General features: G+C 40.7%; 4 protein-coding genes across 5 annotated transcripts; all 4 read right to left on the minus strand.

The window, feature by feature from the left end:
- Positions 1-4,189: 4,189 nt before the first annotated feature.
- Positions 4,190-8,366, minus strand: LOC131223242 (probable receptor-like protein kinase At5g20050). The gene is made up of 2 exons (XM_058218576.1): positions 6,342-8,366; positions 4,190-5,619 (listed from the first exon to the last, which is right to left on the minus strand). Exons 1-2 carry the CDS (start codon positions 7,681-7,683, stop codon positions 5,588-5,590), a joined length of 1,374 nt encoding a protein of 457 aa, XP_058074559.1. The 5' UTR covers positions 7,684-8,366; the 3' UTR covers positions 4,190-5,587.
- Positions 8,367-9,475: 1,109 nt separating this feature from the next.
- LOC131224164 (U-box domain-containing protein 1-like) lies at positions 9,476-10,399 on the minus strand. The gene has a single exon (XM_058219706.1). It carries the CDS (start codon positions 10,397-10,399, stop codon positions 9,476-9,478), a length of 924 nt encoding a protein of 307 aa, XP_058075689.1.
- Positions 10,400-11,228: 829 nt separating this feature from the next.
- On the minus strand, positions 11,229-29,643 carry LOC131223243 (cytochrome c oxidase subunit 5b-2, mitochondrial-like). Its single transcript, XM_058218577.1, has 6 exons — positions 29,211-29,643; positions 28,998-29,089; positions 28,855-28,905; positions 14,586-14,652; positions 14,389-14,468; positions 11,229-11,569 (listed from the first exon to the last, which is right to left on the minus strand). Exons 1-6 carry the CDS (start codon positions 29,626-29,628, stop codon positions 11,513-11,515), a joined length of 765 nt encoding a protein of 254 aa, XP_058074560.1. The 5' UTR covers positions 29,629-29,643; the 3' UTR covers positions 11,229-11,512.
- A 3,035-nt stretch (positions 29,644-32,678) lies between these two features.
- LOC131223244 (peptidyl-prolyl cis-trans isomerase CYP95) lies at positions 32,679-51,732 on the minus strand. Of its 2 annotated transcripts, XM_058218578.1 has the most exons (14): positions 51,580-51,732; positions 50,479-50,604; positions 50,260-50,314; positions 48,230-48,318; positions 47,883-47,907; positions 42,604-42,642; positions 41,704-41,821; positions 41,289-41,449; positions 40,718-41,087; positions 38,593-38,714; positions 36,475-36,682; positions 35,558-36,388; positions 35,387-35,467; positions 32,679-33,229 (listed from the first exon to the last, which is right to left on the minus strand). In XM_058218578.1, the coding sequence occupies exons 2-14, from the start codon at positions 50,554-50,556 to the stop codon at positions 32,908-32,910; spliced, it is 2,499 nt and encodes an 832-aa protein (XP_058074561.1). In that variant the 5' UTR covers positions 50,557-50,604; positions 51,580-51,732; the 3' UTR covers positions 32,679-32,907. The 2 variants fall into 2 exon arrangements, with proteins under 2 accessions (XP_058074561.1, XP_058074562.1); XM_058218579.1 differs by lacking the exons at positions 50,479-50,604; positions 51,580-51,732 and adding an exon at positions 41,560-41,596 and having other exon boundaries at positions 50,260-50,283.
- Between the last annotated feature and the right edge of the window lie 20,357 nt (positions 51,733-72,089).

Raw genomic sequence — 72,089 nt, forward strand, 5'->3', positions numbered from 1 at the left:
TCCCGTTTCAGTTCTAGTTTTCCTGTAACCTTTAGGAATAGTTCAATTCTGATTTCACCCCAAAACTGGACCGAATCGAATAGTTTGCACCCCTATGTCATGCTACTTGTTTAAACGGTGTTAAAATGGGTCAAAAAGTAATGTCTACGGAGACAAGACGGGACAACAGAAGATGGTGTTAAACTAATTATCTATCAAGCTTGGCATATCATGGTAAAAGTAAAACCATTAAAATGGGTCAAAAGTAATGTCTACGGAGACAACTGGGGTAAAATTGACTTTTCTGTAATTACCAGCTCAATTCTATAAGTATCCGTTAGTGTAAGCGATTGCAAGACGAAAATGAAATAGGTTGGCGGATTTTGAAAATTAGTTTAAAAGTGGAAGGTTTTGGGTTCATAGCTGAAAAGGCAAGCAACCACGTGGAACATCCCAAAAATAATTTGTGATTTAAAATATTTAACCTTGGTGCAGCCAAACGGATCCAAGTTTTACTAAAAGTAGAAATCATAGAAATCACAATTTTTTTTCTCCTAGCCTGAGCTAAACGCAAAGGTGATTTACATGAAAGGAAAATATAATCCTATCTTAAAACACTTTCTCCATATTCCCTTCTCTTCTTTCCTTACATCATGGGAAATTAGGATTGTAAATGGGTTGGGCTTAGGAATAAGCCTAACTAATCAGTTTAAAATCAGGGCCATGATAACACTTGGGTTGCTTTGAATTTTTCTTAAAACCTATTTGGATTTTGCACACATTGGACTGCGAGCGAATCGCACTCATGGGTACCTTTGAAGGATTTTTGCAATATTTTTGAAGTGTGAAGGTATTATATTTAACTGAAGTCGCAACTAACCAATTATCTAAACTTCAACAGTCGGCTAGACCCTTATCAAACCCTTAGGAGAATGAATCATTGGATTCGTTGTCCTAAAATGACTCATGATCTACGACGGAAAATTTTGGGTGAGGGACCACAGATAAAAAAAGGAAAGGTATTAGGCACCCTTCTACACATACAAGTGTATGGTTTCTACTTCATGGGACTAAACAAAATATTAGAGATTGGGTTAGTACTTGCACACCAATGATGTAAATGTGTGTACAGTGCATTGTCGCAATGCGGTGCCTAAAACAAGTAATAGCCTACATCAAATATATCTATCCTGAAGCACTCACTTGAAGAAGCAGTTGAAGCTTAAGTCAATTCAAGTTTTTTTTATGGGCAAAATCTGGTTATTTCAGTGATCCACAAATCATACACTTGGGTCATCTAGACCAACAGGTGGGTTACAGTGGAGAGAATGATGCATGATAGTTATGCAAATAAATAAAATTGATCAAAGTTAAACGAATGTGTAGACAGGTTTTTTGCAAGGATTGACTTGAGTGATTCGGATTAGACTTTCAAGTGGCCCAGATGGCTAAGGTTAGAGCTCAGCTAGGCTAACCTAAGGCTAGATGAGATTCCTCTCTTGCACTCCCCCTCTCCTTGATGGTTGGATGGGCCGGAACACTCTCTCCTTCTCTCATTCTTTTTGTCTTTAAGCTCATTTGGTGAATGGTGAGTGATTAGAGGGAGGTTGAGAGATTAGATATGATTTGAAAAAGAAATGGGGATGGATATTTATTAGTTTATGGGATGGAGTTTTAGTTGTTTTTGAAAATTCCTAGGATAAAAGACTCTTTTAAAGCTTGGGATTGGTTGTTGTCACATAGCGCAATCTAAGCGGTTGGATTGAGGGGTAAATGCATAATTCTGACCAAAGGTAAGGGTAGCAAGGTCTTTTTCACTTCTAGCACATTTGACAAGGAACCCCTCTAATGTCACCACCCCACCTATCCTCTCTACAAAATATTAGACTTGTCCATGTCCACATGGATGGCCCCCACGTTTTGCGAGGGATCACCTGAGGTGGCACTCTTTCCCTTGATCTGCTTAGTTTGTCTTATTGTGGTCTTATATACTAATGGGCCAAGGTATGAGCTTAAATTAGGATTTGATTCAGGCTTGATCTTGGATTGATTAGGTTGACTGAGTTGACTGGGTTTAACTGAGTTTGACTAGATTTAACTGGGTTTGATCGAGTTAACTAGGTTTGACTGCGTTTGACCGAGTTGATTGGGTTGACGGGTTTTTACCGGGTTTGAGTAGCTTAACTAGGTTTGACAGAATTAATTGGATTGGACTGATATGCTCCAACCAACTTATCAACCTTGGGTGGGGTGTCTACATATTCATGGAAGGAAAATGAAAGGAAACACCATTTTCCATGAAACTAACTTTCAATTGTTTGTGAAGCTTTTCCTTGTAAGAATTTGTGAGAAACACAATTTCTAACTTACTTTTCTTTTGTTGAAAAATAATAAATTTGTTTTCTTACCTCCACCTCTAAGAAAGGTATTTTTATACCATTAATGAAAAATATGCTTTAAAAAAGTAAAATCCAAATGTGACACCATCTATTTTCAGTGTCATTGTCCATCTTTGGTTATGCTCGGCACACGTCACTATGTCATGCATGGCAATGCACCACACATACCACCATCCTTCTTCTCTTGCACCCCACATGTGCATAGCATATCACATTTGCTCGTGTCACATGCGCAACCATCAATCTTTTCTTGCACCCCACATGTGCAAAGAGTTTACATTTGATCATGCCACATAAGCTACAATTTATCTTCTCTTACACCCCACGTGTAATGCTTGCCACGTGTTAATATGCCACATGTACCATCATTCATTTTCTCTTGTGTCTCACATATACGACCATCCATATTTCCTTGCACCCCACATGTACTCATGTGCCGCACATACCATCATCCATCTTCTCTTGCACACCACATGCGCGAATCTAACACATGCCATCATCCATCTTGGGTCACTCCATATACACTCTATGTGCTAATGTGCACAAGTGCTACCCTTTAAGTATCCACATGTGTCAATTGGACTAATGTCACTAATGCAAAACGTGCAATCATGTAACTTCAAACACCTCACATATATCACTTGTTTCACAGTTCAGCTTCAAATGCCCCACATATGGTGTGTATGCCATCTGTACAGTTGTCCATTTTCTAGCGTATTTTTTGGAACATGCCAATAAATATCGAGAGAAAAAAAAAATTTGAAGAAAAATTTTTATTCCGCTAAATAACAAAATTGAAAATATGTTCAAATTAAAATAAATAAATTATGTAGTTGAAAAACAAAGAAGAAAAATTATGTTTCTATCCCCACAGTTTCGTGAAAATAAGGTTTCCTGGAAAACACTATTTCATTTACCATGCTTTTCACATATCGAAACAGGTCCTTAAAGATTGGATGGATTTCTAAAATTCTGAGACTTTGGAATATTTAGAGCATTATGATTGTCCGGAAGAGGGGGGAAATGTGATTATTTTTGGCCAGGCAAGAGATTTCATACCCCAAGAACTATAAGTACGGCGGAAAACTACAACCGTTAGATGTATCAATAGAACATAATCTTCACTACATGATAGATTATTTAGTATAGATTGTTGAGAGCTGTGGATCATACATGAATGATAAATCGGGACTGTGTTGGACCCATCACTCACAACTCGAATGCGTATTACCCAGCAGTTTCCACTCAATCTACAAGTGTTGCCCCACCTGATGAGCAGATGAGCCTCATTCTTGGGCCAAGGCATCTAATGATGGGGCCTTAATGGACGGTTGGATCTTGTCCATGGGTGCAACATTTGCTGGATTAGCAAACCTATCTTGAAAATAATGGATTGTAGAATTCTCCTCAAAGAGGGCTTTTTTCCCTTTTTGGTTGAGACCTAAAAATGAGTCGTTTACTAGACATTTTGGTCTCTAAAACATATTAGTTCATCTCATTTAGTTATTAGTGATTATATAGTAGAGATCTTGATCTCCGATACATAATTATTGTTAACTAAAACTAAGGGCATGGCAAGCGTGAAGCATGAGGGAGATTCAGAGATGGAAGGGAGAAAAAGGAGAGAAAGGTGGAGGCTACACACAATTACATGCTAGAGAGAGAGAGAGGATGAATGAAATAGTGAGAAACCCATCTCACTATTTCCCTTGACATGGCCCACTTGAGTCCTTGATCCACCTAATTTATAGGCTCATTTCCTAACATGAACCTAATTAACCAATGGATGGAGTAGATGTCACAATCATTAGGGTGGACAAACAAAGCCTTTGTCACATGGGCTCCCTAGCTTTCATGCCAGTCCAACTAAACCGAGAGAGGTTAGTGCAGGCTACATGCATTAAAAGGGAAGAAAGGAAGTGGGTGCAATCTATGCACAGCCAAGCAACTACATTTTATGACGAATTTACCCTCTTTTAGCCATTGAAGTGAAGACTAATTGTGAGGACAAAAATGTCCAAAGCTATGGGTATTATATATAACAGAGACAGGTTTTTTTTCTACGCACTCACAACCCCACACACTGGCACCACAATGGATGTTTGAACCCATGACCTCGTGTTAAAACTCATGCAAGTCTACCACTAAGGCATGGCGACAGGTGTGATTGATGGGTTTGTTAAACTTAGGCCTTTTGATGTGATTGTACCAAAGATAAAAGAAAATGTTGTAGGAGTTTGAAGAAAATCAATCGACTAAACATGTATGAGCAGTGGTCTGCCCAGGAGAATCTAGTGGGCCATATCATCCCATCTCGAAACTCTCCAAGATGTCACTATCTCCCCTTTTATCCAAATGGAATAGAAACTGATATTGTTCTTTACATTCCTATTCCTTGATTGGGATGGAAATCATTTATGTCAATTCTATTCTGATTCTCCCAAGTTTGTCATATTGCCTGGCTGATTCCAACGAGATTTACTTGCAGAGGTTTGCTACAATGCAGACCACCTATTGTTGTAGGATGCATGGGAACTATAGCCCTTGAATCCGTTTCCATTTTCAGTGATCCAAACCATTTATATGATGGGCCCCAGCGCGGACCAACAGAAACAATAAAAACTTTCAGATTGGTATATTTCAACATATAGAGGGTCTTCTTAACCGTTATTTTGTGGGTCTTTGATTTATCTATTTTGACTATTTTCAAAGCAACCACCATCAACTGTGTCTGGTCAGATCTACGGTTTGGATCGTTGAGCATGACCCAGATCCATGGGCCATAGTGACAATGCATCCTGTAATAATGAAATGTGATTAAATATCAGTTGAACAAATAGGGTTTTCAAATAGAGTTACATAAGCTAGCTCAAGGTGCTTGTGTTTGAATGGTAGTAGTTTAATTCGTTTGCTTGAAGGAATGAAGAATGCTTTGCTAGTTCCAGTTAAGGTAGGAGAATGATCCAATACAGTCCATTGTATGGTTATTTACTGTGCAATCAAGCATGTGGGTTTGGACAGGTGGCAACCCCTAGTGAGGGCCATGTGGCAGGCGGCTAGAAAGGAGAGAGAGAGAGAGAGAGAGAGAGAGAGAGAGGTTAATTGCTTACCTCTAACAACCACCCCTTTACTCTCCTCCTTTGGGTGCTGAGCACACCTCATTAGATTGCATCCACAATCAGCTTGGACCACTCAACGCATTCTCCTGCTTAGACCACACCAGGCATACCTGCTTCGGACCCTGCAACACACTCTCCACTTCAGACCATACTGTGTGTTCTCTTCCTTAGTGGGTATTCACCCTCCCCCTTGAATTGTACTTCCCTCTTTAATGGATTGTGGTGTCTTTGCTTCTTCCTTGTAACACTCGAAAGGAAAGAAGGAGAGAAGAGAATAGAGAAAACAAACATGGTGTGGCTTGTCCACTTGCATTTGACTAAGAGCAGTCAAGAGCATGTCCTTGGCATATCATATCCATCCTTGAATCAAGGAGATATTAACGAGCCACTGAATTTTATAGTTCAGCTCCCTGATTCGATTGTGTAATCGCATCGCTCGATCTAACAGTAATACCTGAAATATGATATGATTTATATTCCATGTCTAACAATGTGGGCCTCCATGATGTATCTAGTTTGGCTCTATTATTGTGCGAAACTCAGGTGGGCTCATACTCGGAATGTGCGATTGTACTAGGTATTTGAAAGAATCAAACGACATGGGCCGTGGGGCTACTTTATCACAATATTAGCAAAACCCTAATGACAAAGAAACAGTCTAAAAGAAAATTTAACTATTCAAAGGGATGGATTTTATACACTTAACTGACTTATAAAACCCAAATCATGAAGTTTTTAAAAAAATGAAGACACCCTTGCAGAGGTGGAGCTGACTGGATCGGGCCATGCTTGAGTCCAGTGGAAAAAGGAAGAAAAAGAGAGGAAAAAGATCGGTGTTACCGACCTGATAAAGACGACATGGCAAAAGAGTAAGTGGATGTGGTGGGGACCTGGCCCTCTATCTGACGCCCCACTGGTCTGGTGTGCCCATTTCCAGTGGGACCCTCCGTTGGAGCCTGATCAATGGACAAGAGATCGACGATGATCATCTCGGTCTGAGGTGGCACGTCCACATGCACCCGCCCTTCAAGCATGTCGACCACACGCGCCATACTGGGCCTGAGCTTAGACTTCTCTTGAATGCACCACAGTGCCACATGAACTAAGATCTTGACTTCCCTCTCTTCAATTCCCCCACATCTGACCAGCCTCTCATCCAACACCTCCATGATCTTCCCTTCTCTGACCTTCTCTGTTACAATTTTGGGAAAATATGACCATTTTTTCTGGGAATTGTTGCCATTGCCGACCAAACATACATTTCGCCGGCCACCCACAAGCTCTAAAAGCACCATCCCATAGCTGTAGACATCAGATTTTTCAGAAATTCCGTTTTCTAGGAGCCATTCAGGGGCCAAGTACCCTCGGGTTCCTCTAACTGTTGTGACCACTCTACTCTCATCTCTCCCCATCAATTTCGACAACCCGAAATCCGATACCTGCGCGCGGAAGTTCTCGTTGAGGAGTATGTTCTCTGGCTTGACGTCGAGGTGCAGAACCCGCGACCGGCAATCGTGGTGGAGGTATGCGAGCGCCTTTGCAACATCAATCGCAACCCTGTACCTCAAGGACCATGATAGGCAATCATCTCTGCCACCCCGGCAGTTCCCCTGTGGGAAGATCCACCCATCTAATGAACCATTGTGGACGAATTCATAGACAAGGAAGCGGGGCCCATCAATGACACAGCAGTATCCGAGCAGGCGGACGAGATTGACATGCTGGACACTTGCTATCGCAGTGACCTCCGCACGGAACTCTCTGTCCCCATGCTCCACCCCCTCGATCCGTTTCACAGCGACAGGAGTGCCGTCATCGAGAATCCCTTTGAAGACAGAAGCGGAGGCACCTCGGCCAAGCAATGCTTGGAAATTGTCAGTCGCTGCCTCGAGCTCTTCGTACCGGAATTTTGATGGCAACCCAGCAACCCTCCTAAGGAAGCTATATTCGAGGCGGAGTTGTTCTCCTTCAAAAGCCTTTCGATTCTCCAACGATCTCCTTCGCCAACGATCAACAGCATATAAAACAAACACCCAAATGAAGATTGCGAGAATTACAGCAAGAAAGACACCAGTGATTACAAAGAAGGCCTTGCAAAGGCCGATGGAGAAGCGGAGGACGATGACCAAGATGAGGAGGGAAATGACGATAGCAGCTGCGACGATTTTCCATCTCTTGGACTCCATTAGAGCTTCTTCCTCACATTAGGAGTAAAAGAGAAGAAAAAACGCTTTCTTGTGCCCATGGTCTACTGGATTTGCAAGGAATTTGGATGATTGTTTTGTAGCAAAGGGGGAGAGCTGGTGTCACAGTCATTTGAATATTTAAATTACTAGCGGACCAACGTTCAAGTTACTGCTATAGGGAGCTGTAGCTCAGATACTTGGCTTTGGTTTTTTTTTACACATGCTGTTGAAATTAGTTTGTTTAAGAACTAATTAAAGGACTACGACTCGGTCACTAGTATCATGGTTTGTTTTATTGTCTTTTTATTTATCGTATACAGACACCTACACTGTACACGTGGCACAAATGAGCTTCATCCAGCGCCGGCCAAATTTACGCTGAATAGATATATCTTAATCGTTGTCCATTTCATAGCCCACTGAACAATCGGCCAGGATTGTCTGATCCAAATAGCCAGGGCAGGTTTGAGCGCCCTTCATCTGGGCTATCACCATTTCATATTGGTCCCACAATTTCAAAATCGTTGATTGGAATCTGGCAGCATTTCGAGATGTGAATTCTCAAAAGTCCATTTTGAGTAGTGTGTTAAGATTCCCACCACTATTTTTTTGGACGGTGGGAGATGTGTGCACTGACTCATAGGCGTGTGAAGATTCAGACCACCAATTTTGGATGGTGGGTGATGACTTCACCAACTTTTGTAATCAATATGACATTGAAATAGGTTGGTCAGAGAATTAATAATGTTCACGTGACCAAGTCTATGTTTTTGTAAAAGAGGTGACCCCTTCTTCATATATCATTTACCAATTCAAACCTAACCTTCTTTTGCCTTTTGTGATGGCCATGAATTATTTTATAGAGATGATAGAAGATAGACCATCTTCCCCAGTTTCAGGATTGGTCCATTGACTAGGTGGTGGGCCCATCACTTCAAAGATCGATCCCATTTCACCAATCTTCTACTTTAGCCCTTAAGTCAACATTCGATTTTTAAGGGTTTTCGAGACACTAGGGAGAAATTTACCGACTGAGGATGACTAATTCCATAATATGATATATTAATAATAATCCGCCGTTGAATAAGGATGAAATGGCTAATCTCAGGCGTACAAATGTACTCCATGACGCCATACTACCACATCTTTCTATTGGGAGTTTCCGTCCACCCGTTGATATGTTAGGCTGAAGTCCGAACCAGTCATTAGAGGATGGAAACAGCAAGGGGAAGCAATTAAGAGAGTGATTTGGATTTTCAATTTGATTATTGGATTAAGATATGAAGAAAACGAAAGAGACTGAAATGTCATATGATGACAAATCCATCATGGAGAGGTCTACACCGGACCCATGACAAACAGATGACCCATCCCTAGCCTGAGAGATGAGCAATCTTCCATGTCAGTCTTACGGAGCTGGTGCCCAACAAGTGCCAAATGGCCAAGCCACGAATCCAATTAGCCCATGGATGCTTAGATCCAAAAATCAGGTCGGTCCAGTCATCAGGTTAGGCCACACATGCAGTAAGGATGGACCGTTGAGAGGGGGGGGGGGGTGTAGGGAATCAGGACAGCCCCAATCGTCAGCCCACCTGATGATTGGAATGGCCTATCTTTGTGCCTCCGCATCTATAAAGAGGTGGCCCACCTGATTGGACAGGATGTACAAGGCACATGTGGCCGGAAATGTTTGGAATATCAAACCTCACTTATCTAATACATGCCCACAAAATGAAACTAGTTATCAGCTATCTTTTGCAACATGACCACGAAAGAAAACCAACAGTCCAGGCTACCATTGGAGGACCATGGGATTCCCTTCCACATAGCAATCCAAGTTAACCTCCATCATCTTCCTCATCAGCATAGTTGCCTTCTCTCGGGCCTTGGCTGAGCCCCAGACCGAAAGATCAGCAACCAGAGACGAGAACTCCGGCTGCCTTGCTGCCTCCCACACACAGTCCTCGCTCTCCTCAAACAGCCGGAGGAGGATATCAGCTGAGCCCTCCTTGCTCAACATGCATCTCCTCTTCAACACATCGACAAGCAAGCCCACGACTTCATTTCTCCCTCTAATCGCCTCCAACCCCTCTTCGAACCTTGCCAGAAGGCCCAAAATGGCAAGGGACATTCCAGCAAGGTCTTCTCCATCAGCGCTCTCCACCACCTGAAACAGCACCGACACAGCTCCTGCCCGGACAGCCAATGTGCAGTTTCCCTGGAACTGGACCAGCTCAGCTAGAGAACTGACGAGGTGATGAGATGCAGAGCTTCGGGCAGGCACTGTCGCAAGGGCTTTCACCAGCACCTGCACAGTACCTGCCACTCCAAACTGGGCCTTGTTCTTGTCCAACATGGCCAAGCTGCAGATCAATGAGGCAGCCAACCTGCCAGACTCAGGCGAACTCGGTGCAAGGACAATGGAGTTGAGATGGTGGGTGGTCTCCAAAGTTGCTAGGGTTTGCCTGAGATTAGGGTTAAGGGAGAGGTTGAATAGCACTGAGAGAGCAAGGATTTGGGCAGTGGCAGAGGTCGATTTGGAGAGGGAGAGGAAGACAGGTATGGCTCCATCTGTTTGAGCAACTAAATTCCTATTTTGGGGGCTGACCTTGGTGAGGTAGGAGAGAGTTTTCAGGGCTTTGTTCTGAACTTCATGGGAGTCGGACCGGACTTGAGCCAGGTACCCGGTGATGGTTTCATGGTTTGGAGTCTGCATGGTGGTCTTGGGTTCGCATTGTCTAGGACGTGGTTCCAAGTCTTGAAGAAATAGAGAGTTTGGACAGGGAAACGTCGATAATTCCAATGTAATTAGGCATTGAAAGAAGCTCCACAAGGTATGTTTTGTCTTTTCTAATCACTGCTTAGTAGTTTTAAGCATATCACATCTAATCCTGTCATAACTAAATGTTTAATCTAACTAAATGTTTAATCAAGGAATGCTACATGCGTACACAGCTGCAGATGCCAGACAGCATTCCAACATGACACACTCGCGTGATCCATGCCAGTCATCAGGAGAGGCCCAACTCAAAATAGCACGCAAATCAGACCAGCTATAAACAGGTGAACTAACAATCCACAGCCAACATACATGCCATCCATCTGAAGAGTGGACTAGCCTGGTTTTTGGGTCGGGGTGCATTGACTAAGAGGCCCACCTAATGAACAGCTTGAACCTTCCACAAGTAGCCATGTCGGCCAATATGATCATAGCGTTTGGCATCTTGGCATCCACAGATAGCCTATCACCTTTAACAGAATTTAAAAAAAAAAAAAAAAGAAACCATGTCGAAGTAACTACAACTTCAAGATAACTAGTAGCAGAATATCACATAAGCATGCGAAAGTATTATTATTATCATTATGGATAACAACAAGAGAGCTTACGAATATAATCAACGAAGAATACACATTTTCAATCGGGAATTCTTCCATCATTACCAGTGGGTACTCAAGGCCCACTACCTTCACCCATGATCAGAGACGACAAATTGAAAATCATAAACAGGTGTGCGCAGATCATGGGGAGAACATTACTACAGAGGTGATGGTGAGAAAATTCACTCTGAAAGATTCAAGGAATGTGGCCACAAATTATTCTGACACTGCATTGCAAAAAGGCTAAAAAGGAATCCACAGTCTAATGGATATAACAAGGCCATAAAATGAAAAATCCCCAACCCAATTGCAGTTGGACCCGAAAGGAAGGGAATCAAAGAACGAAGGCAAAACAAAACACTGAAAATGTTGTTTGATCTACACAGTATAACAGAAACCATCTTGTCTCACCAAATTTTTATTCAGGTTGGAAACCTTTGCAGACTCCGCATCAGTGATCATCATCTCCATGGCCATCTGGTGGTCCCCCCTCACCAACCACTTCCAGCTGCAAAGCATTACAAGAACAAGAACAAGTAGTGAAAACTGTCCCCAATGCTAAATGCGCAAACCAGGTATCAGCAGCAAGCAGTATTTTTACAAGACGGAATGGACCTCAACCCATTTTTGTGGGCGATTCTGCCCAACCGCTGGTCCAACCAGCAAGAGCCACTATTTGAAATAATTGAAAACAGAGAAATAAAAAGCTAATCTGATGTTAGCTTAGTGGTATGTCTTTGGCTTTTATACAAAGATTGTGGGTGTCTGACAAGTTTTTAGGGAGACCCAGAGAGTTTAGGTGACGAGTTCTGGTCCAAACTGGTATGACTGCCTGGTCTGGTCCAGTCTAGTTTTAAAAACATGGGCAGCAAGCAGGAAAACTAAAATGAATGGACTAATGAAACGAACAACCCATGCTAGCTTGAACTTAAGCTATATTTCCAGATTGACCTGTGTACCTTCTAAAACACCTGGTTGTACAAAATATGGCGGGTGCCAAAAGAAAGGAAAAGAAATAGAACCTCTCCGCTTTTTTGAGAGGAATTATATCATCCTCAACTGAAGAAAGGCCAAAGATTCTGATAGCTAGGATCACAGCATCACAGTTAACAGTCTAGTAGCTGAAACATGCACCGTACTTGTACAAACCAAATCCGAGTATATTGTGCCATAGCCTCAAATTGAGGACCATATGATTTCCTGATTTTCAAATGACCAAACTGGCTTTTCTCCAGCTAGTAATGAGAAATGTCATCTTCTAACCAAAATCACCATTTCCCTCATTAAAAAACGGTCACATCTCACAACTACTAAGCCTGTAACGACAATTTTCCAGAACACCATGCAAAGAAGAAGAAAGAGAAGAAAAGAAAGTGATCGCAGAAACACCACTTCTTTTAAATTTTAAAAAGCCATGCCAATCCCGGAGACTATCCATAAGATGGGATAAGCTGATTACTGATTTCAAGAGCTTAAAATTGGCTGCAGAAACGCCACCTCTCTCAACTTTTACCGTTCTGAATTCTAGCACACTTGGGAATATCTTTCAGTTAACTCCAGGCCATCTTTTGAATAGTGCTTGTAGCATAGCTGCAGCTCTCCGTAGCACAAGTCTCATGTTGCGTATGCTATATGTAGTGCAGCGTACACTCTGCGGTGCGTATCATATAGCAGCTGTAGCATACACAATGATCAAAGCTCCAAATTTTTAAGACTTTGGCTCTATACATTTGTGTTAGTTGAGGACCAATGGGAAGATGGCGGTGACTCATCCTCCTCACATGTAGCACTAAAGTATAGCTATCCAGACCATTCAAAGTGTGAGTCCTATTGTGGATAGAGTATAATTCGAGAATCACACCCATTGGGCGACTGTAACTATCTCTACAAGTGTGACAAGTATATGGCTGCAGAGTTACATGCATATTCAAAGAGTGTAAAACAAACGCAAAAGCCTAACTTTAATAAACGAAAAAACTTCTGATTGTAAAGCCCCATCCCTTCAACTTCAAGCCCTAAGCTCTATAGCACACTTCACCTACAGCCCCCAAAACCACAATTCGATTCTAGAAATCCACATAGCCATTGAAGATGAGATTTTGTCCCATCAGTTAGCCCTACCAGGTCCATTTGTTGTATTTTCAAGAACATTGGAGCCTGAGCAAAGGGGGGAATGTTCAAATTTTCCCCTTTTCACGTTCATACAGCTATGGAGCTCAAAAATTCAGGTTTTTTTATTTTTTATTTTTGATTGAATCTCATATCTAGCTTGATAGAGGTATGTTCTTGCCCCTTAGCATCTCTTAGTGAGTTCTTTTTCGTTTTGGATGAAGATTTATGGTTCTTCTAGGATTTGTTTCATTTTTTTCCTTTTTAGGAGGCTGGTTCTTTTTGTTTTGGGCCTGTTGTTTGTGTGTGTGGGCAACCCATCCAATGATGACATGGGCCACCATGCTTCAATGGAGGTGTTTGGGTGGATGTACATTGTTTTCTATGGTGTGGGCCATGTGATGGTTGGATAGGCTTGATTTTCTTAGGTGGCTCACAGTTGGCCATTGTTTACTGCAATGTGCAGGTGGGGTGGCAGCACGGCATGCAACCCATCCAACTATGACGTGGGCCACCATACTTCAATGGAGGTGTTTGGGTGGTTGTGCATTGTTTTCTATGGTGTGGGCCATGTGATGGTTGCATAGGCTTGATTTTCTTAGGTGGCTCACAGTTAGCCATTGTTTTCTATGGTGTGGCCCACAGCTCGGTCTAACAAGGTGGATCCAACCATCATGTGGGCAAACCACGCTATAGTGAAGGCTTTTTGGGTGGCTCTGTACATTGATTTCTATGATGTGGTCCACCTGATGGTTGGATAGGCCTCTTTTTTTGAGGTGTCCTATCATCACAATGAAGGCTTTTTGCAGTTTTTTGTACTTGATTTTTACTATTATTATCTTTTGTCCTATTATTTTAATTAAAAGATAGGAGTATCGTGTGGCTTACACCACACACGATGTAGCTTTGCTACATGCTATAGAGGACTGAACACTATGCTATAAGCTTTGAGCATAATGTTGCTGCAATGGTCTGATAGCGTTTGGGAAAAAAATTGTTTTTTAAGTAACCGTTTGGAGAGATCAATCAACTCAACCAAGTCTCATGAGAACCGAGACTAGAGCCCACATTAAGACCAAGTGGAGCTTCAAGTTTTTGAATCTTATCAGGCAAATGGAAGAAGTGAAAATTAAGTTTGGTATATTTCGTAAATTTTTCTCCTTGGTAATCCATTGGTGTAGGAATGCAATAACGATACATCAAGTGATCTCCACTTACCATGAAATATTGAGAACACACAGGGCATTCATGTGGCTTGTCTTTCTCTAGCCAAAACCACACAACATCATGTTCATCCTCTGCACACACACAAAGAAATTCAGACTTATATGGCTAATTATAAAAGGTTGAAAGAAACTGAGCAGAGAGCCCTTCTTTTTCGAAATGAAGGAGAAATCAAGACAAGAGCAACTTACCGCCTTCACCACCAGGGCATCCAACTATTCTTTTGTCATAGTAGGATTTAATGATAGCAGGTGCTTCCTACAAACAGATAGCAGGTGACAAATTTAAAAATGCAGTTTGATAACTAGACTATCGCAGACGCCAGAATGCTGAATGCCCGACATCTCCATGATGATCAAATTATAATCACTCGCCAACTATCAAGCAATGTGAATTTTCCTCAACATTTAATCTCTGACAGAGGGAAATTGAAGGAAAAGAAAACAAAGCAACCCAAAGCAAGGATTTGGTATCCCACAAGATACGTCAAAATGATCAAATTCATACATTCAAAGATATGCATTGAAATCTGCTGAACAAGGAAAGAGTTCTTGAATTTCTTTAGGGCATGTTTGGATTGCAAATTACATCATTAATGTATTGTAAAAGTGCAATGATTACAAATTGCAGTACTTATCTCCTCAAAAACAGGTAATTTGACCGACAATTCCCGTGTTTGGATAGGCATGGTAAAATCATAATGATGATACTTTTACATTATTGAAATGTTAAATCAATAGAAAAAATACACTGATGTGTGTTTGGATAGGAAATTTCCACTGCAATGCAATGTAAAATTATAATGATTAAAATTTTCTTTACCTCCTGTCTCCTATTACATCTGCATTTGACTACCAAATTATGTGCCAAACTTGGTGATTAAATAATGTTGTAAAATCATAATGATGGCACTTCTACATTACAATACTGATCTAATTTGCAAACCAAACAGGCCCTTAGTGTAGGATCTAGAGTTCTGGAAAGTCATAAGACTCTAATATCCCTCTCAGGCCTCATCCACCAGGAGGAATGCTGGGCGTGAGAAACAAGCTCACAGACAGAGGCCAGGCCAGAAGTTCAAACCTTATTAGCAATCGGGTCGGGCTTGGGCTCAACCAAGTGTTTGAGGCCCATCAGGCTAGGGCAGTCAAGTGACCGGGCCTGCCAGCGGACCAGGCCATGGTTGTCTTCGGCACAGATTTCAAACTGATACAGCCAGACCAACTCAAAGTTGAGTTTGCTAGGCCCAGACCCAGGGCCAGGCACAATGACAGCACTACATCAGGCCCTATCAATAATTTGGTATTGAGCTTAGGCCCTAGGTCTAAGCTTGTACCTAGGCATGGCCATCCCAATATTTAGAATGTCAAACCTAAATATAAAATTATAAATAAATATTGTTATTAAGAAAAACCACGATCATCCTTTTTATTAATCTGGAAAGACGTCCAGCCTATTAGGCTTAATCGTCCTCGAGCTCAGGCCGATTATGTTTATCAAGCGCGTTCGCAGAGCCTGAGATAGTAGGCCCATAACAGGCCCTGGCCTGTGCTAACGTCATGCATGATGGGGTCTGGCTCAACACGAAGCATACTTGTTGACACCCTTGGTGGGAGAGAAGTAATGCAGGACTTCAAAGACCCCAAATAAATTTAGAAAACAAAAGCAACAGGAAAAAGACAATAAAAACCAATGTTATAGATCATGATCTGGCGAAGAACTTTTCTTTTTTTTTACTAGGTAAGAAATATGATCGTTATTTTTGTCGAATCATAGGATTCAAGAGCTACCTTATAATATCAGAATCAGCATCCACCCCAAAATCATAAGATTAAATTGGTTCGAACATAACTAGTAAGATTCAAATTGCTTCCCATAAGATTTGAACCAAAGCATAACTAGTATGATTTTTAACAACAACGATGATACTTAGGCCCCGTTTGTTAAATCTGAAGTCTAAAGACCGAATCTAAAATCTGAAGCCTGAATCTGAAATCTAAAGCCTGAATCTGAAATCTGAAGTAAAAAAAACTTGTTTGATAATTATGGCTGAAGTCTAAAACTTAAGTACTGAATCTGAAACAAACTGTGTGTTAACAAACATCTTAAATGTGTGAAATATGTTAATTTGACACATTTGCCCCTATCTCTCGTTTGGAAATGTTTTACATTATAAAGAAATTATTTTTTATTAAATGAAAATAAAATCATTATATTTAATTCAAATAAACTAAAATACTTAATAAAAAACTAAAATATCATCATAAGACACTCAATTCTTCTTAGCGGGAAGATTGTCACTATGTGTTGTATAGGATTGAACACCAGCAGCAACAAAACCTTCAAATAAGGCCCACCTTAATATGCTATCCAAACTGTTTATAAGGTCATTCCCAATTGGATGAAGTGAAAACATATTGATCCAAAACTTCTGTGGCCTATTTAAGTTTATTTTCCATCCAATATATTCATAAGGTCACAAATACCTGTATGAAGAGGTAAAAAAAAATTATATTGATCTGTTCAATCCCCCGCTGCTTTTTGCAGTTTATTTTTCGTCTCTAGCTTTAATGCGAGCTCCACCAAATGGATGGATGGTTTGGATATAACACATACCACAGAACTTGACGTCAATACAGCAGCTATAGAGGTACACCAACTAATCTGAATCCTACTTGGATGCGGATTAGCTACTGGCAGGTTGAATAGCGAGATTCGCTACTGAAGTAACGTCATCAAGTTCCATGGGCCCACTATGATGTATGTGCTTTATTTACACCGTCCATCTGTGCGAAGATTTAATTTTAGAGCATGAGTTAAAGAATGAGGGATCCAAATATGTAGTTGACCCCACCACAAAAAATGGTGACAAGATTGATGCCTACCGTTGAAACCTTCCTAAGGCTCACAGTGATTTTTATTTGAAATCCAACTTGTTCACGAGTTAACACAGACATGAAAGAAGGGAAAAAACAAATATCAGCTTGATCAAAAACTTTTGTGGCCTATTTAAGTTTTTAATGGTAGCCGTTACTCTCCCCACTGTTTTCTGTGGTGAGGTCCATTGGAGCTTTGGATTTGACCCATTCTTTGGATCTTTACCTAAAATTATATTTCCAAATGGATGGACGGCGTGGATACAAAACATACATCATGATGGGGCCTACATAACTAGGTGACGTAACTTTAGTAGAGAGTCTCGCTACTCAACTTGTCAGTATTCAATCCGGGTCCGCAGAAACAAATTGGCTACTCCCCTACCACCAGCCAATGGCTGATGGTCGGTGCTATATGGGCCCCACCATGATGTATGTGTTTCATCCATGCCGTCCATCTATGTTTTTAGATCATTTTATGTTATGAGACCAAAAATGAATTATATCCCAATCTCAAGTGGACCACATTACAGGAAAATAGTGTTTAATGAACGTCGACCATTAAAAACTTTTTAGGGGCCATAAAGCTTTGGATCAAGCTAATCTTTGTTTTTTCCATTCATCTAGGTCTATATGACCTAATTAACAAATTGGATGTCAAATAAACAGTACATTGAACCTTAGGAGAATTTTAATGGTGGATATCCAATCACTATTGTTTTCCTATGGTATGGTCCACCTGAGATTTATATTCCTCTCATTTTTGGTATGAAGCCCTAAAATGATCTTTAAAAATGGATGAATGGAATGGATGAAACACATACATCATGGTGGAGCATAAAGAAGTTTCATAGGTTAAAAGTTGATTTAGTATTGCGAAAACAATTTAAAGAAAAAATATCGCCGTAGTAACTTGAAAAGGGGTAATTTGGGAAGCAGAAATTTTTGTTTAATGAAAAAATCACTGAGCGCATTCCGTATTCACCATTAAGCCAGACTCTTATCACAGAAAGAATTTAGTAAAAAACCACTTAGCGCTTTCCTTCTTCCGCGTTAACGATGCATTAACAAACACCACTAAACGCGGAACATTTTCCCAATTCGGCGTTAAGTGCAAAAATTCAGCGTTAACAAACAGGCCCTTAGTTGACTAAGGTAAAGGTCATAGGTGAATATCAGTTGTTCAGGATAGGATAGATGCATGAAAATATAGTCATGAAAGATGCATTACAAGAAAGAACTTGCATTTGTTATTTGTTACCTAGGATTTTGTGGTTAGTTACAGAAAATGAAAGTTACTAAAGATTGGCAGACAGGATCCTTCTCTGTCTCAGTGCACTTCCAGAATATTGGATACGAACTACCTGGGGTTGAGAACAGAGTTTGGGTGGAGCTCGATGAAGTATGTGGAGGAATCCTCAATGTGTGGCAGATGAATTCATGAGGCATTAGATGGGTTTCACAGCAGTTTATGGTCCGAACTACCTGCAGATGAGAACAGAGTTGAGGTGGAGTCGATGAAGTATGTGGAGGAATCCTCAATGCGTGGCAGGTGAATTCATGTGGCAGGTGACTTTAATTTTATCAGATCTCTACGAGAACTCAAATGGTAGTCATATTACCATGAGTATGCAGGATTTTTCTAACCAGGTGGATAAACATGATCTTACTGATTTGCGGATGAGAGGAGCTAAATTGGCATCATCTAATAACCAGGAGATGCCTGTGATGATGATTGATAGATTCTTAATTCCCGCTGATTGCTCCTAATGTGGTTTTAAATAGTGCTGCCTTGTTCAATGTTCGATCATTGCCCATTCATGTGGAAGCTCATGAGGATTCCTAGGAACTTGTTCACTTCCATTATGAATTCATGTGGCTGGAAGAGGATGATTTCATCTCCGAAGTCAAGATTGCTAATCTTAACTCGATGTGGGTGGTTGGGCAGTTGACTTACTACACCTTTTTTTGTTGAGCAAGCAACTTCAAATGCATTATCAAGAAAGGATCTGAATATTTAAATGCAAAAAACAAAAAACAAAAAAAAAAAAAAACAAAAACAAAAAACAAAAAACGCAAACCAAAAACCAAAAACAAAAAAAAAAACAAAAAAAAAAAAACAAAAAACAAAAAACAAAACAAAACAAAAAACAAAAACCAAAAACCAAAAAATTAAAAATTAAAATAAAATAAATAAGGAGAAAAAAGAAGGCATACAAACACTAGGAAAGGAGTGAGAAGACTTGTTGTAGTTGTGTGCGTTGAAAAGCCAATGCAATGATCTTAAGCATTGGATTGATGATCTTGGCTGCAGATCATGATGACCATGGGTCCTGTGTGAACGTGCTATTAATGCCATGAATGTCCGTGTATATCTTAATCATACATGTATATAGGTTAAAGGAATTTCCTCTAGTTTCCTTGGGAACTTAAGTTTGGGAACATCTGGACACTGGTCAAGGGGAGAGTTGTATTCCATGGATCTCAGTACCTTGTTCCATGACCACCTAAACAGGTCTTAGGACAAACCTGTGGTTATTCAGATAGCCATCCTGTATGAGGGAACTGATTGCGAATCAAAATGGAAGGTCTCTACCATCAAATTAAATAACGAGTCAATGTCTTTGCCCTACCCCACATATGAGTGTTAGTATTCATAGATATGGAATCATTTAATTAAATCCTTTGGGTATTTGCATTGGAGGATCATTTCGAGACTCTAGATTGGAGATCAAAAGACCCATCATGCCTCCTCTAGATTGACTTGTGCATGTAGTAGCTTTGACTAATCTTTAAACCTAAGGACAAATGGGGAATTCAAAATCCTGATAAAACGTTTAACCCGCCTTACCAAGTCAATGGCACTGGCACTTATGAGGGTGTTATCGGGTTCATGCATTAGAATACGGCTAAGATCCATATGATCATATGAGGGATCCACTAGTTACCTAAGAACATTCTTATGGCTGAGATATGGTGAATTGGACCATCCATCAAGTAGTTTTTCACTAGCGTTAACATTCTAAATGGTTTTAAATGGTTTTTTACAAATGTTTCAACAGTTGATATTTTGTTTTAAATGGTTTCCATCACACTTGATGGTAATCCCAATAGTTGAGATCTTGTGGTCCACCACTTTCTTTGCATGGGTATAGGATCAAGGGTGGATGACCATGATAAGTGAACGGATTGGGTCAATCTAGATACATTGTTAGGTGGGATTACAGACTTTCAATGTAGTAGGGCATACCAAAGTCTGTAAGGTGGTGAAGCACCATATTGTTCTCTCCCTATAACCATAATTCCTCCTTATATATAGATCCTATGCTGGAGGGATTTGGAGAGAGAGCCTTGGATGTCATACCACTTGGGCATCACCATTGTAGAGAGAAAGAGAAGAAAAGTGAGAAAGTGAAGAGAGAAAAGGAGAGAGAGGGAGAGAGGGAGAGAGAGACCTCCCTCCTCTCTGCATCCACACGTTCACGTGTGAGTCCGCTATGGACAACTCTTATGCATTGTCCTAACCCTGCTCCAGGGAGTAGCGTGTTGACTCTCTCTCCTCATCTAAGCTAGACCTAGGAAAGAACCCCTCAATCGAAGGAACAACATAGGCAATTTTCACAGTTTTGAACAACAACAATCTACAGGTAAATCCCTGGCCCTTTTTTTTGTTTTTCATAATGATATCTAGATAGGGATCCGTAGAATTAGGATTAACTAAATTTTAGAATTTTTACGAAAATTTTAATTACACTGTGTTTTGAAAACTCTAGCAGGGCTCCTCTAATTAAACAAACGGTTTAATCAAAAAAGGAAATACCATCCCTAGCCTAGCAAGATGGGCCCCCATTGGACTCTAATTCCTTCGCAAACTTCCCACCAAAATTTAGAGACACCAACATCCATTCAAGGATAGACCCCCCGATTTTCTCAATCAAGGATTAGAGACACCAGCATCCATTCAAGGATAGACCCACTGATTTTCTCTATTAGAGATTCTGTGGACAACTTGGCTTCCTTGAAGATTCTATGGTTCCTCTATTTGCAAAGTTCCCAACAAATGGCAAAAGGCACAATGTTCCGCATAATGTTCCTTTTTCACCTGAACCAGGGTATTTCGTACCGGTAATGGTGGTCGTAACGGTCATTGCCATTACCAATACAGGTATCGGTAGCAACGGCCAATGTGGGGGCATAATGACCTTTACGACCCCCGTAACGGTTCAAAAAAATTTGCCCAAAAAATTTTGAAAAAATATTTAGAAAAACTAGAATAATATAAATATTACAAATCTGTATTCATTTTTTATTTTAAACATGTTAATGGTAGCATAACAGTCCAATCTTTGGTGAGTGTTGTATTGGGTTGTCTGGTGAATTTATGAACATGATTATGTGACTCTAATGTTTACACAGTACAATCAAGCATTGGAATTAGAAATTTAAAATATATATATATATATATATATTCATATATACTTCTTTTTTTTTTTATAAATGGCCCTCGAAGCTTCTATTTGCCCAAATCACTTCAATCTGCTATTTTAATACTAAAAATTATAATTACGAATGGTTGAAATCTGTTGTAAAACGATGTAGGAAAGTTTTTGGAATGAGAAAAGTGATAAAATGAGGACGAAATAGATTTACATAGAAAAAAGATGAGGTCGTTTTTCTACCATTACGGGGTAACGGTCGTTATGCCCCATAACGGCCATTGCGGCCCCTGTAACGGCCAATACAGTCCCAAAAAATCAATTGTCCTGCTTTACCCCCATATCGCGTAACGGTCAAGGCTATTAACTATACGTATTAGCCTTCATGAGGGAACAACTTGACCTAAACACAATATTCTGAAGTTCCCAACAGGACTCCAACACAGGAATTCCTCTTGTAAAGACATTCTTGAACCAAGACATCTTAAACTTTGCACAAAAGAGCTCCAAGAAGAGGACATTACTGAGCAGTGAAGAAACAAATGAGAACTAGTTTCCTCATCCACTTTGCACATAATACGCCAATATTAGAGGACCATGCCACATCATCGCAACTTATCGACCCCCAGAACTCTCTACCTAATCACAAGCCATAAGAATATTGCTACTCTTAGTGAAACCAACGCACTCCATTGAGGAGCAGCAAACATTTTGGAAAGAGAAATGGTGAAGAAAAAACTATCAAAAAAATCAAACATTACGAGGGCTATTTTGGCTAATTGAAAGAGGCAGAGGCTAGCATTTTGAAAGCTACTCAAGAAATAGACAGAGGAGGCAGGTCCTATTTCTAAAGAGGAGAGGTGAAGACGACGACAATTAAAACAGAAATTCGGAAAGTAAAGAAGGAAGAATTTAAATGGAGGCAAAGATTGAGGGCAATTTGACCAAGAGAAGGAGAATGAAATACATATATCCTTAACGGCATTGCTTGAACAAGAAGATGTAACAGTATTGATAGTCTACATTCGTCCTAACAAATTCCCAATTCAATTTTGCAAGTTGATGGAGGACATGAAAATTAGATATGATGTGCAAGATTTTCAAGCTTTAGATCATTATAATTTAGAAACAATCACAATAATTTCACATCCCACATAAAGTCAAGCATTCAACAAAGGAAATCTACGAGGGTCCAAGCCTACACATGTTAGGGCTGAATCAATTAAAAATTATAGACCAAACAATGCTCAAAGGATAGTGGATTCATCCACAAATGCAAAGGATTATCTCCCAATCCAAGGGATTCTCACGTTTCAATTCGAGAAAACCTATTGTTTCAAAAGTGGAATAGAACTTTGGGATTTGAGATGATCCAGGGTTAGGGTTATGGAAACAAGGCGAAAGAGGAGTGAAATAGAGACGAGAGGGAACCTGTGATCAGCCCGCATGTGTGGACAGCAAACCGGCCTGACGTACATGCGTGGATGGCGGCCCGCACGTGTGTGGGGCCCATGAATCTGGAATCGACCAGCTAGGGCCTGGTCGGCCAGGGATGAGCCACCTTCCCTCCAAATTTCAGGTCAAACGGATGATCGGTTTGAACACGGTGCTCCACCGAAGTTTCAGCCTTCCTGAAGGGCCAGATTCTGAAAATCTGATGTAAGGAAAAGATTAGCTACAAACGTAAGTGGATTCGATGAGGGGGATGGCTGGAAGAGATGAGGAATATGGAGGGTAGAAGATGGGGGCGATTTGGGATGGGTGTGGCTTCGCACCACGGTAGTTAGTCCTTTGAAGAAGGGAAGGTTTCGCACCCAATTAGCTTTTCACAACTCAGAGAATTAAAGAAGCAAGAAAACGCAGAATTTTATTAATCATCTTCAATGAAAAAAACCCTACAAGGGGTTGCCTATTTATAAGAAAAACATATACCCCAAAACTCGCGCCATGTGCGCACCCTATTACTTAGAGACAAAGTAATCAAAAATAACAAATAATTTAAGCAATCTAAACCGTCCATGATATTCTCAATAACAATAATAAGCAAAACCCAAAGTACTAGATTATTTAGAATAGTGGGCCACAATCATGAGAACCTATGGTGGGATTCACACGACGATCGGGTTCACTCCAATGAACCAAAACGTAATCCTCTAACTAGGAGGCCCTCCCCGAACATTGTCATCGACCCAGATCGATGGTGAGGCCCTCCTCCTCCTTGCGTACGTTCGTAGGGGGGCCTGCGTGTGCGCGAGATGTCCCCATCACAAGTCTTTTAGGAGTGATTTCGATTGCCTTCGTTACAGAATTTCACAAGAGAGTGAACTTGTCCAAAGCCATAAGTGAATTTTTATAGCTTTACTGCCAAAGAAGGGGCTGAAAATCTCAAGGACTATAGGCTCATAAGCCTAATTGGTCCGTACAAAATGTTGGCCAAAATTCTAACTACAAGACACTGTAAGGTGTTAAGAGGGGTGACCTCAAAGAACAAAGGTATATTTGTGATGTGGGCGCAAGGCTGACCGTAGGGCCTGACATGTAATGGCTTGTGGCTTGTTTGTTGCTTAGTTTTGGAGGCTAAATGTCAGGGACTACATTTACTATTTTTGGAACATAAGGGACTGATTTTGAAGATATGGTTGATTTATTGTCTAAAGATTTTAAGGATTATTTGGTAGATTTGCTTTTACTATTTTTAGGGCCAAATCTTTTTTCTTTAGGTGGGTTGTGTTATCTTAGACATATTAGATTGATTTAAAATCAATCTAATAGTTGAAGGATCTTAGCTAAAGATTCAGAGATTGATTTGAAATTAATCTAATAGTTGAGGTATCTTAGTTAAAGATTCATTGGGGATGTATTTTACAGTCAATAAAACAGGGGTGGTTTAGGATGCAAGGCATTCCACAATTTCCAAGTTTCTATTCAATTTAGTTGTTTGTTCCGCTCTACTCCATTCTTCTAGGTGAGTTCTCATCCATTCTTGTGATTCCAGTATCAAGGCCTCATTGATTCAAGATTATATCACTGTGTTTGGGAGTCAGATTCTCGAGGGGACTTATAGCACATAAATGTATTGATTCAAAATATGGATCCACAAAACCTAGTTGTTGCAAGTTGGATATGGAAAAGGTGTACAACTATGTCGATTCATACTTAGTGAATTATATGTTGTGTAGAATGGGCTTTGGACAAAGAAAGGTGAAATTGGATAAAGGCATGCATGAGCTCAACGTATTTCTCAGTGTTAACTAACAGATATCTGAACATTCCTCAGGAAGCAACCGAACTTTGTCGATGGGATCCTTTATACCCATTCCTATTCAAGGAGGTAGTGGATGTGCTCAATAGAATGTTGGTTATGGTAGAGATATGGATCGCCATCGGAAAACATGGCCTTCCATATCCCACATCTCCAATTTGCTAACGACACAATTATCTTTTGTGAGGCTGACCATGTCAAATTTGATAACTTAGGTAAAATTATTCGATGTTTTGAGGCATTTTTTTAAATCAAAAAGTGAACATTCAGAAAAAGCAAGCTCTTAGGAATAAGACGAGTGCGAAGCAAGGCATTCAATAACAGAAACAATGGTCGTACCGTTACAATACGGGCCGTAACAACCTTTTTTTATTTTAATTTTTTTAAACTGCATCAGTTACAAAGCTGTTACGCCCCATTTTTTTCATAATGCCATTATGTAACAGTTTGTTAATACCTTGGTGAGGAGAAAACCAGTTACTATACTCAAGCTTTTTTATTTATCAGTAACAATGCTCAAGTTTTCAAGTGCAAGTCAAGTCAAGTCCCTTCTATGTACTTAGTTATTCTTGTTTGTATTGATAGGTCTGCAAAATACTTCTTTGTTATGAGCATACAGATTTTTATTAAGAACAAGAGAAACAAAAAATTAAACAAATACAAGCAATGACAACCTAAAAAGGCCCCAGAAGGAAAAGCACAAGTGAAAACATATAACACGTCAACAGCATGCAAGCAAAACATTGAAATCTGCAAAACAAAAGCCAGAAAAGGATGTTGAACTCCTGTTGCAAATAAGAAGCTCATCCATGGCCACTCCAGATTTTGCTAAATAATCCATGTCCTCATTGGTGTCTCTCTTGACCGGGAGAAAACATCAATGGATTTCTAGATATGGCCCAGACCTACTCAATCGAATCAGAAACACTCCATGAAAAAAAAGAAATCACAACACACTGCAGCATTGACTACATTCAACAGTGCAGTAGCTTTGGCAAAATTTGACTCTTCGACACCAATGGGCCGCAACACCACAAGCACCAACCCACTACTATCCAAACAACACCCCTAGCCAGCAAGCCCAGGGTTTACAAAAGAGGACCTGCCAAAATTAGACCCGCACGGGAATTGGGTGAACGGAAAGCATCATGGGTGTGCTCCCACAAACGTGAGTTCAATTCCCCTCCCCGGGATTACCCAATGCACCTGGTTTGCAAGTAATTGCGTGGATCCGCAAGGAATATTCTCGCCTTAAAATGGGGCGGGGTCACCCTGACATCATCAAAAAAAGAAATGCCGACAGCAGGCAACACATTCTGCCACAGAGCGAAACTCTTTCAATCAAAATGGTTGGACACCTCACTTTGGTGGTGGAAAGAGTTGTGTGGAAGCTACCTAGACAAAAGATAGGAAGAGTCATCACCTTTCACTTCGTTATGTTGATAAAGGCAGCTCTTGCTAACATGCTAGTCTATTTCATGTCCATGTTATGTTACCAGGCTAATGTCATAAATAAGCTAGAGGCTTGCTTCAAAAAGGCATTGAAAACAAGCAAAAGTTTTATTTGGTGGATCGGGCCAGGGTCTACAAACTGAAGGAACATGTTGGCAAGGTATCAAGTTGCTCAAAGATATTAATCACAACTCTATTGGGTAAATGGTTATGGAGTTTTGGGGAAGAGGAAGATGCTTTATGGAAACGGGTTAGCTTGCAAGCATGGTGATGGCATGGAAAATTAGTTTACTAGGAAATTGTCCAAATACAGAGCCTCTAGGTCTTGGAAAGCAGTGTTTAGGGTTGAAGGTCTCTTCAAAAGGAATATATATTCCTTATTCTTGGGGATGTGTCCCGTATTAAGCTTTGGTATGATAGCAGCTGGTGAAAGGCCTTTTATTGTATCTATACATGTTTATTTGGGGTGGTACAAGAGAAGAATGACTTGATTTTTCGATGTTTCTCCCAGCTGAGTTGAGGGACTAGGTCGTTTTGGACTTTTTATTTCTATAGAGTTATAATGGAAGAGGAGATTGATGAATTTGTTACTCCTCATCTTTGATGGACAGCCAGAGCCCATTGTTGGATGTAAGAGATGGGTGGAGTTGGAAGCTAGAGAAGTTGGGTCATTTTCCATTAGATCGTTTTATTTGACAATCAGTGTTGGCTCGAATTCCCAGGATTTGGAGACACCATCAAGAGCATTTGGAAGCCTCTCAGCCCTTCCTACTGTTAATCGTGTTTGGTTGGCTTGCATTGAAGAGCAAGTTGTTGAAAATTGATCATCTAAGGAGCAAACAACGATCTTACCAAACGTGCACATCTTGTCTCCAGGATGCAGAATCAGTGAATCATTTAATCATGCATTGCAGTTTCTCCTTATCTTTCTGGGTTTTTTTCTCTCTTCAGCATTGCTTCGATGATGCCTCAGCCAATAGTTGATTGTTTCGAACAATGTCATGGGAGATGTAGGCCCAATGAGGAAAGTTCTATGGAGAAGGGTGTTTCTCATAACAATTCAAGGGATCAGGTTCAGGGATCCTGATGGGAAATGAGAAATGATTGTGTGGGCCAAGTTCTCCTAAGTTTTCACCAATTGCTCATCTACATCACTTGAGGGATGCAAGGGAGAGGAATATTTCTAGTCCCGATCTGTTGATCTCTCATCATCTGATCTCTTATTTATAATGCATCTCTTTGTTTTGTTTAATATAAATTGTTGCCTTAAAAAATGATAAATTAAAGAAATGATGACCATAGTTTATTGAATTCTAAACCAATACATAGACCGCAGGTCAACAACAATCGGCACGTACCTAAAATGCAAACACGAAATACTACCATGACACCACCTCACACAGTCACGAAGACAACAGTATGTCTTCTTCTTTTTCTTCTTTCTTATTTTCTTTTTTGTGCAGTATGTCTTAATCAACAGATCATTTTTTTATTACTCCTTAATCACCTTGGAAACTCAAGGCCTCTAATACATGGACCACAGGTCAACAACAATCGGCATGTACCTCAAATGCAAACACGAAATACTACCATGACCACCTCACACAATCACAAAGACAACAGTATGTCTTCTTCTTTTCCCTTCTTTTTTATTTTATTTTTTGTGCAGTATGTCTTAATCAACAGATCATTTTTTTATTACTCCTTAATCACCTTGGAAACCCAAGGCCTCCATGTGCAATTGTGCACATCATGAAATAAAATTTAGAACTTTTATGTAAGGTATCTAGAAAAAAGGAAGCCTCATGACTCAAAAGTGCACTTCATATATTAGAAGTCTTTCACTAACAAACTCGAAAATTTTTAAACTACAGTGAAACAGCCAACATCTTAGTCTTTGTTTGGATGCAATATTGAATCAAATTGCGATAACTAGTTCAACAAGTGAACTGTCCAAAACATTATAATTAAGAAGTAGCCCTCAAAATTGCAATTACATTCCTAATGAGCCCGGCTCAACAGTCACATAATTACAGTTTGGCGCCCAGTCCCTCAATATGAACTCTATAAGTAAACTAACTAAAATAGGGTCATTTCCACTTAATTGAACTAATCACTTCCATTCAATCCAACATTACATTCCAAATGCAATTTTGAACGTCATGCAAGCAGAAATCCTTTTTTTTTTAACGTGTGCAAGCAGAAATCAGTTACAATAGCATAGAAATCCATTTCCAAGGCATACCAATAATCAATAAGCATTTGAGGCATTTCAAATTTCAAAATATAACTTCAACCACCATCCAGTGCCAGGAAGAAAAATAGGAGCAAATTATAGGATACGAAACTACCGATACAAGTAAAATTCCTAATGACGATTCTCATTTCATTGAACGCCTACTACATACAAAATTAGGTTCTATGTCACACTAACCTTTGTGCCGAATGGACCAACCGGGGTATCCATGTCAAACGGCTTCTTCCCCTAGAAAAAGAATCAGATGGCGAAACGGTAATTACCATTTAATTATTCAGCATTTCAACAACATTTTATCTTTGAGATTAGAATATACATACCTCAAGTTCAGCTTCAAGCTCCTCCCGTTCATGTCCGGTGGCGATCGGCATTACATCTTCGACTCTCTTCTTTCCCTGGGACAGAATATTATCTGCCCACAAATTCATCAGCGAATTACAATCCAACCCATGCAGATCCATTGGAACGGAAACCCTATAACGCAAAAAAGGAGGCCAGGAAACATCTGGAGCTGGGGATTTGAACAGGCTTACCGGCATCACTGCTGGCATGATTGGAGAAGAGAGGGGTCGTCTTCTGGAACGGCGAAGACGAGGAGGCGAAGGCACGGATCCTGGAGTAATATCCGCCACTGGATTGGCGACGGAGGTTAAAAGCGGCAGATCGGCATGAAGCTAGTGTTTGGAGATGAGATGAAACCCTTCTCCACATCTTCTCAGGTCGCTCCCCAAAGGAATTGAATCGTCTCTCTCTATCTCTCCCTCTCTCGCGGTTGAAGAAGACCTGAAAATGCAAGCAGAGTGGAGCTGAAATGTTGTATTTATACTCGGCAGCACGAGAATGATACAATTGGCACGTGCCAACTAACAGCCCTCTCGCACGTGCTGTTTCCGTACTAACTTTGCACACGGACCAAAAGTGGCACGCATGTGCGAGGTTCGGGCGGTTCATAAGGTGGGGCCCAGTATAGCAAGTCCCATCCTCCGCCAGGAAAAAAATGGTTGGGCCTGACCGAGTTTGGGTATTTGAAGGATGATGAGGTCAATAAGCCGGTTTGGGTGGGCTGGTCCTGGATAAATGACATAAGCCCAAGCCCACCCGAAATGTTTAGGCCGTACACTAGCCAGAGCCCGGATTGGGTACTACCCCCAACAGGACCTAGCTAGAGATGTACGGTCTGTGTGGGGCCCACCGTGATGTATGTGTTTTACCCGCACTGTCTATGGATTTTGACATATCATGGTGGGGGTAGCTAGAGATGTACGGTGTATGTGGGCCCACCCTGATGTATGTGTTTTATTCACGCAGTCTATCCATTTTGACAAATTATATTAGGTTATAAGCGAAAAAAATAAGTAAGATTGAAAGCTCAAGTGGACCACACCACAGGAAACAATGAGGATCGAATACCTTCAGCTACAAACCTCCAGTGACCAGAGAAGTTTTGGATCAAGCTGAAATAAAAGCTGATATTTATTTTTTGCCGTCATTTAGTTCTATGTGACCTATGAACAGCTCGGGTGGTAAATAAGCAATACGGTGGGTCCTAGGAAGATTCCAACGGTGAGGTTTATTGTCATCACTGCTTCCTGTGGTGTGGCCCACTCGAGCCTTCAACCTGCCTCTTTATTGAGGTTATACTCTAAAATGATCTTTCAAAATGGATTGACGGCTTGGATGAAATAAATATACCACTATAGGCCCCACAGAGCCCCTGACAGGACCGTCCGTCTTTAGCTGGAGCCTGATGGAGAGCGGATTGAGTGAGACCCCGGCCTCATCCAAGACGGTGAGGCCCTTATCGTGGGGCCCACCTTGATGTATTTATTATGTATCCACACAGTCCATCCGTTTTTTCAGGTCATTTTAGATATCATTCCAATAATGACACAGATCCAATTATCAGGTGGACCATACCATAAGAAATAGTGGTGATTTACCATTAATGGGCCACAAAAGTTTTGGGTCAAGCTGATATTTATTTTTTGTTTTCCTTCATCGAGTCTTATGTAACCTTATCAACAGATTAGATGTTAAATAAATACATACACTAAGGTGGGCTTGGATCAACCTCGACCCATCCCAAGCCCATCCCATTTACGGTTCTTGTAGAAAAAAAAGTTGCAGTTTTACCGTTCTTGTAGAGAAAAACAGTGAATAGCTGTATTGTACGTGTATAGAACGTGTAGTATTATGCCCGTATTTGCCAACTGTGTGCATTGGATGTGATTTGTCATTGTGCCGCGAGCCCCTTGAAGGATGGTGTCATAGGGCGTAGGTCTGTAAACCTGCCAATCACTGCTGGAGTATCCCGAACGTTAAACGTGACGGACCTCGTTATCGATGGACCGAACCTTAAGATCGAAAATCCACAGCCAACAGAAGAAGAGTCGGGCATTGTTCGTCCAGCCTGTTGCAATCTTTAGCCAAATCCTTCCGATTTTAATTAACGAACGTGTATCACAGGACACAAACCGTTCACTATCCACACCATACATGTGGCAAACAATCAAACCGTTGGGGCCATCGTCAACGCAGCAGGTAACACCGGTACACAAACCTTCATTCTACGGCCACCAATTGAAACGTCAGGATAATTTGATCAATGTAATTTTCAGGTCCTGCTCAGGAAATGAATAAACGAAGGGATCACAATTACATGAGCGGCACACATGAGGACACCAGGTATGCCCTGACCCCAAAAATAAGCCAGCCTGCGTATCAGGTTGGTTTTTAAAACATAAAAATAAAAGTACCAATGACCCGCAAAACAAAGACTCGTAGGCCCAAGATGATGACTAAAACAGCCTAATCTTCTGACCAGGCTGGGAATATCCATGCATGAGAACTCGACCCATCAGGATTTCGGACCTTCGCAAGGAATGGGCTGGTATATCAGGACAAAGGAGGTCCGGGGCACAGGCATTAATTCAAGCCCGCTTATCACTCAGGGTTGAATAGCCACCATTGATGACGAGGCCACAGAAAACCTGTACGGTATAGGAGGATCCGAACCCATGTTGGAGCACTCCAAAACATGGAAACGGTATATGATGGAAAGCACTATAGATGGCGAGGCCAAGGAAATCTATGGCAAATAAATGTATAGGAGCCTTACCGACCCTAATTTATATCGGACACTTTCATCTGGGTACCCTTGGTTGAGCACAGTAGATCAACGGTTTAGATCACGAATATGTCCAATCTGACCAACGAATGGTTCAGGGTTGGGCCTATCTGGACTCCGGCCTGGCTGCATCTGCCCAAACACTTGGCCAATCCAGGTTTGTGGCTGATTAACAGTTCACGCTGATAGCAAAAGGGCCAAATTATTCAAGGGTTGAAATAATCCAACTGAGATCTTATTTGTTGTCTTTCAATATGTCGGGACATATTCTAGCAAACCTGAGTGTTTTCAAAGGTCAGAAGGCAATAGCAACAGAGATAACAGAAGGTAAAAGACCTACAATTCAGTCCAGAAGAAATGCAGCATCTGGAGATTGAGGCGATCCAAGCCCTAAAAGAAAGCATCATCCGGAGAGAGAGAGAGAGAGAGAGAGAGAGAGAGAGAGAGAGAGAGAGAGAAGCATCATCTGGAGATTGAAGAGAATGTCCTTAAAACAAATCAGCATCTGGAGCATCAAGCAGCAGGATCTTCGATTGAACAATCCCCAGCTGGCTACCAATGTTGGGTTGCATACAACAGTATATGAAACATCACAGTGCATCAACCATACATGGAACATCTACCTATAAATCACACGACCCACTGTCTCACCTCGCCCAAATAACATTCTGGCCTGCTCATTACAAGAAATGTATTCTTATAAGCAATTGACCAACATTCCACATTCACCATGCCTGCATAACAGACCGTCCGATTTTCAGGATGTAGCTAGGCACTCCGAAATGAACCGCCAGATCCTTCACATGTGTAACAGCTAGGACGTGACCAGCCTTCTTGTACTATAAACCCCAACATCATCCAGAGCTGGAAGGCATTTTAAAAGCATCCACAAAATATATATATATCAATAGAATCTGATATTACCAATCATCTAAAAATCATTAGACATGCCATTTTTAATCTAAACCATCCAAAAGCCACCAACCAAAATCTCTTTAAAAAGATGCAACCTCCTACAGACAACACCTCTGCCCATAATACTTCCCATATGGTATTTAGATCCCAAGTTCATTTTTGAAAAAAGGGGAGACTCTTACCTTTTCCTACTTCTGGCCAGAATCAGGAGACCCATCTCCATAAGAAACCAAGCCCTTGTTTCCAGGTGGACTGCTGCTCGAAGGTGACCTAGACTTATCCTCCTTGTTTGCACGCTTTGGAGACGGCGTGTCGGGTGAAGACCTCGAATGTGACGGGCTCCTGCTCCGGGACAGAGACCTTCGCTTCTCGCTGCGGCTTGCATCCCGCAGGCTCCTCCTGTCTGGGGAACGGCTGCGTACTGGGCTGCGGCTGTACGCTTTTGCGCGACCACGGTAGCCAACTGGGCTGCGGGACACACTTCGGCTTCGGCTCCTCCTGCTTCTGTACCTGCACATAGATTTTTGGGGGGGAACTGTGCTTAACGTAATGTGATAAACAATAACCATTCAAATGAGATTTAAACAAAAAATTTGAAACTTTGTTTTTGGAGTTCCTTTAAGTTTAGTCAACATTTATACATACATATATAATATAACACTGAATTGGATTCCAGTTTCCCATGTTTTCCGCCGTATACTGCAAGTGAGATGAGAATGGGAAGATTCGCTGGCTATCTCACTTGCAAATGGAGGGCAATCCCACTCATCACCAAAAACAAAAGACGGGGCACACCGTTATCACAAGAAAAAGGAGCTCCATATGAGTTAACAGGGGAAAAATCACAAGTACAGGACACAATGTCATTAAAATTAGGAAAAAGAAACCGGTACATGAAGAGAGCAGATAAGCATGCAATACACAGAAGAAGATGACCTCGCCATGACAGCCCTTTTTCAGCAGATTTGGACAGATGAAGCCACTATTCAAGTGGCAGAGGCAACAGTGGTGGTAGTGCTATCAATGGGTTGGGCCGGGCCGACCCAATAATCTGACAAATAATGAGATGTTCATTTCTTTCATCTCAGATCTGGGAAATCCAGACATCTCGCATCTGAGTGGGGTTTTACCATATTCAGATTAAACCATTAAACCCTGCTTTTCAAGCCTTAGGAAGTAAGACAGGTGGAATGATGGTTTAAATCTACCAAAGTACCTCTCCAATCAAAGGAAAAGATCAGTTGTGAACCCAAACTCTCAGTTTCCGCACAATGTAAGCTCAACAGTATTATCGACAGATTAAACCATTAAACCCTGCTTTTCAAGCCTTAGGAAGTAAGACAGGTGGAATGATGGTTTAAATCTACCAAAGTACCTCTCCAATCAAAGGAAAAGATCAGTTGCGAACCCAAATTCTCAGTTTCCACACAGTGTAAGCTCAACAGTATTATCGATATATATATATATAAATGATGTGGGAGGGAGAAGCTTCACATGCACAGGCAGGAAAAGCTAAATTCCCATTTGCCAAGAACAAAAAGTCATAGAGCCGACACTGAGGTTCACATGGTGGCTTCAATGTGGACTATACCAAGGGCCAAAAAACACAAGGATAAGCCATTCCTGGCAGTCTGGGAAGAAGACATTCCTGTTGAATGGTGAGTTGAATGCACCACCGCTGATTTTCTTTCTCAGAGGCCTTCAATCAGTCAGATTCTTGGGCAGCGATCAATCCGCTGTAGGCACACCAAACAAATGGGCTGGGACTGCCAGACCATTATGCCACAAGTCCAATTATAGTTCCCAGCAAACTGAGGGGGCAGTTGGATGCACTATTGAATTAAGGTTCAATTACCATTTGCAATTATTTAACTTAGAAGTTAGAACCTGAAAGATCGGGGTTTACGAATGCAAGGGTTTAGTATACATATTCACACCACATTCTAACTCACTTAGGTATCCAGATGCAGGCTAAGCAGTGTTTTCCAATTGCAAATTCTACCTACTGTTTGTGTCAAAAGGGGAAACATCCTCTGCAATTCCATGAAAGAAAAGGGATGGACAAATAAACTAGTGATGAAATGCTAGGATCCTTTCCACAAGCATAATACATGAAATCACCAAACAAACAAAAGGTCGAGACCTGTATCTTCAAACATGAGAACTTCTACGGTACTTAATGAGGAGGATTTACAGGGCTCTTGATGCTCCCACAGTATATGTGGGTGAATGATTGGGGCATCCATGGCATTGATCCAATCGGCCCTGCCGTTGGGGATGTCCAGAAACCTCTCAGTTTGGAAGATCCTAAATTCCTAACCTTTCAACCAGTTGCCTAGAAATTGTCTGTTAAAAATATACAGAGATAATCCAAAAAGGGCAAAAGATTGGATTGCCTGTGATCCTTCTAATCTGGAAGATTTTCGAGCCATCCACCATTCTTGGTGGGTCCACTAGATATGGTCTGGAATCTGGATGCTGAAAATTAGACCCCCACAACTTGCATCAACTGGACAAATCAGGACTATAATTCATCAATGCAATTAAAAGAAGATACGGTCATAGGATTGTTGTCAAGGTCAGACATTTCTATTTTCTCGACATAATGGTGGATATGCAGTTTCTGAATGTCAAAATGTAAAAATGACAAGTCAAATGTATGAGAACCTTGGAGGAGTTCTGCCTCTAGGTGGGCTCCTGTAACGCCTAGGAGGAGAGCGATCAGAATAGCGGCCGTAACTTGAGAATCTAGTCAAGCAAAACAATGAGTGCTCAATCAGTAGTCTATCTTAACATGTAAGTAGAAGCCATAAAGAACTCAAATTGGTGACAGCTTACCGGTCGCGTTCATTTCTTCCACCATAACGATGTGACCTTATAGGCGAACGATCAGGAGATGGGGTCCGGTACCGACGAGCATAAGAGTACCGCTGACTGAAACCACGTCCCCTTCTGATGCGCTTGGGTGAGCCATCTGGTGAAGCACTTCTGGACAAGCTCCTCCCACGGGGTGTAGGTGCTTTACGCACGGGGCTCACTGGACTCTTCGAATAGCTACGACGATTACTCCTGCTAGGGGCCCTCACAGGGCTCCTGCTCATGCTTCTTCGTGATGGGGCCCTGACAGGACTCCTGCTTATACTTCGTCGTGATGAGCCCCTCACAGGGCTCCTGCTGATGCTTCTTCGTGATGGAGCCCTTACAGGGCTCCTACTTGTGCTTCTTCTAGATGAGGTCCTCACCGGACTTCTGCTTAAACTTCTTCGAGAGGCCCTTATGGGGCTCCTGCTATATGTTCTTCGTGGCGGAGCCCTAACCGGGCTTCGGCTGTTGCTTCTTCGCGGCAGGGACCTTACCGAGCCTCTGCTAATGCTTCTTCGTGGCCGGGCTCTTACTGGACTTCTGCTAACGCTTCTTCCTGGTTGAGCCCGTACTGGGCTCCGACTAACGCTTCTTCTGACTGGGCTTCTGCTGCTAGAGCTTTTTCTGGAGGGGCTTTGGCTAATACTACCCCGTCGTGGCGCCTGCACAGGACTTCTACTGCGGCTAGGAGAGCGGCTCCTGCTCATGCTCCTTTTGGGGCTGACACTCAGACTCTTGCTCAAACTCCTCCTGGGGCTTATGCTCATGCTCTTGCTCATGGTCCTTTTAGGACTCAAGCTCTGGCTTCTGCTCATCAAGTAGAAATAAAATACCGAATCTGGAAGAATTGGCAAAGCATAAATAACAAATAGGTGGGAGAAGAATGGAAAGACCTAGATTTGCTCGGATGGCCATCTAAATCAGGCTGTCTATCTGCACTTCTGTCAGACTTGGCTTCAGTTTGGATCCCATTGCTCCGCAGCTCCCCATTTTCCCTTGGAGACACCCCCTCTTCTTGTTCAGCCTTGTCCATTGTGTCACTGTTCTTTTGCCTATCCACAGTAGCTTCTTGCTCCAGAGCCAAAGGAGACCGATCTTCGACTGCAATTAGATACAATAGGAAGCACATTTACAAATAATCAATTCATACTTATCATATCAAAGCACCCTATCAGACAAGCAGCTTTGCAAGAGATTCCAAGCATATCATCCACACACATGCACAAGAAAATAGAGAACAGAGAGAAAAATGAGTATTTAGTTCAAACAGGAGCGGATATAAGGGCAAACTACCAAAACTGGCCAGAGTCAAAATTTAAGGGAAAATACACCAAGAATAAGGTGTTGAACTATGTATATGTGTATATGTGAGGAAAAAAGGATCAAAATAGATCATGGTTGAAGAGAAGTAGGAGAGTGAGGCAATGAATCAAAGAGAACTTTTAACAGAGCCTTCAAGTTAGGAAACCGAACACCCTGATGGAAATTGAATTAGAAAACTTACAAGGAAAAAAAAAAGTAGATTTCATTTTCCAGCAGTCAAAACCTTCAACTTTGCTTAAAACAATTTTTTTTTTTTTTTTAAAAAAAAGGAATACTCGATTTAGTTAATGATTGACTTGGTGAGTCTTTGAAATTTTGTAAAACAGGGTCAAGCTTTTAAAGATCTTCCCAGATGCAATGAAGAACTGAGTCAACTAAGTGGAGAAGTCTTGACCCGCGTTTTTTTCATCACTGGTTACACTACTTGCAAGTTGCATATAAAACAGTTCTAACATACAGTTTTTAAGGAAACCAAATGACAGGAGAAAACAAAAACATAGTGCGGAAACAGTGAAGGGATCACTTTGCTGTTGAAGAATTAGTAACCACATAAAAATCCACTAACAGAACATAAGAAAAACAAAAGGTATAAAAGAAAACAAACAGGACCCACATTGCATGCGGTGAATACCAAAGTGTGATTCAGGCGAATTACATGAGTCGGCGAACCCCTAATAGCTGTGACAAGGCAGTGGTCATGATGACAATGAGATTCACATGAGTCAAAAAACTGACAAACCGATTCACTGCAAGTATTGTGTCATATAAGAACTATTTGGCAGAAAGAAGGTAACAGCGAAATGAATTCATTTAGCAGAGAATTGTTAAAAAGATAAACCGCTGTCATGAGGTAAAGTATCATGTTATCACAATTTCACTTGCGAACCAAACACATGGTTGGCTCTCACTTTGCCATGAAACAAGTAAACAGAGGAACTCCCTAAATCACTTCCATTCAAACCAAGAACCACTTTCACCAGACCAACTACCAGCTGACAGATGTAAGAACAAAAGCACCTCCTAGTTACAATTCCAGCTTTCTTTTGCAAACTGAGAGTGGACTGTAGCTTTTTATGCTAGTTGGAACTTTAAACTTTGAAGCGTGTTTAATGGTCGCGTGTGCACTTCACTAATATATATGGTAACTTAACCAATATGTATGGTAGGGTCCTTGCTCTTGCCCCGGTGGTAGGCTCACAAGAGTTTCAACACCCAGTCAAGGGTTCGAGTACCCATACATGGTGAAATCCCACTATGGCGTGAGTGTGTGGGTGGGTGTGTGCGTGTGTAAAAAAAACGAGTGGTAACTTACTCATAGGAATTGTTCACTAGTACTAGGAGTATTTATGTCAAACCACAAAGAAAATGGTACATGAATTACTGTGGTTGAACACAATGGTAATTCATTTTGACCAAACATAGTATTGGAATTTCACCCGGTTACCACCTCACTAACTGTCTGCATGTGGTGAACAAGAGACACCAGGTATTGATCAAAGCATACAATGACTTATCAAAGATGCATCTACACTGGAAACTACATTAACAAGGAAGAATCACAGTCATGTGCCATTATCAACAATCAACATTTTTTCCTTAATGCAGATCCAACCAAAAAAAAAAAAAAAAATCATGACAAACCAAGAGAAACAAATCATAGGAAGGCTGAAGACATGATCATCATATACCAGACATCTTAGAAGAGCTTCTTTTAGACTTTTGTGCTGGCCCTCGAGTATTGGCACCATCATCCTCAGAGACGCTTTCACTGGCACTCTTGCTCTCAGTATCACTGTCACTCTCTGACGTCCTACACAAGCAGAAAAGGGGCAGAGAACTCATTATCATGATGCATTTAGAAAAATGAAAAAATGTCAAGTGTGTCCACGAAAGGACTAAATAGTACCAAAGGTGTAAAGCAATTACATATTCCTCTACCCTATGATAACTGTCCACAATGTTTCATAGACAACTCTACCTCGGAGCTTATTGGGATACACTCCATAACCCATGCATTTTAATTGTAAAGCAATTACATATTCATCTACGCTGTGATAAATGTCCACAATGTTTCATAGACAAACCTACCTTGGAGCTTATTGGGATACTCCATAACCCGTGCATTTTAATTGGCCAACTTATTGACTAACGAGGGTGGATATATACCAGTAAGAACAAAAGGCAACTCTACCGGAATATTTAATTCATAAAGTTTCCAATATGAATATACCAGTAGATCAATGTTAAGGATAGATTTTTGCACTACATGATAAGCTTTATGATGCAGGGGCATTTTCACACCGGGCTCGAGTGGGGTGGCCTGTGGGAAGCAGAGGCACCCTCGAGGTGGGCAAAGTGTGTGAGGCGGGTAGCTCGTGTGAGATAGGCCCCACCCGTGTGAAGCGGGTGGCTCGTGTGAAGCGGAACCCATATGAAGTGAGGCCCACGAGGGGGTTCGGCCAAGCTCCTAACCCATGGGATGTGGGGCTTGGGCTCTGAGATAAAGGGATTGATTTGTCATGCTCTATCAATTCGAGCTTTGAGAGCAAGTGGTTAATTATCCTAAATTAAAGTGGTATCAGAGCAGGAGGTCTCGTGTTCGAGACTCCTCACTACATACCGGGCTCGAGTGGGGTGGCATGTGGGTTGCAGGGACACACTCAGGGTCGGTGGCTCGTGTGAGGCAGGCCCCACCCATGTGAAGCGGGTGGCTAGTGTGAAGCAGAACCCATGTGAAGCAGGGCCCACGAGAGGGTTAGGCCGAGGTCTTAACCCAAGGGATGTGGGGCCTAGGATATGAGATAAAGGGATTGATTCACCATGCTCTATCAGTTCGATCTTTTAGAGCAAGTAGTTAATTGTCCTGCATCACTTTATATAAAGAAACATCATAGCAATCAATTTAACTATATGCTCCTAAAGCTATCAAGATACAGAGTTGCACATTTGCAATGCAAAGATTTGCATGGAATATGGATATTTCAAGTATTTATGAAAACGAGTCACGTAACTACTTATGGATCATTGTTTGTCTTCTCACCTACTAGAAGGCATGTCCTTTGCTAACAGCTGGAAGCTTGTGCATGTTTTTTATACCATTTCTAAATATGCAAATTAATTCACCATACATATATGCAGTTTATCTTACATGAGACATTTTGAATATTCATTGCAATAAAAACAAATGTATATCTAATTGAAAATGTGATGCCAAGCAAAGCATATTTTCAATATTTTGAAGAACCATATGCACTTAAAAGAAATAAGTATAAGAAACACAAAAATCTTGTATTTTTCTCTTCCCTTCTTCAGTTCACCTGCCAAAAGAGGTTCATGGACTGTCTTGCACATCTAAAGGAAGGTATGATGTCAAGGGATATATATATATATATATATATATATATATATATATATATATATATATATATATATATAAGATAAAGAAAATTTAAGAAAGTATAATTTCCACTTATCCTAAAAAGGCACGAATAGACATTTCAAGCTGATGGCTCGTTGAGATGGTGCTCCATCTCTAAACCATGTGGGTGAGGATACAATCGAAGTTCGGAAAGATAGAAGCAGGAAGAAACATGCATTAACTTAAATGTGGGGTTATATGAACGGGTTGGTTCTCCATCTCTAAACCTTGAGGGAGAGGATACAATCAAAGTATCCCTACAGGGAAAACTAAAAGCAGGAAGAAACATGCATTGCTTTTCAATGCGGGAATATATCAGTCTTCTCTATGATTGTGTGGTGTGAAATAGAGAACATAATTCAGCCTTAAATAGTTCAAAATACACATATACTAACCGTCTTGACTTGCGCCTTGATCGCTTATCACGCCGCCTTCGTCTTTTGTCACGGCGTCTATCCCTTTTTCTTTTCCCACGCCTATATTTATCCCTCTTAGAGGATTTCTTTCTCCTTCTACGCCTGTCATCACTTGAGGAACTAACATCAGATGATGAGGATGAATATGAATCAGAGTCAGTATCGGACTCGGATGATTCAGTTTCAGTATCTGATGAGCTATCTGATTCAGACGTATAATATCTTCTTCTCTTTTTCTTTCTTCTCTCTTTCAAATGTTTTTTATGCTTTCCCCTTCGTCGTACTTCACGACTATCATCATCGGAAGAGACATCCTTGTTTGCTTTTGATTTGTTTACTTTCTTTTTATCTGCACACATTACAAATTAGTTACATAACAGAATCAGAGAGTATTTTCGCAGAAAACCAAATGCAGGAATAATCATAAAAAGGAAAAGGATAGTACAAACGTATCTTCTAGCAAACCTACAAAACTCAATATTCAACAAAATTGTAAGTAATCCAAAATACAAGATTATAATGATATTTCGTGTCAGTGAAATACAATTACCATTCTCCATCACAACTGCTCCATGATTTTTGTTGTCAGGAAGTTCACCACAATTAACAATTTTCACTGGAACAACAGGTCTTGCTTGATCAGTATCCACGCGTTCCATCTTCTTCAGAGTATCATGTCCTTGCACAAGCTTCCCAAAGACAACATGCTTCCTGTCAAAAAAATGAAGCAGCCTAGGTTCAAACCACAAGAAAATCTGTATGTCTTCTGCATCTACCAAACATGAAGGGCAGGCAATTTCATTAACAAAATTGATACCTACCAAAAAAAACAAGTCGAAATATGGATATAGTGGAATCCTGACATAGATTATGTAACAATTCAACCAGAATGTTCCCCAACTAAAAAGATATCAAAGTAAATAATGTGCAGTAATGAGAGAAAGTAACAAAAAGGAAGAACCAACCCGTCAAGATGGTGTGCAGCCTTGAAGGTAATAAAGAATTGAGAGCCATTCGTATCAGTACCAGCATTTGCCATAGATAGGAGACCAGGTCCATCATGGTGTAGCTTAAAGTTTTCATCTGGAAAAAAAAAATGTAACATATTAGCAATCTAATGCTCCTCAATCAACAGAAGTAAAAAATAAAAATACCTCTTGAAATTTACAAATAATCTACCACACGCAATTGAAAGCAGAGTTACACATGCAGGGGACATGCACAGAAACACCAATGCGACTGCAAATGCAAATGAAATCAAAATCAATGCACACCGGCAAGGACGTGAAGGAAGCCATGCAAGTACACGGTATGTGGCACAGGTTTGACAGGATCATGGCAAACCTGCAATAGATACCCGTTGGGGTATATGACTCTGAATCTCCAACAAGCTTATGTTCTCTCGTGGTTGTGTACCACACAGAGGACGAAGAAGGAAAGAAAGAGAGCAGTTTGAAATTCCAGCAAGGAAACATGCTCAATGGCAGCTATTACCTTGCTGGGGACATGCTACAAAAGTATGAACATTAAAAAAGCCCACCTTCAGTAACTTCCCAAATAAATGCGGTGTAAGAGTTACCTACAGCATACCCACATCACCAAGATTTTGAATCCCCCATGGACTGATCAGTGTTCTACCTCGACACGTGACGTAAAGCTCAAGTAACATGCACACAAATGAAAAAATATATACGGTGTGCATTTACATCGACCTTCTGAACCAAAAATAAAGGAAGCATGCATGGGCTATCCTTCCCAAGACCTATGCAAGCTTCCCACTGGACCCTTACAAGAGATGTTATCTAATAAGCTCAAACCACATGAGTGCCCTCCACAAAAGAAACGAAAAAATAATCCATATTCACCTGCAAACTTCCCACCATATATGCTCTCTCCGCCCGTACCTGCAAATTTATGAATAAGAAAAAAGGCTGTCAAAATTCAAAGCCAACCACAGGACTTGTTTATTAACTTACCAAATATCTTAATATTCCATATCACTTCCAATTTCCAAACAGCAATAGGACATGCGTTAACTATCAAACCTACAAAGTATCAAATATGAACCTACTAACCAAATGACATGAAACAAGCTTTCGTAGTTAATTGTGTTAACAAATGAGAAAAATGGAAACACGGGCATTTAATGTAAAGTGATTCTCATCTAGGGAATACAAAGAAGACAAAAAAAAAAAAAAAAAAAACCCCAAGGAAGAAAAAACACACCATTGCAACAAGGTTACTTGACTTTTAGTTTTAGGTTCCCTCTTTACCCAACAGAACTTAGCAATTAGTCCATAGTCCCAAACCATATCCATACATTTTTTTTACAGGATAACACTCGATTTTATCAAAACCGAGAATGAGGACAAGCAGGCATCATCCCAAATACAACAAAGAGACAACACCCAACAAGACCCTTAAGACAACCCTTAATTCAATACATTAAACTTAAAGACATTCTCCCATTCAGATACACGCATTTAGCTCTAAGAAATACATTATCAGGACTGCACATCTTGCCACAAAATGTCCAGTTAGGGCGCTCAGACAAGACCACCACAATAGTCATATGCCAAACATCCACTACTACGTTTCCCCTTCTACCCCCATGCCAGGCTTCAGCGAGATATCCCATGGATCACAGCGTTGACCACAAGACACTGAAAAAAGAAAGAAACTTTCCCCAAATATCGGATGCAAACACACTGAACCATATCCATAAATATGCTTACTTTTTTCAACAATTATACTCATAAAGGTTATAATAGAGCGGAACAGTCTAAAACTACCACTGTGGGGGGGGGGGGGGGTTACAATGACATGGTGTTGCCTCATGCACAAGGATAAAAGGAAAACTGTTTTTTTTAATGATAACAGTAACTTGCATTAAAAGAGAAAGAGATTACAAAGAGAGAATCAACCCGCTGAGATAGCGAGACAATTACCCTCCGTACAAAAATAGATTACAGTCCCTTAAATGCACCACACTGGAGGCCCGCTCGATAATATAGCAATGAACTCTTGACGCTGTGGACCCCACCGAATTGGATACGCCGTTAAAACACCTCCCATTCCTTTCTTCCCACACCGACCACCAGACGGCTAGAAGGGCCATTCTCCATACCAAAGTTCTTTGCTTACTGAGGGTAACACCATGCCAGGCTTTTAGCTTACTGAGGATAAAAGGAAAACTGTTGACCCAATTGCATTGTAAAATGACAATACAAGTAGACACGGTGTTGCCTCATATGCAAGGATAAAGAGGAAAACAGTTGACCACTCTTACATTGTAAAATGACAATACAGTTGAGGAACTACATGGTTTTCTTTCATGTGCAAGGATAAAGAGGAAACAATTGACCACTATTGCTGTCTTGCATTGTAAAATGGAAAGGCAGCTAAGGAACTACTTTCTAGTTTCTTAGCCTATTCGGCTTTATGGGTTTGTCAAAATAGCAGTAGTTATGGGAGTTGGGAGGTTGAGAGAAACAAGCCCCTTCAAACAAAGATGAAATTTTTATGGAGAATGCCATTCTTCACCGTAATTTTGGGCATTTTTAAAGAAAGGAATGACGGGATTCTGGAAACAGAGTTGCATGTTTTACAAGGTATCACAATCAAGAATTACAGTGTACACCAGATGAGGGCAAAGACAGAATTTGGGGTGGCCCTGAACACTGGATTGCTGTGGAGTTGAGACCTTGAAGATCCGAAGCACAAAAATCACCAGCCCAAAATGCTGGGCTGAATCGAGTCAATGTTTTCGAAGGAAATCTAGCAACACATGCTCAGATCAAGAGCAACTCTTTTTTTTTAGCAAAATAACTAATGTTTATATTGAATGAACATAAAAGGAAACAAATGAGCAAGAGAAAACTCAAAAGTACATCAAAATAGAAAATAAAGGCAAAAAGGTTAAGGGAGCCAAGTTAACTTCTTCTTATAGGAACAAAAGAATTTGTTAAGAAAGGAAGAAAAAGACCTAAAAGAAGGGAACACCCCCAAGATTTATTAGTTTTGTTGTTATGCAACCTTTGCTTTCTTTTCATCAAACCAGAAATTCCATATAAATACAAGAAAATCCCAAATAAACTTTTGATTTTGAGAGCTCCTGAATTGAATGTCAAACATTGTAGCCCTTCATAATGTTCGAGATATCGGTGATATTATTGAATCTCCCATAAATGTCAATGTTTCCTAGTATGGCCGATATTTTGGCGATTTATTGCCAAGGTATATGTGAATCGCCCAACGGCCTTTTTAATCGCTCCCTTATAGCGACAATATCATTACCAATAAAGCTCGATATGGGGAAACCTCCGTGTATAAAGGGTGCTTCCCTAGAGAGGTGGACATGCTCCTTAAGGCTTGGCATGGTGTCAGATTAGGCAAACCCATTTCTCGGGTCTAGCGAATGGCAATCTTGGCGGTTTGGTGGGCTGTCTGGATAGAAACAATAGGTGTTTTCAGAATGAAGCGAAGCCTCCCCACTTAGTCTCCTCCTATGTTAAATGTTTCATTGCTGAATGGGTGTTCCATAGGGATGGGCTCAATGTAGATTTATCATTCCTTCAGTCTTAAAGGATCTGCCCCCTCAGCAGTTCCTTTCTTTTGTTTTGTTCTCCTTCTTTTAATACAAGTTACCTTTCAAAAAAAAAATGCCCAGAAAATCAATAAAAAGGGTGAAAAATAAAAACAGTTTCTTTATTTGAGAGGGGGTGGGACACCAAAGGTAGGGAAAAAAATTTAAATGGGTTTTTATTTTTTGCATGGATTTCGCTACAAATCCATGCCTACGCATGATTCTCATGTATAGACATATGCATGGATGTATGGATGGATGTTTGTATGCATGGATGGATGTGTTAGTGTGTATGTATGGATAAATGTATGCATGCATGCATGCATATCTTTCAAATAAAAAATTTATGCACGTATGGATAGATGGACGTCTTAGTTATTGTTGGCTACTTGCATTTGTATGACATGAACCATTTCGGTTGCTATGGCACTGAAATTTGTTTTTATTGCACATCATGGTGTGCCATATCGGCTGTTGCAGGCCGTAAAGGCTACTACATAAAGGTAACAGTGGCAACCATTACACGTTATGGGGTCGTAACTGCCGTTACAGAAAAAATTGACCCATAATGGCCTGTTACACCCCCCGTAAAGGCCATAACGCCACCCCTAACAGTCCATTACAAGGCTGATACAAGTTTTTCAGGTTTTTTTAATTATCAAAAACAAACAAACAAAAAGGAGAAAGAGAGACCCTAATAGTCGTAACGGCCATCACAGCCCCGTGTCGTAAAGGTAATGGCAGTTGCCGTTACAGCAACCATTACCACTATGGAATATCTTGCATCACATGCTTTGGGCCCGTATTATATGGAAACTTATTATGGTGATTTTTTTTTTGCAGTTTTTTTTATTCCTAATCATGTAAATGTGTATTTTAGCATCCCTTGAAGTTTCACTGAAAAAATCCACCTTTTCTCCATATTTCGCCAATGTTTCCCTCAATCAGCAATACATTTCCTAGTACAACCCAATACCATCAATATCAATATGTGTTTCCATAACCCCAGCAACAACACATGTAAAGATACCAATACTGCAAAAAATGGCTCTTCCACATAACTATATGCATAGGAAACAATCTATCAAAATGCTCACAAAACACAAATCAAACTAAATGGTGCATATGGTGCCAATGAGACTCTTACAACTTCCCTAGAGCACATTGCACACTCAACCATCAGCACCCTCTAGCACTTATCTACATGTAGAAGTAGAATATAAAACATGACATTCATGCTTAGATGGGACCTACCCCAAAGTTATGTCCATGGTTATACTACGATCTCAAGTGTCAGAAATACAGATGAGGTGCAAGCATTGCCAAATAATTAAGTGAACTTTACGTTAGAACAAACACTTCCGAACTCACATTGTGCCGGTTGGTAAGGGACTTCCATAATCACACTGCATTGTGAATGCCATGTCTTACATTAAGTTATCACACCCTAATGAGGTAAGCAATGCCATCTTTATCTCCGAGTTCTCTAAAGAAGAAGATGTTCAAGTCATGCTAACTCTTCCTCATCACCACCAACAACAATAGCACCCAGCTATTTGGGCCAGTTTCGCGAATCTTTTCCAAACATTCCCTCTAAAGCCCATCCTCAGTAAGTACCAGCCTTTACTACCCTTCTCATGCCATCCCAAGCCAAGTCCTTTTAGGTCTTCCCTTTATTCTCCTTTCCAGCACTTCATACATAATCCAAAAGTTGTCTTTAATCAAGAAGAAAATCCAAAAGGAACTCAGGTTTTTGGAGCTATCACTCGAGTTTCTGGCTTTGGTAGCACCTAGTCAAGCCATGTCAATCAGTATTTGTATACACTATATTAGGGGCTACTGTTGGGCCGAAATAGATGCTCACATTTTTAATTCTATCATTCTCAGTCTTTCCATACATCTATTTCAACATCATTACCTCTGCAACACTCATCCTATGCTCATGTTGCCCCTTAGTTGCTAAACACTACCACATATAGCATAGCCGGACATGTTAATGTATAATACAATTATCCCTTATGTTTCAATGGCATGAAGCAATCACATTGTGCTCCAAAGGCATGTCTCCGGTTCAACCACCCAGCTCTAATCCTACTGGAAATATTTGACAATCCGTCCTTTTGAATTATAGAGATGAGGTAATTGAATGCATTGATTTGAGGAAAACTATGCAAGATCCAGACTAACGAAACACATTGCTTTGATATGTAAGGTAGGTTCAAGCCCATGTTTCCATGGTAGAAAACCTTAGCTTTAAACATTCAGATACCAAGTTTGAACCAAGCTTCTTCTTCTTCTTCTTCTTCTTCTTCTTCTTCTTCTTTTTTTCGGGGGGGATCAAAAGTGCAATCAAACTAATTCTAAAATGTTTATGACAATGTTCATGAAATGTCAATATATATAGTATTCCCACTTATTGGATGTTACATGCTACAGACAATTCAAGTGCCCATCCACATTATCTCAGCATAATTGGCAAGAAGTCTGCACTTGAATCAATTCTAAAGATAAACAAATGCATCCAGAAGAAAATAGAAGGCCTGATGTGGAAATACATACCATCTCGCTTCGAGAAATCGCCACCCTGCCACATGAACACCACTCGTCAATAAACTAATAAACAGAGAGCAAAATATTCATACAGAACTCGTTTGGGTAGGGTGAATCTTAGTAAAATTCTGAGGATGGACAACATAGTAAAATACAACCTTAAAATCACACAAGAAAAGCAGTCGTGACCATCAGCCCTGTATCCTACAGCATAAACAAGGATAGCTGACTAAAAGACAAAAGCCATCACTTCTAACTCATGCTGACCAGAAAACATTAGTGCAATAGCACAGATATCAACCAAATTTCTACAATAGCAACCTTCTGTGTAAAGAGGAAAGCTTTAAAGAACATACCTGAGCCATAAAGCCTTTAATTATGCGGTGAAAAATGGATCCCTTGTAGTGTAGGGGCTTTCCTGTTGTCGATCCAGTTCCCTTTTCACCTGCAAAAGAAATTAATCAACCAAGTTTAAGTTAGATTTACCATCTAAAGTTAAACAAAAAAAAAAACTCAAAATTCACTTCAAGAATCATAATTGCATTTTTTTTATTGACTTAAGATTTTAATGAAGGAGGCTTCAGTATAACATTCTTTAATGATGACACGTTATTTTCAGCATACCAAAGTAGTTTGATATGATGATGAAAGGTGACTTCTTACTGCTAACCATGCATTTCCAAGACAACAAACAAATCTTAAACCAGGTAAAGGGTATCGCATTTCGAAACATGAAAGACAAAACAAGAACTGAAAGGGGAGATAATCCATTTTTCTTCTCTGGATGCATGAGAATTGAGTGTTAAGCTTGAAGTCACATCAAGCCAGAAGTTTTCAATGGAGGACTAGTATAAGGATCATTTGGCTCCCAAGAACCCAGCCCTTGGGAAAGGAATGCCATTAGTGGGGGTTGTTTTTGGCTATGGGGAATGGGTGGGAAATGAATGCCCATGGTTTGCTCCTACTTCGTTCAACTAAGGCCATAGTACCCCATATTCTCCACGATTACCCTCTCCCGTCACCTCAAATCAGTAGAAGCTCCCTGACTTCCACTTTATAATTGAGTATAGAGAAATTTGGTCGTGAATAGAAAGAGAGGTAGCACCATCTCCATACACTCACCCACATCTCCATGAATCTGTAGGATAGTGCAACATTTTTCATAGCCTGCATATCTTCAGCTGCATCATTCCATATGCGGATTCTCTTTTGCTAAGTATATATTCTCTTTCACAGAGTTCAAAAATCTTCACTATCGCATAGTTACAATAAGCAACAAAAAGAGAGTGCAAATGCTAACGCATGTTCAGTAACAAACCATAAAAAATAAGCTATTTTCCGGCATAAAGGAACTAGGTAATAACATTCCAAAACAAGAGCGAACCAAAATAAGATGTTAGTGCAACAACAAATGTGCTCAATGCTAAAACTACTCTTAGGGGGTGTTTGTTTTCCTATTTACCACCGTAAATGGTGGTAAATACGTAGTAATCATCATTTCATCCTGTTTGAAAAAAACAAACAAACAAACAAATCCTCCTCACAATTGCACCTCGATTTTCAGGTAGCCTTTTTTAAAAACCGACAAGCATGCATGGATGAAATCCATGGGTCCCATCATGATGTATGTGTCTAATCAACACCGTTCATCCATTTTATTATATCATTTTAGGGTATGAACTAGAAAATTTAGGTAGATTATAAGTTAACATGGACCACACAACAGGAAAGGGGGGATAAAGATGTCCACCGTTGAAAGGGAGACCATCTGTAGGTCTAGCAGTGATGTGTATTTGTGATCCAACCTGTTAATATGGTCACACAAACATGGATGGAGGGAGAACACAAATATCAGCTTGATCCAAAACTTCTATGGCCCGCAAGAAATTTTCAACGGTAGCCATTTAACTCCCCATGTTTCTCGTGATGTGGACCACTTGCGCTTTTGATGTAACTCAATTTTGGGCTCCATCACTAAAATGAGCCGTTACAACGGATGGACGGCATGGATTAAATACATAGATCACGGTGGGCCCATCTTTTTTTAAAAATTTCCACCTCGGTTTCACCGCCAAGTCAATCAAGTGTGAATGTGACAAGGGCGGTGGGCTGCATTTCATGCTGTGAATAATGATGACTTATTTACATTTATTTACCTCTATTTACACGAGTAAATAGGAAATCAAACACCCCCCCTTAAGGTGTTTCATCCATCCACGGGGGTAGGAACGTACAAAGTACTTGATGTTCAAATTTCCAAGTAATTCCTAGATCAATAGGATGAGGCATACTCATTGCATAGTCCTCCAAATTTGCATATTTAAAAATGAAATTTCCACATTAACAAGTGTTTAAAAGCAAAGCTATAAACGTATCATAAAGTTACCTGTACATAGTGCTCGAAAATTCTCAGCGGTCTTGGGAACAATGTCAAAAAACAGCTGTAAAACCCATCAATCGCATAGTAAGTTAAGTGAGTAGTCCACAATTAAAGAAGGCAAAATAAACTTATATTGGAACTTCCAGAAGAAAACAATGGCCTGCCACTTAGTGCCTTGTATGCTAATGTCATCTCAATCAATGAACTGAAAAAAAGGAACATTACCTCAAATACCATTCTTTCAGCAGGATCTCCATCAATAGATACGTCTAAGAAAACAAAAAGGTTCTTCTTTTTGGTCATTCTCTCCTATCGCATGTGTTCAAGAATCAAGTGAGCATCACCGATAACCTGATGACGCAAACTTAATAATACTTCAGTAACCAAAACTCACCTTTACAATAAGAAATGGATATGAATGATCTCTTTCGATCCTAGGTCTGGCCTGTATACTAACAGAATCTTCAATTTCAAGTCCATGCCCAGTGCCCACCCATTAGTCGTAAACGGGCCACCGGGTCTAAAAAAATTGCAAAACCTAGGCTCACAACATTCCACTATCAGCCAGACCTCAAGATTGAGCAAAAGGCCCGATAACGAACAATATTACAGGCCCGAGCTGACCCGTACATAAATGGACTCACCCTGTCTTACTGCCAACCCAGTGGGCAAGAGTGAGCAATCACAGCCAAAACTTACCTCAATCGTGTGATCCTAACCATCCGGTCTGTGCCGCGCAAACAGGAAAAAGCACGTGGATCGGACAAGTGGGGTCTGATCAATGAACAGCTTAGTGCACCGCGATGCACGGCGGACTTAACACTGCCAAAAGGAAGCCATGCCTCGTACATACATCCACATCCACATACGTGCTCGTATAAATACACACGCACATACAGACACATACGTACATGCCCATGAATAAACACATACATACATACCAAACATGTACCTGCACATGCATAAACGCAAACACATATACCTGCACATCCACACACACTCATACATACATACACATCACATACATTCACACATCCATACATACATACACATACAACATACACATCCACAGACACATGCATACAGATTGTATTATTCTCAGATGTTATCAGGAAAAGGTCAGACGCAGTAGCAGAGATTAAAAGAAACTATTTATAGAAAAAAAAAAATGGATATTAAAACTCGAAAAAACGAAACGATTTTTCCGTTCTTGTGATATTGAGAAATGAAAATTCGAGAGAGGAAATGAAGAGGAATGTAAATATCAGAAATTTGAGGGGTAAGAAAAAAGGGAAATGATGAATAAAACGAAACCCTAGCTTTTACCTCAGAAAGGAGCTGCTGCGGCTGCTCTCCACAGAAATCTGGAGATGACGATATAGAGAGTCGGAATAAAACCTAGCTGGGAACCCTTAGGTCCTTCGACTTTGAACTGAAATTACCAAAATCTCCCTGCTTTCGGTTGGGATTGACCAAACCATCCTTGGAACATTCCGGATTTATTTTAATCAGATTCTCGGACGGAGGATGTACTCGAGCTTTCGGGTGCTGGGTGTGAGGCCTTTGTTCAGGCAATCGGGACCGTTGGTAAGTTGAGCCCGGCCATGGATGGCCCGCGCTCGGAAATTCCCACAACACCCGAGTCATGTGTATGCGTACGGAGTAGTATTGCCTACCGATTTAGGGGCCCAGCGTGATGTAAGTCTTGTCCACGCCATCAATCCGTTTTACCCCTCATTTTAGAGGATGACACGGATACCGCTGGGTATAAAAAGCAAGTAAGACCATATCACAGGAAATAGTGTCAATTGTATGCCTGCCATTAAAAATTTACTGCGGACTAGAAATTTTGAATCAAAATAATATTTGTATTTTTACTTTGTCATGTTTGTGAACTTTGTGAACAGGTTAAATGACAAATAAATAGAGATAATAAATAAAGTTGTACACGAGTTGAATTGAGTTGAGCTATGAGTTGGCTGGACTCAACCGGTAGCTAACCCCAGCTTGAACTAAGCTTAGCCCGATTTGGTCAGCAGCTCGGACGAATTCAAGCCTCCACAACATTTTCCCAAACACATGAAATGTATATTCATTTTTTCACATAGTATATAATAATAACAACACTTTACAAACATTTAATCAAGAGAAATTTGCAACTGTACGACCCATTTATGGCTCATTTACAGGACCAAGCCCACCTTATTTTACCTTGCAAAAATAAGCCCCAGCTGTACGAATGGCTTGCCAAAGGTCGAAAATGCCCCTGCTTTTTCCTTCAAGCGGATCGGCCGCTGCTCGAAGATGAGTGCTGACGCTCCTCAAACTCCGAGTTATACGAACGGTTCAAAAGAGATCAACGTGACATGGGCCCCACAGCTATGTATTTATTATATCCACAACGTTCATCCATATTTCGAGATCATTTCGGAGCATTATCCAAGCAAAAAAAATCATATCCAAAGAGCCACTGGACCACACCACAAAGAGCAGCAGAAAATTGATTTTCACCGTCGAAACTTTTGTAGGGCCCACCATAACATTTATTTTCCATCCAATCTATTCATAAGGTCACAAAGACCTGGATGAAGAGGAAAAACAAATTTCGTAATGATCCAAAACTTCTGGGACCCCTAAAAGGGTTTCAATGGTAGACGTTCAATCTTCCACTGCCTTTTACAGTGTGGTCCACTTGATAGCTAAATTTGTCTTATTTTTCTTCCCAAGTGTTAGTACGAGTTCGCCAAATAGATGGACGGTTTGGATATAACACATACCTCATAAAAGGACCCACAAAGGCGGTGGGGATTACAACAGGGGAAAAAAAAAGCATGGAATCTATGGCTATGGATTATAACCGTAGAGATAACTGCAGCCCATGCTTTTTCAATATGTCCTTTACTATGCATCGAAGGTCTTTCGATATGTACTTCAATATATCGAATGTCTTTCGATCAATCGAAAAAGGTCCAAAACTGTCCAACAACTTTGCGTAAAAAATCCTGCAATTTTCGATTAATCGAAGTGTATTCGATAGGTATCAAAGATATAGCTACAGATTACAGCCGTAGCCATAACTGCAGTCCATAAAAGTCTATGCAAATTTCTTTATTTTTTTATTTTTTATTTTTTATTTTTTATTTTTTACATGGAGAACTTTATTCTACTTACAATTTTCTCTAATACATATTTATATAAATATGTATATATAAGCATATAAAAACAAATTTCTCTCTTTTTTTAATTTCTTTCTTTATTCATTTAACAAGAATATCTTCTAAACCAAAATTAGTTACTTGATGTACCCTATATGATTTTGGGGTAGGAGAAGCTACTTTAGCCAACTAACCTAGTTATTTTCCAAGATTCCATCAGGTCGATGGTCGAAAATCCATTTCATTCACTTTGCGGTCAATTTCAATCAGTTCGTGGTCAATTTCATTCATATCATTTACTTCACGGTCATTTCCGCGCATTTCACAGTCAATTCGCTTCACTTCACGGTCATTTCCATGCATATCACGGTCATTCCCGCCTATTCCGTGTTGATTCACGGTCATTTCGGCGCATTTCACGGTCATGCCCCTTCACTTCACGGTCATTTCCGCGCATTTCACGGTCCAATCGCTACACTTCACCGTGAAATGCGTCGAAATGACCGTGAATCAACACGGAATAGGTGGGAATGACCATGAAATGCATGGAAATGACCGTGAAGTGAAGCGAATTGACCGTGAAATGTGTGGAAATGACCGTGAAGTGAAGGGGCATGACCGTGAAATGCGTCGAAATGACCGTGAATCAACATGGAATAGGCGGGAATGACCGTGATATGCATGGAAATCACGGTCATTCCCGCTTATTCCATGTTGATTCACGGTCATTTCGGCGTATTTCACGGTCATGCCCCTTCACTTCACGGTCATTTTCGCGCATTTCACGGTCCAATTGCCTCACTTCACGGTCATTTCCATGCATATCACGGTCATTCCCGCTTATTCCGTGTTAATTCACGGTCATTTCGGTGCATTTCACGGTCATTTTCGCGCATTTCACGATTCAATCGCTACACTTCACTGTGAAATACGTCGAAATGACCGTGAATCAACACGGAATATGCGGGAACGACCGTGAAATGCATGGAAATGACCGTGAAGTGAAGCAAATTGACCATGAAATGCGTGGGAATGACCGTGAAGTGAAGGGGCATGACCATGAAATGCGTCGAAATGACCGTGAATCAACACGGAATAGGCGGGAATGACCGTGATATGCATGGAAATCATGGTCATTCCCGCCTATTCCATGTTGATTCACGGTCATTTCGACGCATTTCACGGTCATTTCCGTTTCACAGTCCAATCGCTTCACTTCGTGGTCATTTCCATGTATATCACGGCCATTCCTGCATATTCCGTGTTGATTCACGGTCATTTCGGTGCATTTCACGGTCATGCCCCTTCACTTCATGGTCATTTCCGCGCATTTCACGGTCCAATCGGGCCATGACCATGAAATGTGCCGAAGTGACCATAAATCAACACGGAATTGGCGGGAATGACCGTGATATGCATGGAAATGACTATGAAGTAAGGCGATTGGACTGTGAAATGCGCGGAAATGACCGTGAAGTGAAGGGGCATGACCGTGAAATACATCGAAATGATCGTGAATCAACACGGAATAGGCGGGAATGACCGTGATATGCATGGAAATCACGATCATTCTCGCCTATTCCATGTTGATTCACGGTCATTTCGGCGCATTTCATGGTTATGCCCCTTCACTTCACGATCATTTCTGCACATTTCGCGATACAATCGCCTCACTTCACGGTCATTTCCATACATATCACGGTCATTTTCGCCTAATCCGTGTTGATTCACGGTCATTTTAACGCATATCACGGTCATGCCCCTTCACTTTACGGTCATTTTCGCGCATTTCGTAGTACAATCGCCTCACTTTACGGTCATTTCCATGCATATCACGGTCATTCCTGCCTATTCTGTGTTGATTCACGGTCATTTCGGTGCATTTCACGGTCATGCCCCTTCACTCCATGGTCATTTCGCACATTTCATGGTCCAATCGCTACACTTCACCGTGAAATGCGTCGAAATGACCGTGAATCAACACAGAATATACAGGAATGACCATGAAATGCATGAAAATGACCGTGAAGTGAAGCAATCAAAGTCTGCATTGAATCCCTTACGAACTAATGGATGTAAACAAATAGCGCGTCCCTCCACTAAAATGAAAAGGTTGTTCCCGCCTATTCCGTGTTGATTCACGGTCATTTCGATGCATTTCACAGTCATGCCCTTCACTTCACGGTCATTTTCGTGCATTTCGCGATACAATCGCCTCACTTCACGGTCATTTTCATACATATCATGGTCATTCCCGCCTAATCCGTGTTGTTTCACGGTCATTTCGGCGTATTTCACGGTCATGCCCCTTCACTTCATGGTCACTTTCGCGCATTTCGCAGTACAATCGCCTCACTTCGCGGTCATTTCCATGCATATCACGGTCATTCTCGCCTATTCTGTATTGAGTCACGGTCGTTTCGACGCATTTCACGGTCATTCCCCTTCACTTCACAGTCATTTCCGCGCATTTCATGGTCCAATCGCTTCACTTCACAATCATTTCCACACATATTACGGTCATTCCCGCCTATTCCGTATTGATTCATGGTCATTTCCGCGCATTTCACGGTCATGCCCCTTCACTTGACGGTCATTTCTGCACATTTCACGGTACAATCGCCTCATTTCATGATCATTTCCATACATATCACGGTCATTCCCGCCTATTCTGTGTTGATTCACGGTCCTTTCGACGCATTTCACGGTCATTCCCCTTCACTTCACGGTCATTTTCGCGCATTTCGCGGTACAATCACCTCACTTCACGGTCATTTCCATGCATATCACGGTCATTCCCGCCTATTCCGTGTTGATTCACGGTCATTTCAGCGCATTTCACAGTCATGCCCCTTCACTTCATGGACATTTCCACGTATTTCACGGTCCAATCGCCTCACTTCATGGTCATTTCCATGCATACCATGGTCATTCCCGCCTATTCCATGTTGATTCACGGTCATTTCGACGCATTTCACGGTCCAATTGCCTTCACTTCACAGTCATTTCTGCTCATTTCGCGATCCAATCGCTTCACTTCACGGTCATTTCCATGCATATCACGGTCATTCCTGCATATTCCGTGTTGATTCATGGTTATTTCGGCGCATTTCACGGTCATGCCCCTTCACTTCACAGTCATTTCGGCGCATTTCACGGTCCAATCGCCTTCACTTCACGGTCATTTCGGCGCATTTCACGGTCCAATTGCCTTCACTTCACGATCATTTCCGCGCATTTCGCGATCCAATCGCTTCGCCTCACGTCATTTCCATGCATATCACGGTCATTCCTGCATACCCCTTCACTTCACGGTCATTTCGGCGCATTTCACGGTCTTCACGGTCATTTCCGTGCATTTCACGGTCCAATCGCTTCACTTTACGGTCATTTCCATGCATATCACGGTCATTCCCGCATATTCCGTGTTGATTCACGGTCCTTTCAGCGCATTTCATTGTCAGCCCCTATACTTCACAGTCATTTCGGCGCATTTCACGGTCCAATCGCCTTCACTTCACGGTCATGCCCCTTCACTTTACGGAATTCTAGTTTCAACTAAGCATTTCCTTTCCCAAAAATCATGTTTTGTTCAGTCATCTTGATATGTCGACAGTTGCTGCATTTCAATATATCGAATGTTAGACGATATATCGAAATTAGTCCAAAATTGTCCAAAGACAAAATGATATTTTAAAACAACTTTTCGATTATATTGATATAGTTTCGATCAATCGACTGAGAAAATTTTGATATCAATTAAAAGACACTCGATTATAAAAACAGATTTCACTGAATTTTTGTAAGGAAAAAACAAAAGTACGCTTCGATGTTATCGAAGTTTAATTGATGACATCGAGTTTAAGTTGTCGATAATATCGAACTCTAGTCGATGATATTTAAGTAAGTCATCGTTACAACGGTTCGATACATCGCCTATCAATCGATATCATGTGTCGATATATCGAGTATATTTCGATTTATCGAAAATAGTTAGAATATGTCCAGAGACAAAATGTGTTTCTAAAAGGAATTATCGATAATATCAATACGAGTTCGATATATCGACTAAATTACGATATATCGAAAATGTTCCTCAATTGTCCAGAGACACACTTCTCTTCTAAAACGAATTATCGATAATATCGACACTCCGTCGATTTATCGAATCTTCGATATATCGATTAAACTTCGATTTGTACATCCATATGCATCGAATGGTTTACGATATATCGAATAACACCAAAAACTGTCCAGAGATAAATGCTCATTGAAAGCGATTTTTCGATATTATCGATTAATATTCGATATATCGAAGAACTTGTCGATATATATATCGAAGTAGACTCAATTGTAGAAAATTTGAAAAGCCATAAAACTTTTGCCCGACTGTTGCCCTCTTTCGATATATCGAGATACCACCCACATGTCTACACAATTCAGCATTCTTCACGCAATTTTTTGCACAAACGTCTATCCCAGGGCACCAACAGGTCTGATCTTACCCCATTCATGTTGGGGATTCTCTATGCCGTCAGCCAAAAAGTGGAACTTTGTTTGCCTAGTGGTTTCACTCTAGTTTCGGCAACACCTAAGGTGGTTTGTCAATGAATATGAGAATGACTTTTCTCTGTAGTAGTTTTATAGTATTTATTTGTAGTTCATTTATGCAACGATCGATAATTTTCACCATGCTCTTAAATTCTAGATGACAATTTTATCGGTTCTTTCTGCAGATGTCTCGTCTACGATGATCCTGACTCCTGGTCCAGTTATAGACATTTTTACTATAACCAGAATCTCATTGACTGGGGAAGGGTTTCAAGTGGAAGAGGTTAGCCACCATTCGCTGATCGAGAAGCTTGATTTAAATGAAGAAGGGGGAGGAGATGGTGATGGAATCGAGGGTGTGTTGTTGTATGAGTCAATTGAGAATGACTGTCCATCATTATTTGGTAAAGAATCTCTATTGATCGAAGTGCTCAAAAAAGGATATGATAATGGATTGGAGGATGTGATATTGCATCGGTCAATAGAGAAATCATCAGGTGAAAGATTTGAAGTAGAGGTGGACCACCATCCAACGATCGAAAAGATTAATCTGCATGAACAAGGGGTAGAAGATGATGACAAACGTGAGGATATGTCATTTGATGAGTCAATAGAGAGAGGGCCAGTTTCATCATCTGGTGGAGGATCTTAAGTGAAGGAGGTGGGTCACCATCTTAAAATTAAGAATATCTATTTGCATGAAGGGGGAGAAGGAGATCGTAGTGATTTAGAGGGTGTGTTATTCCATGGGTCGATAGAAAATGAACTGCTATCATCATCTCGAAAAGTATTTGAAGCGGAGGGAAGCCACCATCCACCAATCAAGGGTCTTGATTTACATGAAGGGGCAGAAGGAAATGGTAATGCACTGAAGGGTATGTTATTCCATGGATTCATAGATAAAGGGCTGTCATCATCTTCTGGTGAAGGATTCCAAGTAGCGGAGGTTCCCTACCATTTGCCTAGCAAGGATCCCGGTTTACATACAGATGGGGGTGCAAGAGATGTCAATGGGCGAGAGAGTGCATCATTCAATACATCAAATGGGAAAGGATCTCAACCGTTGCCTAGTACAGGAAGCGAAGTTGACAAGGTGGGCTATCATCAGCAGATCGAAGAACTTGGGTCACATTTGGCAACCACAAACAGTGTGGTAGCACAGCCAAGGAAATGTTCCCAATCTGGCCAAGAAAGGCATTGGATGACAGGAGGTAGTCGATCATGGACAATTTCGATTTCTTTCAAGTGTGGGAAGGTCGGATACTTGAAGTGCACGGAATCGTTGGAATTGACTGTGAAGTGCATGGAAATGTCCGTGAAGTGAAGGGAATTGACCGTGAAATGCATGGAATTGTCCGTGAAGTGGAGGGAATTGACGGTGAAATGCATGAAAATGACTGTGAAGTGAAGGGAATTGACCATGAAAAGCCTCGAAATGACCGTGAATCAACATGGAATAGTTTGGGATGACCGTGAAATGCATGAGAATGATCATGAATTGAAGCGAATTGACCGTGAAATGCATGCAAATGACCGTGAAGTGAAGGGAATTGACCGTGAAATGCCTCGAAATGACCGTGAATCAACACGGAATAGTTTGGGATGACCGTGAAATGCATGGGAATGATCATGAATTGAAGCGAATTGACCGTGAAATGCATGCAAATGACCATGAAGTGAAGGGAATTGACCGTGAAATGCCTCGAAATGACCGTGAATCAACACGGAATAGTTTGGGATGACCGTGAAATGCATGGGAATGATCATGAATTGAAGTGAATTGACCGTGAAGTGAAGGGAATTGGTAGTGAAATCAACACACAATAGTTTGGGATGACCGTGAAATGCATGGAATGATCATGATGAACAACCGTGAAATACATGCAAATGACTGTGAAGTGAAGGGAATTGACCGTGAAATGCCTCGAAATGACCGTGAATCAACACGGAATAGTTTGGGATGACCGTGAAATGCATGGGAATGATCATGAATTGAAGCGAATTGACCATGAAATGCATGCAAATGACCGTGAAGTGAAGGGAATTGATCGTGAAATGCCTCGAAACGACCGTGAATCAACATGGAATAGTTTGGAATGACCGTGAAATGCATGGGAATGATCATGAATTGAAGCGAATTGACCGTAAACTGCGTGCAAATGACCATGAAGTGAAGAGAATTGACAGTGAAGTGAAGGGGCATGGCCGCGAAATGCGCGGAAATGACCGTGAAGTGAAGGGGCATGACCGTGAAATGCGCCGAAATGACCGTGAATCAACACGGAATAGGCGGGAATGATCGTGATATGCATGGAAATGACCGTGAAGTGAGGCGATTGTACCGCGAAATGCGCGGAAATGACCGTGAAGTGAAGGGGCATGACCGTGAAATGCGCCGAAAGGACCGATAATCAACACGGAATAGGCGAAAATGACCATAATATGCATGGAAATGACCGTGAAGTGAAGCAATTGAATCTTGAAATGCGCGGAAATGACCGTGAAGTGAAGGGGAATGACCGTGAAATACGTCAAAAGGACCGTGAATCAACACAGAATAGGCGGGAATGACCGTGATATGAATGGAAATGATTGTGAAGTGAGGCGATTGGACCGTGAAATGTACCGAAATGATCGTGAAGTGAAGGGGCATGACCGTGAAATGCGCCGAAATGACCGTGAATCAACACGGAATAGGTGAGAATGACCGTGGTATGCATGGAAATGACCGCGAAGTGAAGTGATTGACCGTGAAATGCATGGAAATGACCGTGAAGTGAAGGGAATTGACTATGAAATGCATGGAAATGATCGTAAATCAAAACGGAATCGTTGGGATTGACCGTGAAATGCATGGAATTAATTGTAAAGTAAATGAAATGAATGAAATTGACCGCGAAGTGAATGAAATGGATTTTTGACCATAGATTTGATGGAATCTTGAAAAATAACCAGGTTGGTTGGCTAAAGTAGCTTCTTCTACCCCAAAATCATATAGGGTGCGTCAAGTAACTAGGAGATATTCTTGTTAAATGAATAAAGAAATAAATGAAAAAAAGAGAGAATTTTTTTTTTTATATGCTTATATATACATATTTATATAAATATGTATTAGAGAAAATTGTAGGTAGAATAAATTTATCCATGTAAAAAAATAAAAATTTAAAATTAAAATTTTTTTTTTTTTAAAAAATTTCATAAACTGGCACAGACTACAACTATGGCTACAGTTATAACCCGTAGCTACTGGTCATATCACCTTCGATACATATCGAATACTCTTCGATATGTATCGAAAATTGCAGGATTTTTGAGGCAAACTTGCTGGACAGTTCTGGACCTTTTTCGATTAATCAAAAGACCTTCGATACATACTGAAAGACATATCAAAAGACCTTTGATACATATAAAAGGACATATCAAAACGGCAGGGACTACGGCTATGGCTACGGTTATAATTCGTAGCTATAGAAAACACCGTAGCCATAAGTTCCTGGCATATTTATTTTATTATTATTTTATTTTTTACTGTTGTAATCCCCACCGCTTTTTGTGGGTCTTATTATGAGGTATGTGTTATATCCAAACCGTCCATATATTTGATGAACTCGTATTAAGGCTTGGGACGAAAAATAAGACAGATCTAGCTATCGAGTGAACCACACTGTAAAAGGTTGTGGAGGATTGAGCGTCTACCATTGAAACTCTTTTAGGGGTCACTGAAGTTTTGGATTATCATGAAATTTGTTTTTCCTCTTCATCCAGGTCTTTGTGACCTTATGAATAGATTGGATGGAAAATAAATGTTATGGTGGGCCCTACAAAATTTTTAACGGTGAAAATCAATTTTCCCGTTGCTCTGTGGTGTGGTCCTGTGGATCTTTGGATATGATTTGTTTTTTTAATAATGCTCCCAAATGATCTCGAAATATGGATGAACGTTGTGGATATAATAAATGCATAACTGTGGGGCCCATGTAACTTTGATATCTTTTGAACCATTCGTACAACTCGGAGTTCGAGGAGTGTCAGCGCTCGTCTTCGAGCACCACCGATCCGCTTGAAGGAAAAAGGAGGGGCATTTTCGACCTTTGGCAAGCCATCCATACAGCTGGGGCTTATTTTTGCAAAGTAAAATAAGGTGGGCTTGGTCTCGTAAATGGGCCATAAATAGGTCGTACAGTCGCAAATTTCTCTTTAATCAAACACCAACATCAAAAATTAATATATGATGATAGTTTTATAGTGTAAAGTTTTTTATATATATATAGTGATTTGTTTCATATTCATTCATTCCTCGCTAATAGTTGATCTTGCGGAAAATATAAGTACCCAAAAAAATACTTTGTTAAGTCATTTCATCGAACACTTGGTGAGCACCGTCAATATTAAAATAATTGAGTCATCCAACCGATTTGATTCAAGTCGATTCGAGTTGAGGTTTGATCAGAGTTGAATCGAGCTCAGGCGAACTTAAACTCGACACAAAATTTTTTCAACCTCCAAAAACCAGTTCAACTCAATTCAAATCTAATTTCGAGCTAAGACGAGTCAAGTTTTACCAAGTTGAGCCGAGAGAGCTGACTGAGCTAACTGGACTCATGTCCAACTCTACAAATAAACATCAATGTAAGCCTTAAGAAGGTTTCAACTATGGACAGTATCATCCTTGCTATTTTTCTATAGTGTGGTGCACTTGACATTTGAATATCCTTTAAAATTTGGGCCCAAGCCTAGAAAGATCTAGAAAAACAGATGTACCAATATCTTTCATTTTTAGGCCATGGCTTAAAAGGATCTAAAAAACAAATGGATGAATATCCTTCAATTTTGGCCTCAGTTATAAAAGGAACTAAGCAATCGGATGGACAGCATGATAAAACACATAATCTACAGTGGGTTCCACAGAGTTTGTTCAGTACACTCTCCTTCCAAGCCTTGCTAACCTCGTGTCCGCAAGGCAGAGTGGAAATCAGGTAGGAAAATTCACAAGAACGATGTACAAGGGCTAATAAAACCTCTAAAGTGAACTGAGGTGGCCCACCTTATTTTTATATCAAGAGGGATTTTTGGCACATATATCCATCGATGGACAAGTCAGTTGATCAATGAATCAGATGGCATATAAACGGCATGGTGGGCCCAGGAAGTTTTCTGTGGTGGAGGTCGCTATCCCAACTGTTTCCTGTAGTGTAGCCCACCAGAGTTTTGGATTGGCCTGATTATTAGAATCAGGTCCTAATATGAGATGCCTCAAATGATGAATATAGTAGATTTTTACACTAGATCGATCATCATGGTGGGCCTACATAACTATGGTAGAGAAGGACTGTTATTTCAAGGCTACTCAAGAGTATACCTTAGTGTATATGTTCTATCCACGCCCTCCCTCTATTTAGACATCATCTTAAGGCATGACCTTGATGGTTATTTTCCATCAAACTTGTTCATAAGTTGCACAGACCTCAATGAAGGGAAAACATAAATATCAGCTTCATCCAAAGCTCCTGTAGCTAGCCCTGAGAATTTTTCAGTGGTAAACTGTTAATCCTCACTTCTTCTTGTGGTGTGGTCCACTCGAGCCTTATTCCAACCTGTTCATAAGTTCACATACACATGTATGAAGGGAAAACATAAATATACACTTGATCCAAAACTTCCGTGGCCTAAAGAAGTTTTCAATGGTAAACTTTTAATATTTGAGACTTCTGATAGTGTGGTATACTTGAGCCTCAATCTAGCCTGTTCATAAGCTCACATATTATATGAAGGTAAAACATAAATATAAGCTTGATTCAAAACTTTTGCCACCCTAAAAATTTTTCAATCACAACGTCTTATGGTGTGGTCCACTTGAGCTTTAAATCTGTCTTATTTTTGTTTTCAAGTCCTAAAATAATACTTCAAATTAGATTGACAGTGTGGATAAAACATGTACATTACAGTGGCTCCACCTAGCACTTGTAGGACCGACATAGACTGAGTTCCACGCCGGTCTCCAGCTAGGAACGGGCTTGAGATTTGAGTGCCCACCTTGATCAGACCGGCATGAGCTTTGAGTGCCGACCATGATATATGGGTTTTATCCACACCTTCCATCCATTTTTTTCTATTATTTTAGGGCATAAGACAAAAAATGAGGTAGATCCAAGACCCAAGTGGACTATACTATGGAGATTAAACTCTTCCTGTTGAAAATTTATTGGTGGCCACAGAAGTTTTCAATAGAGCTTATATTTTTATATTCCATTCATCGAGGTACATGTAACTTTATGAACAGGTTGGATGGCAAATAAACATCCCGGTGGGCCTTATAAAAGTTTCAACAGTAAGAATCATTATCACCGCTGCTTCCTGTGGTATGGTCCACTTGGCCTTGGATCTGCCTTAATTTTGGGCATATATACTAAAATGATACGAAAAAAATGAATGGACAGTGTGGATAAGACCCGTACATCACGGTGGCCACTCAAAACTCTGCCCGTTTCCAGTTGGAGACGGACGGGGTAGGACGCAATCCGCGTCCTTGCAGGACGGTGTGGTAATGAAGCCTACTGTTGAAGCTTTCATGGGCCTAACCGTATTGTTTGTTTGTCATCCAACCTATTCATGAGATCACGTACACCTCGATGGGAAATATGATACAAAACTTCCGTGGCTTAAAAAAAATTTTTAATGGTGACCCTTCAATCTCCACTTTGTGGTTTACTTGAGCATCGGATGTTCTTCATTTTTGGGTTAATACCCTAAGAGCATGTTTGGATTCACGTTTTTGTTGTATTGTATTGTATCTGGTCCTGTTCACGTATACGTTAGGCGATATTCAAAATACATCCAGTGGAGACGTGCCACTAACTAATGTTTGGATATGATGTATTACTCTAGCATGTATATAATTTCATGTCAGATCAATATTTAGAAACGATCGGATAAGGGCCACACGATGTATATACGTGCTTGTAGTGGGGCCCACTCACTGTTCCATTGAGTGATCTGAGTCGTTCATTCACTTCAGAGGGTGGGCATTACCCTTACATAGGTGTCCTTTCACTTCTATGCAAACCATTGCAGAATCTCAACCGTTAAACATGAAATGGACGACAGAGTAAACACCCTCATGGGCCACGCTGATTTCACTCCAAAAGTACTCCCTTTCAAATGGTTTTTCGTCCTAAATCCAATGGACAGAGTAGATTTTCCAATAAGCTTCAATAAGCGAGCCACCAAACTTTACAGAGCTGACGTACGTCAACTTTGTTGCGAAACAAAGGTTCCGTCTCTTCGTTGTGGGCCACCATCATGCAGCGAAAGGTGGATCTGAACCATTCATTAGGTAGAGGACGAAAAATCCTTCAAAAACATGTTGACCTTTCATGGCCATGTACTTCTTCATGATCGCTACAATGATCAAAAGAAGACTGTTTGGCTGTTGTTTCAGCTTGATTGCCTCCGTGGGCCACATCATCGGATGATCAAAGCTTACCATTCATGGTTTAAATCTCGAGAGGAAGATGATGGACGGTGTGGATTTGTCAAAAGACGGTCATACTGGGCATTACCAGCAACAAAGTGAAAGAAGAAAATGCTTTCTTCCTGTTTATGTTTGACCGAACGTCTGGCCAGTTGCGCGGTACAATCCCATCGATGATGCAAAGTGGTTCTCGAGCGTATTAGCGCGCGTTGAATACCCCACCCGCCGTTCGTTTCCAAACGAGGGACATGTCCCATAAACCCCACTAATACGATACTATACACTCGAAACCGTGAATCCAAACACGCCCTAAAATGATCTTACAAAATGGATGGACAGTATGGATAAATCAATACATCACGGTGGGCCCCGCAGAGTGTTGCCTGGACGGATTAGCATCCATGCGCGGGGAATGACGCAGTCCGCTTCCTAATTCCAGTCCGACGTTGTATTTCTCTCCTAATCTAGCCCCTGCCATCCACAAGCAAGCACGCTTACCAGTGTAGCACACGTGTATTAAATCTGAGCTTTTCCATCGGCTGAGATACACTGTTAAGGTCTTTTAACCTGACAGTTCAAGCCGTTTAGCACTTGACATGATCGATGGTGTACGGTACAGATTAATGGCTAGAAATAGTTGTTTTAACTGTTCATTTATTTTGTAGGGCGAAAGGCAAGCTATCCTACCTAAGGAAAAGATCAGATAGTGCACACATGTGGCATACTGGCATATGAGCTTGCACGTGGATGGATAGCAAGACTTTACACGTGCAAGCTAGGCAAACCCTAGCTACATATATCCAGCATACTGGGTCTTTGGTTGGTGCAAGTGGACCATCCAACATTCTTTGCTCTTGATTCTTGATCTTTAGGTGTGGCCATGACTAGATAAACGGTCGTCGTGTCGCACGTGCCATGTGTGGTGGCATAAATCCAGTGTTTGCTCCGCAACATTGCTAGACGGTCGCATTTTACCGTCTGATTGGTACCATTGTCATTTCCTAAACAATACGTTCGCTCTGGGCAATTTGCGAAATAAATAGGAGGGTTTTGGTAATAATCTTTCGATGTGCAAGGGAGTTGCTTCCGTGCCTTTCTACGTCGTCTATATACTGGTTACAACATGGACCAGATCTAAACTGCTCATTTGTTTTTTTCAGTAGTGAATATGGGCCTTGATCCAAAATCCACCTGTTTGAATAATTCTATCCTTTTATATGTTTTAAAATATTAATTTCTAACGTTCAAAAGATTCCTTTTTTTCTTCATGGTTAAGATCGTCAAATCGGTTTTTTTAAATCAGATGCTAATCAACGATGGATCCTAAAATTTGAATGGTTCAGATCTTCGTATTCTTATGCCACGTGTATGGTACATATTCAGAAGGCGTCAGATTCCTGTGCATTGTGACGTACGTAATCTGCTCGCGTGGGTACGAGAGAGGTGTCGTGTCACTTGCATCAGGGACCCCGAGAGTGGTCACGTGCGATGTTCATCCTCACTTGGGAAATGCCAATTCCACGCGCCCCATTTTCAAGCGCCTAATACAAACCATCTAGGGACCGATTCGGCATGATCCAGGACGTTCATATGGCGGTACCTAAGGCGAATATACTTAGGCCCTGTTTGGTTTTCCAAATTACACTGTAATTGGCTGTAAATACATCATAATAACTTCTTTACATGTATTACTAATCATTGAAGCAGTACCGAGATTCTGCTTTCCCACGCTTGTTTTTTGAAATTTTCAATGTGTAATACACACTAATTGTGTGACCGATCATTTGGAAACACATTGTATTAGTTACGTCAGTCTGTTAATAGGCTTATGGTGTCCACCATTCCAGTTATACATCTACTCAAAATGCCTGTTTGTTTTTTCAAACAGACTGTTTATGTTTGAGAGGTTACAAATGAGAGCATCGGACCACTCAGGGTCTTATACGACCAGGACCCAAATCCACCATCCTCACGTCCATCTGCTTACAATGGACAATACAACAGCGTAGGATCTAACTATTCTCCATACATGTGCATTTTATCTACATAGAGTCGACCTGTGATGAAAATGGATGAACATGGAGATCTGCACACTATCATGTAAAAGGGTATTGATAGACCATATACGGATAATAGTAGATGCTGTAATATTAGGTATCCCTGTTTACCTGAAAGAGCCATACATTATGTATTCTAAGAACATGATAGTCCAAAACATATTATCTCTAAAACAAAAGGAGTGTTAACAATACAAACTAAAGTCCAAAATATTGTCCAAAATAGTCTTTAAAAAAAACTTTTATAGCCAAACCTACATCAACCTACTTAAACGACCACTGCGTCCAGCCATCAGTACCGCCAATACATGAGGTGAATGATGAGGATTAGAACCAGGTAGGCAAAGATAATCCTGATCAGTGCCGAAAGTGCATTCACTAAATCTTAAATGAAATTATTATATTGGTGCTTCAGGTTCTATGAAAATCATGCATATTTCTAAACTGTCAATCGATAGATTGTCCATCAGACCATTCAGGGTTAGGTTCTACATGAGGCGTATTTGAATTGTATACAATCAGACTCAGCATGGTTGATAGTTGTCTCAGCATGTTCAGTTAACCAAGGGAAAGATAATATAACAAATTATAGGTAACCATGTTCAGATTGTAGAATAATTATCTGTCATGGTTGATAGTTGTCTCAGCATGTATAGTTAACGTAGGGAAATATAATATAACAAATGATAGGTAACCATGTTCACATTGTAGAACAAATATGTCATGGTTGATGATTGTCTTCATTTGTTCAGTTAACTACTGCAATGATAATATAAGAAATGATAGGTAACCATGTTCAGATAGTGGAATAAATATCTGTCATGTCTGTTAGCTGTCTCGGAATGTTTAGTTAACCTGAGCATAAGATGATGTAAGAAATCACCCCAACATACGGTTGAAATCAGTCTCATCCATGTTCAGTTAACCAGGGCATAAGATGATATAAGAGATTAATTAGCTACACAGACATGTGAAATCAGTCCCAGAATGGTCAACTAACCTGAGCATGTTATGACGTAAGAAATCATAGCTATACACACAATTTAAATCATTCATGGCATGTTTAGTCTCACTGTGGCTCTGTTAGAATAACAAATGAGAGCTACACACCTAGATGAAATCAGTCTCAGCATGTTCAGTTAACCATGACATTGTAGGAATGACAAATGATAGCTACACAGCTGAAATCAGTCTCAGCATATTCAGTTAACCATGAGAAATATAATATAACAAATTATAGGTAACCATGTTCAGATTGTAGAACAATTATCTGTCATGCTTGATAGTTGTCTCGGCATGTTCAGTTAACCATGGCAAGGATAATGTAAGAAATGATAGGTAACCATGTCCAGATAGTAGAACAAATATTAGTCATAGTTGATAACTATCTCTATTTGTTCATTTAACCATGGCAATAATAATATAAAAAATAATAGGTAACCATGTCCGGATTACAGTACAAATATCAGTCATGGTTAATGACTGTCTTTATTTGTTCATCCCAACACACACAGTTGAAATCAGTCTCATCGATATTCAGTTAATCAGAGCATGAGATGATGTAAGAGATTAATTAGCTATACAGACATGTGAAATTAGACCCAGAATGGTCATTTAACCTGAGCATGTTATGATGTAAGAAATCATATATACACATACAATATAAATCATTCACGACATGTTCAATCTCACCATGGCTCTGTTAGAATAACAAATGAGAGATACACACACAACTGAAATCAGTCTCAGCATGTACAGTTAACTATGATATTGTAGAAATGACAAATGACAGCCACACACAGCTGAAATCAGTCTCAGTATGTTCGGTTAGCCATAGGAAAGATAATATAACAAATGATACATAACCATGTTCAAATTGTAGAACAATTATCTGTCATGGTTGATAGTTGTATTAGTATGTTCAGTTAACAATGACAAAGATACTATAAGAAATGATAGGTAACCATGTCCAGATAGTAGAATAAATATCAGTAATGGCTGTTACCTGTCTTGGAATGTTCAGTTAACCTGAGCATGAGATGATGTAAGAAATCACCCCAACACACACAGCTGAAATCAGTCTCATCCATGTTCAGTTAACCAGAGCAGGAGATGATATAAGAGATTAATTAGCTACACAGACATCTGAAATCAGTCTCAGCATGTTCAGTTAACTATAGCATTGTAGGAATGACAAATGATAGCTACACACAGCTGAAATCAGACTCAGCATGTTCAGTTAACCATGGCAGAGATGATATAACTTTTGATATCTACACACACAGCCGAGCGAGTATCAAGGAAAGAGGCATGCAATGAGCACATTCATTGTGAAAGTAGAAAAATGAGAACATAAGGCCTGTTTGGATGTCAGCACTTATACGATGACCCACCATTTATTGTTTTACAGGATCAATGTCAAATATGTGGGCCACAAGTGTCCAAAACAAGCCAAAACAGGACATCAGCTTCTATTTCACAAACGAACTACTAACTTAATCATGGTCTTCAGACATTCAACAAAGTCACATGACTTACTTGTTCTGGCGTTGCCGTAGCTGATGGCGGGGGGTGGATGTCAGTCGCAGACGGCAGAGGATATTTCTGCATGACAGAGTGAGAGATTAATTACCGTAAATGTAAAAGAAAAAATATAGTGGAATAAAGGGGTTTTCAACTGAATCGTAATACATATAATACCTGAGTGGGGTATTAGAGAAGACATCAGTAGAAGAAGGCAGACGAATCAGGCCCCGGAGATTGCAATGAACATCATAATCAGGTGACAAAGTCAACAAATGGAAAACATGACATTCTAACAACATGCAACGCAGGTGGGATAATGGAAATGGTAAAATGTTAGGTGGCGGAAGACATGCAATGACATGCAAGCTACCGGATAGACAGACATCAAGCAAGGCGTGCGACCTGGATGGAGATGAACAGAAGCAATACAGCCAGATTAAAATACATTTTCCCTGTTTCAATACCCAAGATAGTATGGAAACAGATGATGCGCAAGCCACTGATGACCGCTAAGATGAGAGCCTTATCACCAAATAGTCATCGAGCAATGAACAATCATTCAGAGGTTTGGACAGTAAACACAAGGAAGAAAGAACATATGATAAGCGAAAGATATCTGGTAGAAGGGTGCGTCATTTACCTGGTCTGAGATCGAATGGTCTGTTACTGGACGAGTGCGTTGGTGAGTTCGGAAGAGAAGGGCTTGCTTTTGATTTTTTAAAACCTGAAATCAGGGTGTGTAGCACGATCGGTGCTCATGCGGACCACCGAACTGACTGTGTCAGTACCATCATACTTCGAACTACCATCTGTAGGAGTAGTAAAATCCCATCTCCGCCCAATGCGTCTTTACCGCCGATTCGGACGCTGTCAAAACTGCGTCCAAATCCTCGATTTTCAAATGGCCGGCCTGGGTGTAATGATAACTTATTACCTCTGAATACCCGTAATTGGAAAAACCAAATAGGCCCTTAGATCAAACATTCATGGCTTATTTATGAAGTGGTCCACACGCGTAAGGAAAAAAAAATGTGTAGACTGGTTAATGAGCTTCCCAATCCACCATGTGTACCAAGCTTTACCCTTCAACCTCGAAGAAGAAAAAACTCTCTAAGGCAGTCCCATGTGATAAATAACTCGTGTTGAAGGTGGGGCACTACTTGATGAATGGTCCACATGAAGGTGAGCCCACATCATGCACAGTCACATCAAAGGTGAGCCCCATGTGATGGATGCACAACATTAAAAAGTATGGTTGCAGTGTGAACTTGTCTAGGAAAACTTTCCCAAGCTACCCAACAAGCACTCGAATCGGACCGCGTAATGGTTGAATAAGTAGAACGATAGATATATGTGTACATACATACCTACATGTACATACATGTACACACACATATGTATGTATATATGCTCACCAATGCACCTTCGCATACGTGTCTTGGGAACAAATTCAAATGGTCCATGTGATGCAACACCCCTTTAAACCTCTCAAGCCCAAATTTCAGCTTGATCCAAAACTTTAGTGGGTCGTGGCAAATAAAAAAATAGTTTCATCCCTTGATTTGCTTCTCTTTACTATGACCCACCAAGTTTTTAGATCAAGCTGAATTTTGGCTAAGGGATTTCATTAGGGGCTGCATCACGTGGACTAATTGAATTTTATGCCCAACACACGTGTTGCTCGCCTGAAAAGGTGTGCATGGGTGCTCACCAAGAGAGGTGTTCAAGAGAGCAGGCCTCTATATACACGTGTGCGTGTGTTGGGAAAAGCTTCTATGTGGTCGAGCTCGTGGGAACTTCTCATGAGGTCGAGTTGTGTGGGCCCACCGTGATGCGTGTTGAACATCTACCCCATTAGTTAGATGCACCAGGCCTAGGGCTTAAAAATCAAGTTAATCCGTGACTTGTGTGAGCCGCACCACATACAAAAGTTGAGAGGAGTTTCCCTCCATTAAAACATTCATAATCATTTGTTGGGCCCATCAGATGTGGTTCACAAATCCAGCTCATCCATTATGTGTGTCCCACTTGATTGAGGGGTCAGACCAAGTTTCAGACGCATCCAAATTTTAGGTG

This window comes from Magnolia sinica, chromosome 13 (genome assembly GCF_029962835.1).
Source record: "Magnolia sinica isolate HGM2019 chromosome 13, MsV1, whole genome shotgun sequence".
Taxonomy (NCBI): Eukaryota; Viridiplantae; Streptophyta; class Magnoliopsida; order Magnoliales; family Magnoliaceae; genus Magnolia; species Magnolia sinica.

What these genes read in the sequence shown, in the direction of transcription:
- LOC131223242 (XM_058218576.1), bottom strand. Translation starts at nt 7,683, where the DNA reads ATGGAGTCCAAGAGATGGAAAATCGTCGCAGCTGCTATCGTCATTTCC. An exon ending in TGCCATGTCGTCTTTATCAG is followed by an intron (nt 5,620 to 6,341) that starts GTCGGTAACACC and finishes AGTGTGTTGCAG; the next exon opens with GGTCCGAAGCAGGTATGCCT.
- LOC131224164 (XM_058219706.1), bottom strand. Translation starts at nt 10,399, where the DNA reads ATGCAGACTCCAAACCATGAAACCATCACCGGGTACCTGGCTCAAGTC.
- LOC131223244 (XM_058218578.1), bottom strand. Translation starts at nt 50,556, where the DNA reads ATGACCAAAAAGAAGAACCTTTTTGTTTTCTTAGACGTATCTATTGAT. An exon ending in GCTGCACACCATCTTGACGG is followed by an intron (nt 41,450 to 41,703) that starts GTTGGTTCTTCC and finishes TTTTTTTGACAG; the next exon opens with GAAGCATGTTGTCTTTGGGA. An exon ending in GGCCATCCGAGCAAATCTAG is followed by an intron (nt 36,389 to 36,474) that starts GTCTTTCCATTC and finishes CTTGATGAGCAG; the next exon opens with AAGCCAGAGCTTGAGTCCTA.
- LOC131223243 (XM_058218577.1), bottom strand. Translation starts at nt 29,628, where the DNA reads ATGAACCGCCCGAACCTCGCACATGCGTGCCACTTTTGGTCCGTGTGC. An exon ending in TCATGCCAGCAGTGATGCCG is followed by an intron (nt 29,090 to 29,210) that starts GTAAGCCTGTTC and finishes ATTTGTGGGCAG; the next exon opens with ATAATATTCTGTCCCAGGGA. An exon ending in AGCTTGAAGCTGAACTTGAG is followed by an intron (nt 28,906 to 28,997) that starts GTATGTATATTC and finishes TTCTTTTTCTAG; the next exon opens with GGGAAGAAGCCGTTTGACAT.